The sequence below is a fragment of the Notamacropus eugenii genome, chromosome 6 (genome assembly GCF_028372415.1).
Source record: "Notamacropus eugenii isolate mMacEug1 chromosome 6, mMacEug1.pri_v2, whole genome shotgun sequence".
NCBI classification, from domain to species: domain Eukaryota; kingdom Metazoa; phylum Chordata; class Mammalia; order Diprotodontia; family Macropodidae; genus Notamacropus; species Notamacropus eugenii.
The window spans coordinates 389,508,242-389,579,781 of NC_092877.1; the positions used below are offsets into that span (position 1 = coordinate 389,508,242).

General features: G+C 43.6%; 2 protein-coding genes across 5 annotated transcripts; both read left to right on the forward strand.

Moving 5' to 3' along the window:
* The first annotated feature begins 19,838 nt into the window (after positions 1-19,838).
* LOC140510430 (class I histocompatibility antigen, Gogo-OKO alpha chain-like) lies at positions 19,839-23,491 on the forward strand. 4 transcript variants are annotated; one of them, XM_072619077.1, is made up of 8 exons: positions 19,839-19,946; positions 20,664-20,942; positions 21,049-21,327; positions 21,734-22,009; positions 22,159-22,266; positions 22,785-22,817; positions 22,997-23,041; positions 23,229-23,491. In XM_072619077.1, exons 1-8 carry the CDS (start codon positions 19,883-19,885, stop codon positions 23,231-23,233), a joined length of 1,089 nt encoding a protein of 362 aa, XP_072475178.1. In that variant the 5' UTR covers positions 19,839-19,882; the 3' UTR covers positions 23,234-23,491. The 4 variants fall into 4 exon arrangements, with proteins under 4 accessions (XP_072475178.1, XP_072475179.1, XP_072475180.1 ...); XM_072619078.1 differs by having other exon boundaries at positions 20,664-20,896; positions 21,066-21,327; XM_072619079.1 differs by having other exon boundaries at positions 20,664-20,896; positions 21,084-21,327.
* Positions 23,492-46,147: 22,656 nt separating this feature from the next.
* On the forward strand, positions 46,148-49,888 carry LOC140512455 (class I histocompatibility antigen, Gogo-OKO alpha chain-like). The gene is made up of 7 exons (XM_072621548.1): positions 46,148-46,270; positions 46,435-46,696; positions 47,102-47,377; positions 47,528-47,650; positions 48,161-48,193; positions 48,377-48,419; positions 48,590-49,888. The coding sequence occupies exons 1-7, from the start codon at positions 46,148-46,150 to the stop codon at positions 48,594-48,596; spliced, it is 867 nt and encodes a 288-aa protein (XP_072477649.1). The 3' UTR covers positions 48,597-49,888.
* The last annotated feature ends 21,652 nt before the right edge of the window (positions 49,889-71,540 follow it).

The following is a 71,540-nucleotide window of genomic DNA, read 5'->3' on the forward strand; positions in this document are numbered from 1 at the left end:
TGAGGCATGGTGATGGAGTAAAGGGAGTCCAGAGAAGAAATAGTGGTCATCTTGGGGTGCTCCTGAAAATAGAGGTTTCAGTGGGAGAAGGGGACCAAAGGGGCAGAGAGAATTTTCAGCATGAGAAGGCCACAGGAACTAAGAGGACTTAGAAGAGCAGGACTGAGAAGGCAGCAGGGATATGGTGGTCAAGTTTAGGGAGGGGTAATCAGAATGAAGAAAAGATTGGACAGAGGGCTACCCTGAGGCTTCCCCAAAATGGAGAATTAGGGAAGGAAATCACCACTTGTGGAAGGGGACCACAGGAGTGGAAACAAGAAAGTCTACAAAGGAAAGTTAACAAGCCATTTTGATATAAATAAAGATTACGTGAAGGGGGATAAAATGAAACAAGATAGGAAAGGGAATTGGAGGAATGATTGTAGACATATTCAGAGACCAAAGAGAGATGAGTGGCTTTTGTTTTACAACCATTAGAAGGTAGTGAAGGTTTTTGAACAAGGAAGTGTCATGAAGTAGAGAGGAAAAAGACTCGAGGTGGGGAGTTCCTTTGGAAAGCAATTGAAATGCTCCCTCTGTCTCAATCAAGATACAGAAAGAAATGTACATTTATGGACATGGCCAATTGTGAGTACTTGTGTTGTTCGATTATGCATATCGGGTGCAAAGGGTTTGTTTTTATTTTTTCAATGAGAGGAGGAGGATGAAGGGGGAAAACGAATTAAAAATTTTAGTTGCAAAAGTTGTTTGAATATCCGACGTGAAGGGCGATGAGGATTTAAACTAAAGACAGTAGTTTAGGGAAAAGGGAGAAGGAAACAGATGACGATTTTCATTCTCTTTCTGTTCCCTCTTTCCTTTTACATGTGCAGAAATACATTTGATATTTATTGGCATATCCATCCATGCACCAAACATTTAAGATCTTATGAGGGCCAACTATTGGTAAGAACTTCTGATAGCTAGTGCATTTCCACAGAAAATCAAATACACACAAATATGCATAAAACAAACCCTGGTATTGTAAGAGACTTGAAGCCCTTTACACCCTGATTCTGTAGGTACTCCTGGCTGAAGAGGATCTCCCTGATGTAATCCAGCTCCCTGCACAGTGATGTTAGTTCATTTTATGTGTTTCTATAGTGACCCTTTTGTTAGTTAATTAGAATCCTTGAGGGCAGGGATGGTTCCCTTGTGTTCTACCCTCAGTGCTTGGCTCAATTCCTGAAACATAAGTAGCTTTATTAATATTTATTAACTGATTTATTAATACTGATTATTTGATTGATTCTCAGTGCTGGCTTAGAAAAGTGTCTTCAAAGCCCCTCCAGGAAGTTGTGTTTGTTAATCCTGACACCACAGGCCTCCCTCCTGTCCCTGAATGGTCACTGGGAGCCCTTATCTGTGGTAAGACTGTAACTGTATAGATAATCAGTTCAATATGTCATGAACCATTTCCCAAATGAGTAGAGTTTAAAAGAACAACATCCTATCCCTAACACCAACCTTCCTGCCCTGTAGGGCAAAGGTATGTGAGAACATCTCTGTAAAGACCTGAAGGAGGCATTCCCAACAGGATCAAGTGACATCAAGGGGGTGAGGAGAATACTTGAAAATGCTCACAGTCTGTGTTTTTCTACAGTTCCCTCTGACTCTAGTGTCATTTCTTCTCCTCAAGACAACAAGAATGTGAGTAATAATGAGAAATTATGAGCATCATCTTCTCTCAGACAGGAATTGGGGTCCTAGGGAATTCCTTTCTTACTTCTCTCTTCATCTTCATGTATCTCACTGGACAGTCTGAGACCCATGGAGTAATCTCACTGAGATCACGTTGGCCAACTGCTTGCTACTTCTCCCTAAAGGAGTCCTTCAGATAATGCCAACTTTGGTTCTGAAGAATTTCCTTGATGATCTTGGTTATAAAATCATCTTATCCCTTCAGAAAGTATCCTGGGGTCTTACCCTCACCATCACTTGCCTCCTGAGTGTCTTTCAGGCCATCAACCTTACTCCTAGCAGTTTCCGTTTAGCAGAGCGTAAAGCCAGAGCTTCAAAGTAGATAATTCCCTCCAGTCTCTTCTCTTGGACTTTCCACCTACTTTTAAATGTCTTCATTGCTTTGGGAATGAAAGGACCAAGGCACACAGGGAATAGCACTGAAAGTCAACATCTTGAATATTGTTGTTATGTATCTGATCCAAGATATCAAGCTATCCTGCTTTCAATCATATTCTCTTTTCCTTATGCTGTGTGTTTGGGGCTCATGGCCTTTGAAAGTGACTACATGGTATTTCTTTGGTATAATAATCACAAGCAAGTCCAACAAATTCACATTTCTTCCATTTCTTCCAGAACCTCCCTGAAATGAGGGCCATCCAAACCATCCTGCTGCTGGTGAGTGCCTTTGTCTCCATTTACTCACTCAGCTCCATCTGCACAGCATATATGCATTTTAGGAAAACTTCATTGTGGTGGACACAGACCTCTGCCTTCCTGACTTTGAGTTTCTCAGCTTTTAACCCCTATTTGCTTATCAGCAAGGACTCAGAAGTTCCCAGGTACATCTGTACTATTTGCAGGAGGAAAAGATCACATTCAGCCCTAGCACTAGATTAACATCCTGTACTTAGGGTGACCCTATAAAAACTCCAAGCAGAGGAGAGGAATGAAACTTGAATCTGTCCCTTGATATTAAACTTGGCTCCCATATACTAGAAGCAAGTAAAGCTTGAGGTGATTGATCATGGGTGTAGGGAGTGAAAAAACTCAGGCTGATGATTCTTGGGTAGTAGAAAACTACTTTTGGGATTCCCAACTCCTTCCTACCCCAGGTGCCCCCTGACTCTGTAACTGTGCACTCCAGCCCACTGGAGCAGGAAGTGCCAAGGTTTCCAAAAGAAAGGGGGTAACTCCAGGGTCTTGGCTGCCTGTAGTCAAGTGCGGTCATCCCCCTCTACCACCAGTTTCCTCTGCATAGAGAGACCCCATTGCGTCGGTTGCCCACAGTGGAGAACAGTTAGAACGCTAACCCTAACCCTCCAATTCTAACCCTAAATGCACCCCACTAGTCAAGAACCATCAAGCACCTCAAACCTTGGTTTCCACTGGCCGGAGATGCCAATATATGGGTTGCCTACAACCTTGTACAGTCCCTCCCTTCGAACCTTGATTTCTTCTCACTGGGACTGAGATCTGAATTTGGTTGGCATTCCAATTGTTGAAGCCAGGTGTATGATTCACTTGGGAGTAACAACCTTTTTCATTGTGGGAGACAATGCTTACTACTGGTCACATGTCTGATCTACCCATTTCAAGAGTGCGGTACGGTTGCAGACATCATATTCTGACTAAGGAAGTTGTAAGGGATCCCTGTAATCTCAATGGAGTAGATGCTTTCTTTGGGGGCAAGGTATCTTTAGCCACAGAAAGGGCCTGATTTATATGTAGAGCCCACTGCTCAAGAGTAGGGTAGTTTTACAGCACACATGCATGGTAGCTGTATACTCTTCAAGTACCGGTCTTTAAATAAAACAACAAGATCCAGTGAGATGGCCAGATCACACAGATTATGGTGGTGATGATGAGTGCACAGGCTCTGTAGCTACATTCAATCCAGTCATGTAAGATACACTCACAAGGGCCTGAGCATCATAGGGGTGTAAATAACCAATGGTCTGGGGCTGTTCAATGTATGGCAGTTCAGACCTCATGTTAAGAGCACCACAACCTCAGTCATCTCCCACTATTCCTATATATTTTAGAAATCAGACCTTTATCACATATACTGGTTGCAAAAATTCTTTCCCAGTTTTCTGCTTCCCTCCTAATCTTGGTTGCATTGGGTTTGGTTATGCAAAAACTTTTCAATTTAATGTAATCAAAATTATCCATTTTGTATTTCATAATATTTTCTCTCTCTTGTTTAGTGAAAAATTTTTCCATTCCCCATAAATCTGATAAATACATGATTCCTTGCTCGACTAATTGGTTTATAGTAACAATCTTTATACCAACATCATGCACCCATTTAGACTTTATTCTTGTATATGGTGTCAGGCATTGGTCTATGCATAGTTTTTGCCACACTGTTATCCAGTTTTCACAGCAAATTTTGTCGAAAAGTAAGTTCTTATCCCAGAAGCTAAGGTCCTTGGGTTTATCAAACAGTAGATTGTTATATTCATTACCTCCTGTATCTTGAGTACCTAGCATATTTCAGATGTCTACTGTTCTGTTTCTTAGCCAATACCAAGTGTTTTTGATGATTGCTGCTTTATAATATAATTTGAGATCTGGTAGTGCTAGGCCACCTTCCCTAGCATTTCTTTTCATTAATCTCCTTGATATTCTGGACCTTTTGTTCTTCCAGATGAATTTTGATAATTTCTTTCCAGCTCTAGAAAATAATTATCTGATAGTTTAATTGGTATGGCACTGAATAAGTAAATTAATTTAGGTAGAATTTTCACTTTTATTATATTGGCTCGGCCTACCCAACATCAGCTGATGTTTTTCTACTTATTTAGATCTGAATTTATTTGTGTGAAAAGTGTTTTTTAATTGTGTTCATATAGTCCCTGGATTTGTTTTGGCTGGTAGACTCTCAAATATTTTATAGTGTCTGCCCTAGCTTCAATGGGATTTCTCTTTCCATCTTTTGCTGCTGGACTTTGTTAGCAACATATAGAAATGCAGAAGATTTGTGTGGGTTGATTTTGTAACCTGCAACTTTGTCAAGGTTGTTTATTATTTCAAGTAGCTTTTTGCTTGAATCTCTGGGATTCTCTAAGTATATCATCATATCATTTTCAAAGAGTGATAACTTAGTTTCTTCTTTGCCCATTCTAATTCCTTCAATTTCTTTTTCCTCTCTTATTGCTACAGCCAATATTTCTAATATCATATTGAATAATAGTGGTGATTGTTGGGACTGGAAGCTCAATTCCGTGTGGACAGTCTCGGGCAGGTAAAAGTGGGACTTCTAAATCTTAGAGTCTTACGAGGCCCTCCATGAACAGCGGGGGTTCGAGAAGGTCAGACCGAGCTAGCTCGGCTAGCTCGGGTATTTCCGCCTCTCCCCTGGAGATACCTGATGGGTGGAGTCTCCCTGCCCTCGAGGTCGTCCCGGATTGGAGCACACCTAGTTACCTAACAGCATGGTATTGAGATGCAAACTGTGTGGCTGAAGATTAAGTAGGATTCAGGAAGCCTAAAAGCGCTTTTAGCACGTGTGGAGCCAAAGAGAAAAGTAGGGCTCCGCTTCTTTTCTTTCCTCTCTCCCCTCCCCCTCTCTCCCCGCTTGTACTTCTACTTCCATTCCCTTAAGCTTAGCCTTCTTAGGAAATCTCCCCCTCTTCGTCCTAAGAAAGAAGAGCCCCTGCACTTGTAACCGAAACCCTGTAATAAAGCTCAACCCCTGTTTGACTCTGGAACGTCCTTTCTCTCATATGTGCATCCGGCGTGGCCAGCCGAAGACCTGGACAGGTAAGAAAGACTCGGGTAGCCCAATACAGGCCTCTAGGCTTGCCAGGTGATAATGGACATCCTTGTTTCACCCCTGATCTTATTGGAAATGCATCTACCTTGTTAAAGTTTTAGGTAGATCCTGCTTATTGTCTTATGGAAAATTCCACTTATTCCTAGGCTCTCCAGTGTTTTCAATAGGAATTTGTGTTGTATTTTGTTAGAAGCTTTTTCTGAATCTGTTGAGATAATCATGTGGTTTCTGTTAGTTTTGTTGTTGATATGATCAATAATGCTAATAGTTTTACTAATATTGAACAAGCCCTGCACTCCTGGTATAAATCCTACCTAAACATAATGTATTATTCTGGTGATAAGTTGCTGTATTCTTTTTGCGAAAATCATATGTAAAATTTTTGCATCTATATTCATTACAGAAATTGATCTATAATTTTCTTTCTCTGTTTTGATTCTTCTTGGTTTAGGTATCAAACCATATTTGTATCATAAAAAGAATTTGTGAGGACCGCTTTTTCTCCAGTTTTACCAAATACACTATATAGTATTGAAATTAATTATTCTTTAAATGTTTTATAGAAATCACTTGTTAATCCATCTGGCCCTGGAGTTTTTTTTCCTAGGGAGTTCATTGATGGCTTGTTCCATTTCTTTTTCTGAGATAAGGCTATTTAAGTATTCAACTTCCTCTTCTGTTAATCTGGGCAATTGATATTTTTTAAAATAATCACCCATCTCATTTAGATTGTCAAATTTATGGGCATAGAGTTTGACGAAGTAATTTCTAATTATTGTTTTAATTTCCTCCTCATTGGAGGTGAGTTCACCTCTTTTAGTTTTGATATTGGTTATTTGGTTTTCTTCTTTCTTTTTTTAGTCAAATTGACCCAAGAATTTTCAGTTTTATTGGTTTTTTCCATAAAGCCAACTCTTAGTTTTATTTATTAGTTCAATAGTTGTCTTAATTTCTATTTTATTAATCTCTCTTTTATTTTTCAGTATTTCTAATTTGATATTTTCTTGAGGATTTTCAGTTTGATCTTTTTCTAATTTTTTCAGTTACATGCCCAATTCATTGATCTCCTCTTTAGCTATTCTATTCATATAAGCATTCAAAGACATAAAACTTCTGTTTAGAGCTTCTTTTGCCATATCCCTTAAGAGTTGGTAGGTTGTCTCATTATTGTCATTGTCTTGAATGAAATTGTTGATTGTTTCTATGATTTGTTGTTAAACTCACTCATTTTTTAGGATGAGATTATTTAGTTTCCAATTAATTTTTGGTCTATCTTTCCATGATCTTTTATTGCATATAATTTTTATTGCATTATGATCTGAGAAAGATGCATTCACTATTTCTGCCTTTATGCACTGAATTGTGAAGTTTTTATGCCTCAGTACATAGTCAGTTTTTGTATATGTGCCATGTACCACTGAGAAAATGTGGTACACGGCACATATTTTCTCCAGAAATCTATCATATCTACCTTATTCAGAGTTTTATTCACCTCCTTATCTTCTTTCTTGTTTATTTTGAGGTTAGATTTCTCAAACTCAGGAAGGGGAAGGTTGAGGTCCCCCATTAGTACAGTTTTGCTGTCTATTTCTTCCTGTACCTCCCTTAACTTCTCCTCTAAGAATCTGGATGCTATAACACTTGGAGCATATATGTTTATTAATGTAATTGCTTCGTTGTCTATGGTGCATTTTAGTAGCATATAGTTTCTTTCCTTATCTCTTTTGATTAGATCTATTTCTGCTTTTGCTTTGTCTGAGATTAGGCTTGCCACCTCCTGCTTTTTTTTACATCAGCTGAAGCACAATATATTCTGCTTCCACCTTTTACCTTTACTCTGTGTATGCCCCAGTTTCAAATGTGTTTCTTGTAAACAACATATTGTTGGATTTAGGTTTTAATACATTCTGCTATCCATCTCTGTTTGGAAGAGTTTATCCCATTCACATTCACAGTTATGATTACTATCTGTGTCTTTCCCTCCATCCTCTTTCCCCACATGTGTGCTTTTAGTTCTCTCTTCTCCCTTCCCTTCCACAATAGAATTTTAAATTTTGAGCACCACCTCCTGCAGTCTTCCCTTACTTCTTTCAGTCCTTCTCCCTTTCACTCCCTTTTACCCTAACTACTTCTTTCCTCCCTTTTAGACTCCCGTCCCTTTTCTCTCCCCCTTCCCCTGCTACTCCCTATAGAGCTAGTTAGCTTTATGTATTTAATTAAGTTTGTTGTTCCCTTCTTGAACCAAATCCTTCCTTGAGTACCTCTCAAGCAATGCTCATCTCCCTCCCCTCTTTCCCTCTACTGTAATATAATTTTGTGTCTCTTCCTGTGATGTAATTTAACATTTTCTGCCTTCTCCTTTTCACATCTCCTGTTACCATCCCTTTGCACCCTTAAATCACATTTTTATCATGACATCATTTACTTTATACCTGCTTCCTCTATGTATATTCCCTTTATATTTCATAATATATATACAATTTTCAGGATTAACAAGTATCCTGTTCCCTTATAAGTATGTAAACAGTTTGCCCCTATGGAGTAACAAGTTTGTTTTTTCCCCCTTTTACCTTTTTATGTCTCTCTTGAGGCCTGTGTTTGAAGATCGAGTTTTCTATTGAGTTCTGGCCTTTTCATCAGGCAGGTCTGGAAATTCCTTATTTCATTGAATGTCCTTCTCCTTGCCTGTAATATTATGTTCAGCTTTGCTGGGTAATTGATCCTTGGTTGAAGTCCCAGCTCCTTTGCCTTATGGAATACCATCATTCCATTCCTTTGACCTTTTAATGCAGAAGCTGCAGAGTCCTGTGTGATCCTGACTGTAGCTCCTCGATATTTGAATGCTTTCTTTCTGTCTGCCTGTAGTATTTTCTCCTTCCCTTGATAGTTCTGGAATTTGACAACAATATTCCTTGGTGTTTCTAGTTTGGGATCCCTTTTGGGAGGTGAATGGTGAATTCTTTCCATGATTATTCTGCCCTCTGGATCTAGGACTTCTGGGCAGTTTTCCTTGACGATTTCTTGGAAGATATTGTCTAAACTTGTTTTTTCATCATGGGTTTCTGGTAGGCCTATAATTGTTAGATTTTTCTCTCCTGGATCTATTTTATGGGTCAGTTGTTTATCCAATGAGATATTTTACATTTTCTTCTGTCTTTTCATTTTCTAGATTTGTTTGACTGACTCTTTATGTCTCATAAAGTCATTACCTTCTAATTGACCAATTCTAATTTTTATTGAACTGTTTTCTTCAGGTAACTTTTTCATCTCCATTTCCATCTTTCCAATTATTCCTTTTAAATAGTTATTTTGTCCAGTTAGTTTTTGTACTTCCCTTTCCATTTGTCCAGTTTCCCTAGTTAGGGTTTATGCTTCCTTTTCCATTTTTCCAATTTTCCTTTTTAAGGAGCTGTTCTCTTCTCTGAATTCTTTTTTCATACTTTTCCAATCATTGGCCAGTTTTTCTTCTATTTCTCTAATTTGTTTTTTAAAATCCTTCTTCAGCTCTTCCAAGAGTGCTCTTTGTGCTTCCGACCAGTTTATAGTCCCTTCTGAAGTTTCAGATGGGAGTACAGTCTGAATGCTGACCTCTTTGATATTCATGTTTTGGTCCTTGTCCCCATAGAAAGATTCTATGACCTTTTCTTTTCTGCTTTGCTTCTTACTTATGCTGATGATAATCACCCTTTTCCTGGCTTTTTAAGTAGATCTCTGCTTCTAGGGCACAAGGGTCTCTGTTTGACATTCCTTGTGTTGAGAGGACAGAGAGGAAGCTTCAAGCCTTCTGACTATGGAGACTGAAGGTGATTTCACAGCTGAGGTGGCACTCTGGGGAGACTGAAGCCTCTCCCACTCTGCTGGGCTTACAGAATCAACTTCATTCAGTGGGGGCTGAGATGCAGGTTTCCTTTGACTAAGGAGGTCTAGAGCTTGGGATTGAAAGACGCTGCTTAGAGCTAGTTTACAGAGTAGGCTTGAAGGGAAGGAATTTCTCCTTGATGGAGGACCTAGTGAATAACGTGGGTGGCTGAGATCTAGGGAGAGAGCTGCCACGTCAGTTACACTCTTAGTGGATGAATTGTCCAGGACATCAGATAACACTGCAAAAACCTGGGTTGAGGAACAACTACATTGGAGAACAACACCTGATGAAGGCAGTGAAGGTCAGAATGGACAACTGGATGAAGAGAATCATGCTTGACTGGCAGCAGTTTCTGCAGAGAAGGGGGACATCACTCAGAGATGGGCCACAACTTTACAGGATCCAAACCCAAGTCAACCTCCATGTTCAGTCTATTCTTCTGGAATGGGACACATGTGTTCCTAAAAATCACTGGGTACAAAAAAACCACACAATAAAAGTCACAAACGTGATGGGAAAATGAGGGCAGGATCACAACACTCAATCTGCATCAGTGACACACTGAAAAAAAAGATTGAAGCCAAAGGAAGGTGGTAGTGCAGTCTTAGGCATTTAAGACTTAGGGTAAGGCTAAGAAATGCTCAAACACTGTAGTAAATAGTGACTGAGGGCTGCTACTCAGCCTGTTCCCCAGGACACACCAACCACAGCTGGCAGGGAGTTTTTCTGGGTGGGAGGCTGGTCTCAGTAGATCACAGCTCCAGGCCACAGTGAAAGGTAGGTAAGGGGGAGAGGCAGATCAGTCTTCCTCAGTCCTCAGGTCCAAATGATCCAAAGATTCTATGATAAATGTGGTGCTTTGTCCTTACAAAGTCCCAAAGTTGGCTTGTGGATGAAGACCGCAGCTTGGGAGTTGTTGGGAAATGGTTCTGTCTTCTCAGTTTCTCAAAAATGAAAGTGTTCACATAAGCAAACACAAAATTCAAGTGTGTTCAGTCATTCTCTATCAGTCACACTGGAACAAATTCACATCCTCAGAATGAGTGTTAGAGTGTTAGAGCAGAACTGACTATGTCCCTTTCTCCCCTCTGGTGTCTCAGTCACTTGACTCCACATGAGCAGTTTTCCTGCCCAGAATCTTCATGAATGTTCACTCTTCCACTCCCTACAGTGTGTGTAAGAAAGTATGTTGAGACTCATGGGTGGGGGGTGATGGGATGATTTCATTTTTCTCAGTATTTCATTAAAATGCCTTCACTTTGATCTAAACATGATCAGATGTGAACTGACCAAAGCAAAACCCATGAGTAAAGGTTGAGGACATAGGGTTTGAAGAGGATTCTGACCTACCTTGTGTTTGTAGTCTGAGGTGGTCTGCTGAAGGCCAGGGAGGTGTGTGTGTGTGTGCACATACACACACACATGCACATACCATGACCTACAGATACGTTTGGTTTAACTTCTCCATATATGTAAACACACATATACACACACACACACACACATATACATATATCACTGTCCTTTACAAAGCAGGTGGCATTCCATTATTTCTTGGTGTTTACTGTTCCTGATCTTCCTAATATGGGACTGGAGGTGAGGGATGGACCTACAAAAAGAAACAGTCTCCAAGCATCTAAGAAGCCCCCTTCACCCCATGCGGCTTTGACTGTCCACTGACAGACAGTCCTATCATGCCACATGTCTGTTGTGAGACACGACTCCTGACTGGTGGAAAGAATGGTGTAAGAAGATTCCAGGTGGGTTTGTTGCCTAAACTAATCTGTGGAGTCCCCAGGGACTGTATTGTTCCTAGTTATTCCTGATATCCTTTCATGTAGTATTGATGGGTTTGGGATTCAACTGTCAGACTAAGTTAATTGAGGCTGAGGCAGAACTGCTCCTCTTCTCCTCACTGTGGAAGAGGGCTTTCATCCTGAATCATAAAACTATTCTGAACCCTAGGTGTCAAATACTTGATGGGTAATACATGGTTATAATTCCAGCCTGATACCCTTGGCAAGGGAGTAAGCCGCTACTGTCTCTTCTTAGTACCCAACAAAGGTGGACTTCAACTCTCTTCTGAGATGAGGTGCTCAGATCTACCCACAGATCCATTTATCAAGCCATCTACCCAGTTTTTGATGTACTGTTTTTCCTGCAAGTAGGAATTTGTCCAACAGAATAATTTTTTAAAATTTCCTGGTTTATCAAGAATTTCATATATATGCATGTGCCTACACACACACACACACACACACACACACACACACACATTTGTTATTTTAGTGATGATCCACTGGATTCTGCCTCAGGATTTTCCATTTTTCCCCCCTAAAATCTGGTGTTCAGGAGAGATTTTAATTTTAACGAACCAGAGCTACTCTGTCTGACTCTCTCTGTATCTCTCCTCTCCTCTTGTCCTCCATTAACTCATCTGCAAAGTGAGGTAGAGAATGAAATGACAAACCACCCCAGAGTCTTTGCCAAGAAACTCCAAGTGGGGTCATAAAGAATCAGACCTGACTGCAATGACTGAACAACAGCAGGGGCAACAATATGCTGGCACATTGGCACACTTTGGCTCACAACCATTTTGCAACAGGAAGACAAGGTTTTAGTCCCCAGTTTGAGGCAACCATAAAAAGAACTATGACAAGTTTAATGGAACATATGGGTCCTTTTCCTCTTGCATTTATTAAATGCCTACTCAGTGTCAGGCACGTGCTAAGGACTTTACAAGTGTTGTCTCATTTGATTCTCACGACAACCCTGTGAGGTAGATGCTGTTATGACCTCCATTTTACAGATGAGGAAACTGAGACAGAAAGTGAGGAAGTAGCATGCCCAGGGCAAACAGCTAGGAAGTGTCTGAGGACAGATTTGAACTCAGAATAAAAACCCAGTTGAATAGCTGGGTCACAGTGATTTGGAGCATTTCATGAGGTTTTCAGTGAATTCTTTGCTTGAGAATTGGTTGTTTATATCCTCTGAGTTTGTATATCTTGGATACTAAACCCTTATGAGAGAAATTTGATACAAAGATCTCCCCCCATTTGACTACTTCCCTTCTTATTCTAGATGCATTGATGTTGTTTGTAAATAAGCTTTTTAGTTTCATGTACTCAAAAATTTGTATTTTGTCTTTTAAAAGTGCCTCTATCTCCAGTTAAAAAACACATTCTCTACCCAAAGGTGTGATAGGTATATTATATACTCACCTAATGGGGGTGTAGGGTGTGTTCAGGGAGGACCAATACCTTTGGTGTAATGGCTGCCAAGCCCTTTTCGGGGTTCTTTCCACCTTTGGTGTCTACCTGTTCTACCTAACTCTCACCTGTGGCTCCAAGAAGCTGCAGCATGTGCAGCAACCACAACCCAGGAAACCTTTTCAGTAGATGGGCCAAACCATTTTGAGAGTAACCAAGGGGTGTCAAACCCATTGGTGAGTTAGGGGGGGTGTCTACATCAAGCATGTGAAGACTTCCTCTGGTGGAATGGGTGGATGAGAACAACTTCGACCATGAAGGCAGTTGAAGCAGGTAATATGGAGTGCTTAGAGCTTGGTTAGACACCAAAGACATCAAGGTCATTCACTGCATTCTGAGCCATCCCCAACTGTCTTGACTCTGGCCTGCCACTGGACTATGATGACTGTGGAGGAGACAGAGAGGCTGGTAACTTCGTGCCACTCTGCCTCACTTAAATTCAGTTACACCTGAATCAAAAGGCATTTTATCACGGAGATGTTATGTTGGACCTCTTCTAAGATGAAGGACAACAACCAACCAGCTCACCTCATCTGTTTGCCTCTGATTCCTCATCTGTGATGATAATGACACCACCTATCTCTCAGGGTTGTTGTAGGGATCAGTTGACAACATAATTGTAAAGTCCTCAACCCAGTGCCTGGAACATAATAAACACTATGTAAGTGTTAGTTATTATTATTTATTTATTTAGTATTAATTTTTTTCATAGGAGGCCCTTAGTATTAAGATTGCTTATCTATTGTGAATGTGTCATGGAATGCAACACAAGGTGTTTTCCCAGAAAGTGTTTTAATCAAACAAAGAGCATTTTCCTAGATAATTTATGTTTTCCCTTTATCACACTCTGGGCCATTGAGTTCCATTGTTTCTGATTCCTGTCTAGTCTCCCACCAATTTTTCTATTTTTTAACCAGTACTAGATGGTTTGGATGATTGCTGCTTTATAATAGAGTTTGAGGTCTGGAACTTCTCTTCCCCCTGAAGAAGAAGAGGTTTTGATTACCATTACTTTCAGCTCCTTTTGTGTGGCAAAGCACTTGGTGCTGATTCTATTCCAGCTGAGATTTACAAAAGTTGACTGAAATTTTCTGGCTTATATGGCAAGAAGTGGTTATCCCCCAGGAGTTAAATGACACTTCCATTGTCCATCTCTATAAAGGTAAAGGAAAGAGACTGTTCTGTGACAATCACAGGGAGGTCTCTCTCTTATTCATTGGTGGTGAGATTCTTTCCAGAGTCCTCCTTAATAGGCTGATCCTTCAACTGGAAGATGAGCATCTACCAGAGATCCAGTGTGGCTTCAGGAAGGGCCTCTATGTGGTGTTTGCTGCCCGACAACTGCAGGAGAAATGCCAGGAGCAGAATAGATATCGGCACACAACATTTGTCCATCTATCACTCACAAGTGCTTATGGAAAATTATGTCAAATTTGTTTGCCTGGGAAAGTTCAATAATACTGTATGTCAGTTGTGTGACATCATGCTTGCCCGGGTTCTAGAAAATTGACAATCTTCTCATGCTTTACCAGTCACCAATCGAGTGAAACAAGGCTATGTGCTTGCTCCCATGCTTTTTAGCATGATGTTTTCAGCCATGTTGTCAAAGGCCATCAATGAGGGCAAGCATGGCATCAAGGTCAGCTACTGAACTGATGGTAAACTATCTAATGTGAAAAGGCAACAAGCCAAAATTAAAGTGGAGGGAGAGTTGGTCCAAGACGTTTTTGTTCACGGATGACTGTGCATTAAATTCACCCTCTGAAACTGAGATGTAACAAAGTAGGAATCAATTTTCTGTTGCTTGTGTTAATTTTGGCCTAACAATTAACACCTAGAAAACACAGGTGCTCCATCAGTCAGCACCAAGTTATGACAAGTGGAGGAGTTTGGAATACTGTGGATAAGTTCACTTATCTTGGTAGTGTACTTTCTGGGGATGTACACAGTGACAATGAGGTCTATGCACGCATTGTCAGAGATAGCTTGATGTTTGAGAGGCTCCAAAGGAAAATATGGGAGAGAAGAGAGAGAAGAGAGTACCAAACTGAAGGTCTATACAGCCACTGTGCTGACCTCATTGTTGTGTGCTGGCCTACCAGTGCCATGCCAGGAAACTGAATCACTTACATCTGAATTGTCTTAGGAAGATTCTGAAGATCACCTGGCAGGATTAGTACCAGGCACTGAGGTCATTTCTCAAACTAAATGCCAAGCATTCAAACTGTACTGCAGAGAGTGCAACTATGAAAGGCTGGCCACCTTATTTAGATGCCAAATGTATGCTTATCCAAAAGACTCTTATGGAGAACTCACACAGGGCAAGAGATCACATGGGAGTCAGAAGAAGTGATACAAGAACACTCTCAAGGTCTTTCTGAAGAACTCTAGAATTGATTGCATGACATAGAAGACACTGGCACAGGACCACATGGCACGCCCACATCAGAGAAGGGGCTGTGCTTTACCAGCAAAGCAGAATTGAAATAATTCAAAAGAAAAGCGAGATGCACAAATTTGGGGAATCCACCTCAAATGCTCACATGGACTATTTGTGCCCAGCTTGTGGTCAAGCCTTACAGGCTTGTACTGATCTGATCAGTCACAGGCAGACACACTGTGACTCAACCCTAATATAGTGATGTCATTTTGGTCCCTTTCTAGAATGAAGGACAACAGTTACAATATACACTGTATATGTTCTTGAGGTTCATTTCTCTATGTATCATTTCATACAAGAAGAATGAGCACAAACTAGATAAGAAAAGCCAAAGTGACTGAAGGCAGTGGATCAGCATTGGCTAAACTCACTGCCACAAATGGGCAGGTGAAGGATTCCCCTTTTAGACAAGCACTGCAGAGAAAACTGCAAAGCCATTTGGGGTCAGTTGGGGTAAGACTCCCAGCTTCCACCTCCTACTATACTGCACTGAAAATGGAGACAGTACCTGGCCATAAAAATCACTGATTAATCGACCTAAGAGGAAAGATGGAGGAGAAGGAAAGAGAACATCCAGCTTGGCACCTCCACACCTTCTAAAAGCAGATGTAGAACATGGCCCAGCCTGAATCCTGGGTGGGAAATCCAAGAAACCACAAAGAGAGGCATTGTTCCAGACAGAGAGGGTTCTATGGACCCTCAGTCTTAACCCTAACCATATCCTAAATGTGTGCTGATGAAGGGGCCCAGCCAGCAAAGGCATGGCTGAGCGTATCAGCTCAGGGAAAGACCATTCATCAGACCAAAAAGGGGTTCCAGATCCAGCATAAAGGGGCAGGAACAGGTGTGTCTGGAAAACCCTATCTCTTATAGCCCAACTTGGGGTTACACACCTAGGGCAGATTGAGGGGATCTACCCCTAGAAGAAGCAGATCCTGGGTGAGGGGCAGGTGCCAGGACCTAGACTGGGTCTTAAGCAGGACACACCTTCAAGGCAAGCAGCTGCTTGTGGTTCCAATCCCAGGAGCACAGTGGGGTCTCAGATCTCTTCCAGCCCAGTCTGAAACCTATAGAAAAACAGCCATGGAAGGACTCGTAGATGAAAGTTCTGTCACTTTCTTAGCAGCATAGCTTTCCAGCTGGCTTATAGTGACTGAATCCATCAGTAATTTCCACATGGATCCAGTCCACAGATGTATTGCTCAGGAATTTGCGGATCTGTGATCATGGAGCGGTGAATAGGGAATCAGACCATCCTGGGAGCACTGAAAACTTACAGGTCCCTGGACTGAGCTTTCCCTGAGATCCTGGAATAACATACTACTCAAAACCTCAAGAAAGCAACAATAAAGTTATTTTGGACATGCCCTTCAGAATGTGGAGAGAGCCTGGTCCTGACATCAGGTCCATTGTCAGGAAGGAGACTGAAAGAATAAGCAAATACTAAAGGATCCCACCACCAATTTTACCTTGGGGACAGGGATGCTGAAGACACAAACCCAGAGGAAGAAAATGACTTCAAAACATCAATACAGAAAGCCTCAAAGAAAAGCACAGAGTGGGCATAATTCAATTAGGATTTCTGGAGAGCAAATAGGTAAAAGAGTAAAAAGAAGCTAGTGATAATATTTTTCACTGAGAAAAGAATTGGAATTTAAATGACTGCAGTGGAAGAAAGAATCAGAAGTGGAATAAAGGGCTTGTCACAACTGAATTTTAACAGAAGGGTAAGCTGAGGCAGATCTCTGCACAAGATAACATTTATTAGTAGGGAATGCTACCTATCAATGAATAGGTCAATGACTTGCCTCCATTTATGCCAGAGGCCTGGAACAAAAGGAGCCTTCCCCTTCTGTGGGTTTTGGGGAGCACAGAAGAAAGAGCACAACAGGGTAGGTGACATTGGTTGAAAGTTTGGGAATGGAGGGGAGCAACACCCCTCCTTCTCCTCCTGTGAGACTAAAACATGTTCATGGCCCGAGTCCAGGTGCAGGATAGTGGCCTGGACATTGGGACAGCAAACCAGACATCTTGGAAGGACAACTTGGTGATGTAAAGATGTCGGACCCAAACCCCCTTGCTTTCTCACTCGTTTTCCAAGGTTAGCAAAATTCCTTGAGCAGGAGAGCAGGACTTTTCAGCTTAACATATTACAGACCAGCTGAATTTTGAACCACGTTTAGAGACAAAGAAATGTAACTGAGGCAATTACAGGACGAAAGTAGTTTCAGAACCAAATCAATAAATTGTAAGTATGATCAATAAGAAATGAAACACGATTCATCTCAATCTTTGAAGGCTTGCCCGAAGATCTGCAGAACCTTGTCCAAGCAACAAATGTGTGGAAAACTAGAACGACTCCATGACACAATGAACAAGATGCAAATGAAATCAAAAGACTGAAAAACAGAAGAAACTGTAAAGAAACTTATAGTCCTGAAAATCATATTAAGGAGAGAGAATTTAAGAGTCATTGAAACCATGGCTCTAAATCTTAATTCAAGGAAACATTAAAAAAATACTAGTGGATGTCTTTAGAACTAGAGGTCAAAATGGAAATAAAAAGAACCCAAAAGAACCCATCTCTGGAAAGAACCCCAAGTGAAAACTCCCAGGATCTTCCTAGCCCAAATCCAGAGCATAAGGTCAAAGAAAAAAAAAATACAACAAATGTCCAGAAAGAAAGACTTAACAAGAAGCAGACAGCTGAGAACATTCCAGAAGACAAAGGCTTCTGAGGAGGGGGAAGGTGAGAGACAAGCATCTCCCACAATCCAGATAAAGCAGAAGTCTGTGCACCAGAGGAGGGTCTAGAGCGGTAAGAATCTGACAACAGAACAGCAATCTCACTTGAACGGATCAAAGGAGGGACTGCAGAGGGCAAGGGATGAGAGAGGCTCCCCACTTCCTGATGGAGATGAAAGATTCAGAGTGCAGAACACATGTACATGTTTTTGTTTTTTGGGGCCGCAAGAACAATGCTGGAATGCTGCCCTTGAGTATACAAGTTTATAACAGAGGTTTTGTTTTCCTTTATTTCTGAGTTTAAGAAGGCTGAGCAGGGTAAGTGGAGCTTTTCCTGAGTGAAAAAAATATTTATTTGAAAAAATCAGAAGGAAATCCATTCATTTAACGTTTACAACTGTGTCAAGGAGCATTCTTAATCCAAGATATTATTTTTCAAAACCTGATAATCCTAAACACATAAAATCTAAAAAGTTTCACTAAAATAAATGAAGATCAAACATGAAAAATTGTTAATAGTGCATATGTCAAATGGATACATCAAATCTGACCACAGAGACCTGATACAAATATGAACCAAGAGCCATTGCCAATAGATGAGTGCTGAAAGGATATAAACATTTCTAAAGTCCTGGAAACCACAAACGACCGGAAAACAGGTCTCCAAGCCACACTAAGAGAAAGTCATGGGAAAATAATCCTGTCATCTCTTGTGAAGGGGTAAAATTTGTGCATGACAATAACAGAGTGCTGAAATAAGAGGAAACAATTCTTTGGGCCCCAAACCGAAAAAGGAGGCTGTGGAGTTGCTGATAGATGGTAGGAAAGGAGATGTCTGGACTTTCTCAGAATTAGGATGAGACTCCGGACTAGGGTCAATATTATGGCTACTCCTTTTGTTAAAGAGAAGAAACCAGAGCTGGGTGTTCAAGGCTATGTAAGTGTGCACTGTTGTTCTTCAGTTTCCTAATCTGTATAATAAATGAGATTATCTCTAAGATCATCTCCAGGGGAAACTTGATCCTCTCCATGAAATCTTCAGTTTCATGGTTTCCCAGTTGGCATTATGAGAAAAGGAAGAAAGAAAATCCTACCAAATGCGCTCAGGTTCATTGTTTCTGATAAAAAAAGAAAAAAGTTACTGGGCATTCACACCTTCATATTTCAGGCAGTTCTGACCAGCCTTAGGCTGAAATGGCACTCCTCTCCATTTTAATAATTAAGATCTTTCCTTTTCGTTACTGAGTTGTGTCTGACTCATTGTGACCCCTTTTGGGGTTTTCTAAGCAAAGAAATTTAAGTGACTTGCCCTTTCCTTTTCCAGATCATTTTTCAGATAGGGAAATGGAGCAAACAGGGTTAAGGGACTTGCCCAGGGTCACACAGCTAGTAAATATCTGAGGCTTGGATTGGAAGTCAGTTCTTCCTGACTGCAGGCCGTTGGCTCCATCCACTGGGCCACATCCCTGCCCCTCTGCTACTCGGATTCCCAGTTCCATTTCCTGGACTCTGGTTTCCTCTGCATTCTTGGGTCCTGGCTTGGGAGGTTACAAGACTTGCCCGAGTCACAGCTGGGATGGCCGTCGTTAAATCTGAGGGGCAGCCCCTGGTCTCAGGTCAGCCTGCAGATTTCCTCAGTCCCCAAACCCCCTCAATCTGGGGGGGACATTTTCTCCCCAACTTCTAAGGAGGGTGGCACTGAGGAGGGCTGGAGGGAAGGGTGGACTCTAGCCCTAACCCTTCTTTCCCTCTGGTTCAAGCTGGGAGCACAAGAGCAGCGCGCTCCTGCAGTGATGATGGGAGGGAGGGAGCCTGGGCTGCTCCACAGAATCCGAGGCTGCTCTGGGAATGACAGAGACGGAGCCAAGGTCTATCGAGCGGGGGATTTCCTCCGGGTCAGTTTCAGTTTTGGTCTCCCAACTTCTGCAGGCTCCTTCTGCCCAGTCACCAGTGACGTTTATTGTTTCCCACCCGCTATTGGGTGGCAGAGCCTCCGGGAAGCCAATCAGAAGTGAGGGATTCGTCCCGTTATAAACCCAGGGTAAACAGGTCTAGGCCTGCGGACCATGGAGCGCTCCTTGGGCGCTCTCCTTCTGTTGGGGACCCTGGCCCTGCCGGACACCTGGGCGGGTAAGGAGAGACCGGACACAGCACTCGGGGTAGCCGTGGGGCCGGGATGGGGTTCCCTACACGAAGCTCCTCGGACCCCAGCCCAGGGGGCGTTTCCTCGGACCCGGCTCCTTCTGGTCAGTGCGGTCCGGGCGGGGTGAGAGGGGGGACCCGGAATCAGCCTGGACCGGGAGCCGCCGCCCCTGAGCGGGGCTTTGGAGGGGTGTGGGTCCCTTAGGTCGGGGGGGGGTGAGTGGATCGGTAGGGGGTGAGAGGTCATGGGGAGGGAGAATGGGGAACACAGTCCTCGGGGCGTTAAGAAGGAGCAGAGCTGTCCGGGGTCCCCCCGATACCCCCCCGGAGCCCCCCAAGGGCGAACCAGGGGTAGCTTTGTTAAAGAGCTTCCCGGAGGATGGGGGGAGCAGGGGGCAGGTGAGGACACGAAGTGGGGGGCCTGGGGTGAGCAGTGTGGGAGACCCTGGACCCGGACCGGAGGCGGGGGAGGGGAGAGGGAAGCAGCGTCCGGGTTCTGGGGGCTCGGACCTGCCTGGGTTGTTGTCGGGGAAGGCGCGGTGTGGATGGGGGGGAGGGGAGGGTAAGGGGCGGGGTTACGGGGGGGGCGCATCTCGGGATAGCGGGCTTGGGGCACGGGGTCGAGGGTCACTCCCCGGGCGTGGCGGGGTGCAGGGTGTCCCCAGGAGCCCCCCGCCCTGACCCTATCCCGTCCCCACGTGCCAGGCCCTCACTCCATGAGGTATTTCTACACCGCCCTGACCCGGCCCGGGCTCGGGGAGCCGCGGTACCTCTCCGTGGGCTACGTGGACGATCAGCAGTTCGTGCGCTTCGACTCCGACAGCCCGAGTCAGAGGGAGGAGCCGCGGGCGGCGTGGATGGAGGGGATGGAGCAGGAGGACCCCGAGTACTGGGAGCGGAACACGCAGATCGCCAGGAGGAACACACAGCTTTACCGAGTGAGCCTGGAGAGCCTGCGCGGCTACTTCAACCAGAGCGCGGGGGGTGCGTGACGGGGGCGGGGGAGCGGGGTCCGCCCGAGGCCCCCCCGGGGGTGTGGGGAGCGGGGCCGGGGCAGCCAGAGTCCGCCACACTGACCCGGGCCGGACAGGCGTCCACACCTACCAGAGCATGTACGGTTGCGAGGTCTCCCCCGAGCTCCGCTTCCAGCGCGGGTTTCTCCAATACGCCTACGACGGGCGGGACTACATCGCCCTGGACACCCAGACCCTCACCTGGACGGCGGCCGTGCCCCAGGCTGTGAACACCAAGCGCAAGACAGAGGCGGACAGGAGCATCGCGGAGAGAACGAAAGCCTACCTGGAGGAGGAGTGCGTGACGTGGGTGAAGAAGCACCTGGAGATGGGGAAGGAGGCGCTGATGAGGACGGGTACGGCGCGCCCTCCCCAGTGTGCGCGGCACTCAAGGGTCCCCTGAGACCCTTCTCCACCTTCACTCAGTCCCCACCCCCCTGAACCCCTTGTATCCCAGGACGTGTTTAGGGTGTTCCCCTCCCCCCACCTGTCCTTGTGCTCCTGGAGGGGAGGGGGGAAGGGGAGCCTGGAGATGCCCCTGCCCTTTGCTGCAGACCCACCCAAGTGTGCTTGGCACTCAAGGACCCCAACCCATCCTTCTCAGCCATTCCTCAGCCCCAGCCCCCGGGCCCCCGACCCCCGGGAACCCCTTGTACCCCAGGGCTCCGATTGTGGGGTGTTCCTCCTGCCCCCACCTGTTCGTGTGTCCTTGGAGGGGAAGGGGGAAAGGAGCCTGGTAATGCCTCTGACCTTTGCCTCCAGACCCACCCTCTGCCAGAGTGACCCGCCACACGGCCCCCCATGGGGAGGTGACCCTGCGGTGCCGGGCCCAGGACTTTTACCCTAAGGAGATCTCCCTGACTTGGCTGAGGGATGGGGAGGAACAGCCCCAGGACACAGAGTTCATTGAGACCAGGCCTGCAGGAGATGGCACCTTCCAGAAATGGGCAGCTGTGGACATGACCTCGGGCCAGGAAGGGAGATACACCTGCCGAGTTCAGCACGAGGGGCTGTCTGAGCCCCTCACCCTGCAGTGGGGTAAGGACAGTGAGGAGGGGCTGGGAAAAGGCCACCCCAACCCCATAGGACCAGAGGGAGGGGGAGTTACTGGGGGAAAGTGGGGGAGGGGATAGTGACTCTCAGGCTAGACAGGGATCAGGGCCTCTCACTTCCCTTTTCCATTTCAGAGCCAGAGTCCTCATCCACCTGGCTCATTGTGGGGGGCATTGTTGCTGCCCTCCTCATCCTCATTGCAGTCATTGCTGGTGTTGGGATCTGGAGAAGGAAGCATTCAGGTAGGAAGGACTGGGAGGGGTCATTAGGGATCAGGCCCCATGGAGATCTGGGCTTCTCCTGACCCGGCAGCTTGTCTTTCTGTCCCCAAGTCCTCTCTGTCCCACCTAAGGGACAGTCACACAGGCCTTTAAGACTCTTGAAGAGCAAATTTGTAATTGGAACCCATTTCCCTGGAGGATGCCTGGCAGGGTGTAACAGGCTGGCTGAGTGGGAAATCTGCTTCAGCCTCAGCTCACACATGAACACGGGGATCTCTGCCCAAGGACCTGGGTGTCTCCCTAGCTGGGGACTGTAGACCAGCTGTGGGAACCCCTGGAGGAGGGGCCTGAAGCTGGGGAAGTGCCCAAATGGGGGCCTTTTCTCTCTTCCTCTTGGATCTAGAGGCTGCAGTGGTGTGGGGTATGGGAGTGCAGTCCTGGTTATTTGTTGAGTCTCCAATACAAATTTTTGAACTTCTGAGACCCTAGTATGGTCTCCTCTCCTGGATTCCTTGCTGGAAATTTGTTTTCTTTTCCAGGTGGAAAAGGAGGTGATTATGTTCCAGCTGCAGGTAAGTGAAGGGTAGACATGGAGGGTAGAAAGAAGGGGCCAGCCCATGGTGCTCTGGGACCTGAGCACTGAGAAGCAGAGGGGAGGCCTAGCCCGGTAGCCTTCCTTTGGTGTCTGCTTTCCTTCTCATACTCTGGGATGCATGTCCCTGATTGGGTTGTTTCCCTCCTTTGTCTCCAGGCAATGACAGTGCACAGGGGTCAGATGTCTCTCTCACAGCCAAATGTGAGACTCTGGGGACCTGGAAGGAGGGAGGGGCTGGGGTAAAGGGGGCCAAGCAAAGAGGAGGAGGGTCTGTGGGAGGTTGGGCTGAGGATGGACTGGGTGGTGAGACTGGCCCTTCAAAATGATGACAGGCTGGAGGCCAGAGGGCACTTGGAGGATCCCCATGAATCTGTCTTTCCTTCTTCAGCTTGAGAGAATCGCCTGGCATGGACCTGAGATGGAAAACCAGTCTGCAGTCCCCCTACTGTTCCTGTTGACCTCTGGCCTCTCTCCCCTGCACTGACCCCTTTGATCCTCCCTGGACTTTCCTAGCCCAAGCCCAGGGCAGCCTCATCAGGGCCTTCATCCTGTTTTCTAAGGCCTCCCTCCCTTCCTCCCTCCTGTCTTTGCGTCTGCTTTGGGAATGAGCGTCTGATGTCTGACCGATAAAACAACCTGATCAATCACTGATCTGCAGTCTTCAGCTTTTCTCCACAGTCTCAGCTGAGCATCCCATTGGGTGGGGGATTACAGGGAACAGGATGACCATGTGGAGGGTTCTGGCCACGTGAAGGGGAAAATAAATGAAAGTTTGGAGGTACCTGAGAAACCTTTTGTTTGTTCTCCTTCGTCTGGAAGTGCAGGTGGGGGCTGGGCCCAGAGGGGAAGGAGCCTGGGGGGTGGGCAGCATGTTGTACATGGAGAGGAGGCAGACGTTTGTCTTTGATTTGTACTCCTCTGGGTCGTGTGTGGACAAGGTCTATTGGGACTTGTTTCGGGCTTCACACAGAGCCCAGGCTGCACACTCCTTCTGGGCCTGGAGCCATGCCCAGACAGGATGCTGGGTCACTAACCCATAGGCTGCCCACCCACAGGCTGCCCCTCAGCACTGACCTTCCCAGAGATCCAGTTCTCTCTATTTTTGTCATTTTCATCAGAAATATAAAAGCAGTATTTTCCTCTTGCTCCTTGTAAACCACTGGGGTCAGGAAGTCTTGTGAGAGGAGAGGACATGTCTTCCATGGGGGCTCACTTTCCTCATTTGCATTAGAAAATGGGTCTAAATTTCAAGGTGGCTCAGTCAGTGCAGCCCCTGACTTAGACACAGGAAGGCCTGGGTTCAAATCCTATCTCAGATAATAGTTTTGTGACCTTGAGCAGGTCACTTAACCTCTCACCTCAGGAATCAAGGTGGGGGGGTCATATTAACTCCTCCTCCAGATCAAGTAAGATCATCTGTACAAAGTGCTTAGCAAGGCTTATTATAGAAATGAACACTGGTATTATTATTGCTTTCAAGCGCTAATTCCTGTGATTCTGCAGATACCAAACAGTCATCATGACACTCATTGAAAGATAACTTTCATCCTTTAGAGCCCTAAGAATTCCTCGCAGTGTGAAGCCAGACTTTTATCTCCTAAGCAGGGACCCTCCTTTCACCCTGTGCCTATTCATGGTATTAGAGGATTTAGAATGAGAGTATCCTCCCTTCGGAAATGATGAGCATGAAGGGGGGAGTGGGAGGAGGGTGCTTCCTCTGACAAACCAGCCCCTGAAGCCTCCACACTTCCCGGTGAGCTTGGAAACTTCCCAGGCTCATCAGTCTAGAGCCTAAAGGGGCCTCCCAGGGCCTCGGATCCAGCTGCTTAGGACAGCACCTAGTTCATAGGAGACTCAGTCAAGGCTGTTGGCCTGCCTGGCTCCAATCCCCAAATCCATTCCTCTGATCTCTAGGATTTTACTATGAAAGGAAAATCTGCTTGGTAATGTTTAGATGTAGCTTCTGAAGTCCAGGCTAGCTCAGCCATGGGTGTTCAGAGAAGCCAGTCTGGGACCCCCAGGGAAGGTTCCCAGTGAGAAAGGGACCTTCCACATCAGATAATCTGTGTACACTGACCCCTGTGCAATCTGATGAGAGTTTTCAGGGGGCCTGTGAACTTGAATGGGAAGAAATACATCTTTATTTTGACTCACTTCTGATTGAAATGTCATCATTCCTTTGACTATTAAATTTTCAAAAACCACACTAAGTTCTGAGGAGACATTTATTAAAAGCTTCACCAGATGACACAAAAAATTTAAGATGCCTGGATCTAGGTTATGTCAGAATGATGAGGGAAATACAATTATATTTAGGTATATTTTGGCACTTTTTGTACCTGTGAATGCATGTATTCATGCACCCACACCTATGAATACATATATGTACATGAGAGATAGTAACTACTAACCAATTAATTTACAGGTAAGAGTTATGGAATTGCCATGCCTTTTGACCCAGCAATACCGCTGCTAGGCCTATTTGTAAGGATGATTGGGGAAAAAGGAAAAGAACCTATATGTTCTATAATATTTATAGCCACTGTATGTGTGGCAGCAACAAACTGGAAATAGTGAGGATGACTATTAATTGGGGAATGACTGAGCAAGTTGTGTTACATGACAACTATAAAATCCTACTGTGCTATAAGACATGATGAAAACATGGAAGGACTGTCAGGAAATGATAAGTGAAATGGGCAGAACCAAGAGAACATCACATACATTCTCAGCAATTCTGTCTTAAGAACAACTTTGAGTAACTAAGTCACGTTGACTACTGTAAGTACCCAGATGAACTACAAGGGATCTGTGAAGCTGTATGCATCCAGAGAAAAAACGGATAAATGGAAGCATTCAAAGAATGATTTTACACACACACACACACACACACACACACACACACACGTACCCACACACCTATCTCTAATGGTATCCATCTCTAGGGCAGGGGGAAGGGAAGAAAAAGAAAAGGGGAAAATTACATGGTAACTTTATCATATATTTACCAGGAATACCACGTTGTACATAACAGATTTGCAGTTTCATGGGCAATCTTTTTTTCTTCTGTGTTATAAATATTATTTTATTTCACAAATTCAAACTAAAATACAGAAAATTACAGAAACATCAGAGCTACAACTGGTTCCTGTCGTCTTCAGGCTAGGTATCAGTGACTATGCCAGATGTGAGGCCACATCTTTGGTGATGTTGGGTTGTTCAGCTTGTCAGGAGCCCAGGTCACCAGGACCACTCTGAGGAAGGAGAAAGGGAGGAGATGAGAGGACAAAGAGATCATGGGAAAAGACCTGGGTCAAGAGGCCTGGGCTTTTCAGTGATTCGCTGCACTATCCTGGGGTCCTTGTTTTCAAAGATATTCAGGATCTGGTCCCCTCCTTTTATTAGGGACATGCTTAGCCACAGCTAGCTCAGGTTTAAGTTCAATGTTGGGATGAAATGAGGCTCTCAGAAATCATTGAACTTTAAAGAAAGGAGGTTGACTTGGCACTAAGACAGCAATGATGTGCACCAAGGACATGGTGACACTTTTCTGAATAGAACTCCTCTCATGTCCAGGTGGAAACTTCTCTAGTCAACCAGATAGGCCATGGTGACTCCAAAGAAGCCATCATGTGGAAGGAGCCACAGCTCCCTATGGATGGTACTTTAGGTGCCCTTAGGTCACCAGGTCCTACTTCATGGGAGACAAAGGCCAATCAGATCCTAGTGACAGCTTTGTTGCCTTTTAGGGAAAACTAATCTTTTGTTTGGGGAAAGCAGAAACCCCTGGTCCCATCCCACACCACTCCCCCCCAAACCCAGAGATCTTCTAAAAGGCCTTCCACCATTTCCTAATTTTCAGGATTTGATTGGACAATTATCCTGGCCCAGGAAATACAAGACGTGAAGAAAAAATACCTTGCCTCAATAAAGAGTAACCAAAAGAAAAAAAAAATGAGAGGATGGAAAAAAGCAGAAATTCTAGACTTTCCCTTTCTCCTTTGGATGAGTTAACTGAGCCTCAGACCTTAATCATCTAGTCCTGGTGTCAAATACAACTGGAACCACTTAAAAATGTAATTTGGAAATAGTTTACAAAATAAAGATGCAATAAAACATAAATAATGTTGATATGAGGTTTCCTAATGCGCTCCAGGAGAGGTGATCTTCAGGATGTGGAGATTGTGACGGGGCAGGGTGACAGTGGTTGTGGTTTTCTAGTATTTGAAGGGGCTCTTATGGAAAAGAGGGGATTTCATATTCACAGTGGCTTGTCACTACTTAAAATGTGAGAACTTCAGAGCTGTAAGGATCCTTAGAGATGGAACCAACTGTCATTCCTTAATGGATAAACTGAGGCTCAGAGAAACAGGAAGACAATGAAGGAGTCAGAGACCAAGGCAGAGACATGTAACGGGACGAGTTAGAGCCGACCCCTATCCATTTCAGGACGCCACACACTGAGAGCCTGCCTAGATAACCTAGGGGCTTGTCAGTAGGGGTGGAACTAGATGGATTCAGGAGGAAGGGTCTCGTCCTTGTTTGCAACGTGGCAGTTCTTTGTCCTGGCTCTGGATGTCCAGTGGAGAAGACACCCATATAAGGAAAAGTGATAGGTGATAGGTCCTACGTAGGGCTTAGGAATGTACTTAGGAATGTACGTAGGTAAAACTATAAATGTATGTGCTTTAGAGGAATAAAACGGAGTCTTCACCACCTTTGTCTCTCGCCCCATTCATTACTCACGAGATCAAGGCCTCTTGCCGGACAAGAGCCTTGGGTCGGGGTTAGGGGTTCCCGTAAATGGTCTAGGGGACCCCAACAGAGACACACATGGAATGATGGCGTCCCAGATGTTCCAGCTGGAAGGGGCTGCGCAGATCCAGTCTAACTCACTTGTTTCTTGATGAAGAACTTGTGGCCCAAGAGAGGGAAAGTCATTGGTCTGAGGTCACCCAGCAGGTCAGGAACAGAGCTGGGACTGGAGCCTCGGTCTTTTGATTCCTAAGTCAGACCTTTTCTATCACCCTGCACTGGGACATGAAGACATTGAGGAGGAAAAAAAATCAAACAATTTGGGGTTTGGGGGACAGAGCTGGAGGGTTAAAGAGACAGAGAGGCAGGAGTGGAGGGGACCTAAATCTCCCTTTCCTTCTCCAGCTAGTGGCAGGCACCAGTGTAAGCCTGCATTACTATCAGCTGGGAGGAAGCAGCTTTACTCTTTATCCTCTGAGCTTCCTAGGACTCCTTTCAGTCCCTCAGCTCTGCCCAGTCCGGGACTGATTTTGCCCTTCAGGACCCCTCAATCTGGCACCTCCAGGTGCTGCCACCATATCACCTCCTGTGTCAGAAAAGTGACCCTTTGCTCATCAGCTAGTCAGGTGAGGGGTCCCAGGAACTTGAATGCTATCCCTCTTAACCCTTCATGAAGCCACATTTCCTGTTCCACAGAGCTCTCAGGGTCCTCAGCACCCTATCCCCTGGTCTTTGACCTCTTTTGATATCTAGGCATCTTAGCCTCTACCTCTTCTTGTCCCTTACAATCCCTCCTGTATCCAGGTGTCCTAGCCCACACTGTTTTGGGAACTTGGAATGCTTTCTCACTCCCAATATTTAAAAACTATCGTATTTGATTTTCTCCTTTAATAAAATTGAAACACAGTCAGGAATCTACCCTCTCCTTCTCCCAGCTGCCTATATCTTTAGATTCATGGAGCCAGCCTCCCAATTTCCCATGTACTCAGTTAGCTATACTCATGGATCTGAGCAGTCTTTTCTGTCCCTCTAGAGTTCACTCCCCAGGATTCCACCAAACTACTTCATTTAAATGGGCTTGGCTGGGTTGGTGCTCCTCACACTAGGGATGTTGGTATTTCTAGACTGGCATAGATTCAAATGTTGCCAAGACAGAACCTGGAGGCCCCTGCATGAGCAGGAGATGGACTTAAAATAAACACATTGAGTCATGAAGTGTGTGGTCTTTGTCATCAATGACATTGGCATTGGAGGACATGGCTGGGAGTCATGGAGGGTTCCTTGCAGAGAGGTGAAGGAGTGGAGGAATTACTCTGCCTCAGTTCTCAGCCTCTGCCACAGGCTGTCTCTTCTAAAGTACCTGGATGCCATTTTTCTTAAGAAAAGAAGCCTGTCTGGGAATCTTTAGTCTTGGATTGAAAGTGGGAGAGGACATTCTAGGTGGGGAGGACTGTGCATGATCATGGACTTGGGGAAGCCATCTTGGAATGGAGAGGGCATTAACCCAGCTGGAGGTAGGGGTCTCAATGCTTAATCTTAAGAGAAATCAGCTGTGTGAAGTAAGAGACTCCAAAAGGTAATGGGATTTCAGGTTTAAAAGTCAGGTTAGAGACAGCTTGGTAGTTGTGGTGGCACAGTAGTAGAAACTGAGGACATGCCCTGGAGAAATGAAAGCATCCCAAAGCAAACATCCTTTCATGCTTGGGCTTCTGACTCCCTCCTTATCACAGAAGAGTTGGAGAACAGCAGGAGAATATTATGTCCAATACTATTCTTTGTGAGTCCTATTACTTGAACTTCCAGATCAAATCCCAGCTCCATGTCTTTCTCCCCTAAGGTCCTTCCTAGGAAACGGTGTCAAAGATCAGATGGCTAAGTCAGTTGATCTCTCCCTGTTTCACTGGAAAACTCTGATTCTGAAACCTGTCTCTATCCTCTACCCTGGTCCACACTTAGAGAATTTGAATATGTAACACTGTCTATAGTGTTAATAATGGGAAGAAACATTGAAATGGCTTCCATCTAGTAGAAATGCCTCCCATGTCCCTTGTAAGCCCCTATGCGTAATATAGTACCATTCTGTTTGAACTTGGCTGGGCAAACTTTAGCAGAAGCTCAAAGTTTCTCCCTTTCTTTATCTCTCAATTTGTATATTTTGGATCCTCTGTCTAGTTAAGACAACAAAGCAACCATTCCTTTAGATAAAGTAGACCCTTTAGAACAGGAAATTTTATATCTCTTGTTATAGAGAAGTTGAGAACATCTGAAATTATCTGGAGAGAACTTTGGTGGTTTCTATGAGGATCTCCTACTTCCCCGATTTTCTGGGTTGCAAGAAGTTGATAAGGGCTCCCCCAAACACAAAATCTAATTCTTACTGGAAAGCCCCTGTCCAAGAATGTCGACCTAATCTCCTTAATCTCCTTTAATTCCTGACCCAGACTTATCTCTTTGGGGAGTTTGGTCCCACTTCTGGAATTGAGAGACTTTCAACTGTTCTGATGCACTGGGGGATAGTAGTTGTGTTGAGGGAGACCAAGCAAGACCATTATATATAATACTCTCTCCAGGGGCTGGGACAAAATTGTTAAGGATTGGTTCAACATAGTATCACACTTAATTTTCTAGATCTTACAACAAGTAAACGTGTGAATGCAAGGTCTTTTTCCCACATTGACAAAAAATAGGTATTTGTATGGGGAAACAACACAAAAACAAGAGAGGCAGCCAATTCATGTGGTCAGGCCCAGGAGAATACATAGTTAATATATAGTGTCATGAAGTACGAGGTCACACTTGGCTGAGGAATTTATTTTTGTCTTACAAATTTACCTGTTTAGGTAAAAAAATTTGTCAGGTATAAGAGATATATGGAATGATTGTATGAGTGGATGCCATGAAGCAAGGAGAATCAGCTTAACGATCTGTCTGTCTACCTGTCTATCTATCTACCTATCTGTCTGTCTATGCATATATATCTATGTATATACATATATACATATAATGTGATACAAATAGTCATAAGCATGTTTACTGTCCTAAATATAGGGGTGGGGGGTTTGATCCATGAATGCCTGGACATTCTGTTGCACTTCACTTTGTCCTTTTGTGCAAAACTATTTTTTCCCCTTAAAAATATCTTGCTTTCTTCCTTCAAAGGCATGTTTTTGCTACAATATGATTTGATCCACTGAATCTCTTTGTAGTAATTCCTGTTGCTCAACAATCACAGACTTGGTTGTCCTGTGAAAGGACTGGAGCATGGAATCAAACTTCGTCATTTTGAACAATTAGAAAAGTAACTAGGTACACACCAGAAATAGTTAAAATGACCCTTGGTTAGATTTAGCTGTCCTGGAATAAAGTCGATCCAAGCAATCAGAGTCTTGGGAGAAGAACAGGACAATGTAGATCACAAGCAATATCATTCTCTTTTCTTACGGTAGAAATTTGATACATATTTACTGAATTTATAAGAGGAGGCAGGCATCAAGTAGTGGAAAACGAAGGCTATGTCATTTGGTACTTGTGAGACTTTGGCTAAGTCATTTAATCTCTCTGGACCTCCATTTACTTATGTTCAGGATGATGAGTTGGACTGGGTAACCTTCCAGATCCCTTCCAATCTAGGATCCTGTTTATTGCCTTTGATCTTTTAGTCCTGCCCTGAGTAGCTGAGCTCCACCTCACAATGCAAGGGACAGTTTTTTCCAACTTCCATTCAAAAGATGGTGTCTACATCAAGGTATTGTAGATGTTGACCTAAAAAGAACAAGGGCCATTTCCTCTATTCAGATTAGGATTGAAGGTTAGAATAGGGTTAAGACTACAGGTTCTGCCGGGCAGAGGGAGCGTTTTCATCCTCCTCCTCCTCCTCCTCCTCCTCCTCCTCCTCCTCCTCCTTCTGCTCCTCCTCATCAAAAATAATAAAAACAATAGCTAGCTTTTATATAAGGTTTTAAAGTTTGCAAAGCCCTTTAGGCAAAGTATAATGTATAGTGTAAGAAGACTAGAAAGGTTGAAAGGACTCAAGTTCTAAAGAGTTTTCAATGACAAATGATTTCATATTTGATCCTGGAGGGAATAGTTCCACAGCATTGGAGTTTATGAAATTTGTTGTTGCTATTCAGTCCAACTCCTTGTGACCCCATGCGGAGTTCTCTTGGCAATGATACTTGACTGGTTTGCCATGTCCTTCTCCACTCTCATTCCTCCTGGATTTCTCTACCCCATTTGCTGTTCTTGACCCCAATACTCTTCTTTCTGGGGTTTTGTGGCACTCCCTTAACTTGGTTTTTCTCCTTTGTGACTGACTGAATCTCAGTGACCTTTGCCAGAACATATCCCATCTCATGACTTTTAATTTATTCATATCTTGTGATACAGACTAACTCTTCTTTCTTTTTTTATTCTTTTTGTTTACTGCTTTCTATGCCTGCAGGAAGTTGCTCACCAAGGGACCCAACTTGCCCCACCTTGATTTTCTCTGAGGTAATTGGTGCTATTATTTTCCCAACAACTACCAAACATCTCTGTATTCAGTGTTCCCCAGTTTTCCTTTCATGTAGATGAATGAGAGATAATCAAGAATGAGACCCTGAGATCCAGGGGTAGAAGAGGTAGGAGAAAATTGAAGAGGGAGAGAAGGGTCACATGAACCCAGAAAGAAGGAGCATTGGCAGAGGTCATTCCTGGTCTCTTTATATGCCAGAGTGGATTTGCAGCACTCACAAATATTTGAGGAAATCCACCCACTGTGCCCTTTCCTCATATATGTATTGAGATGGTAGAGGCCAAATGTGGTGGTTCTGTTGCAAGGATGAGAATAGAGTGGAATTGAAAAGCTGAAAATGTGTTTCATTTCAAATGGATTTGTTGTTTTCCACTTCTAAATAAGCATGGGAGGGTCTGCTCTCCCCTCCACTCCTCTTCTTTGTACATTGTAGTAGATTCTGCTTGCCTTTTAAAAACTTGAACATTTCCTTAATCTCAATTTTGGTCTCAAGCAAAAAGAGGTTAGGTAAAGATGAACATAAAATTCAATTACATCAGAGTGCCAAACCTCAGGCCTTAAGGGCGAGAATTTTCCTACCTAGGAACTAATAGCTTTTGTATTAACATTCCTAAGTTTACATCTGATCTTGCCATTTTTCTGTTGTTTCTGACTCCCCATGACACCGTTTGGGGCTTTCTTGACAGAAATACTGGAGTGATTTGCCATTTTCTTTTCCATCTCACTTTACAGATGAGGAAACTGAAGCAAACAGGGTTAAGTGTTTTGCCTAGTAAGTATCTGAGATCAATTATAACTCATGAAGATGAGTCTATCTGGTTTCAAGCCCTGTGCTCTATCCACTGCAGCACCCAGCTGCCTCACTTTCATCTGATGTAAACTCCACAAGTCAGTAGAGGAGGTACTGCCTAGACCTGGGGATCCATGATAGTGAGCTAGATATCCCCAAGAGAGCTAGTTGTGACAGGATATGGCTGAAGACACACAGAAGGGTGGACAGGGAGGAAAGATCTGTTCCCTCTACAGTGAAAACCACCCCCCACAGATGTCATGTTTTAATATCATGTTTCTTCCTGGTACTCTATAAGCAACTCTTGTATTAGCTACTGAACAACACCAACAAGCTAAGCAAAGCTGACATTTGTCATTTGAGGAAGGAGGGTGCAGCAAAGATGGCAGAGACTTTTTCACATGCTTCTGTTATGGGGGCCTGCATGTCGTCAGTGTTTCCAAAGTGGTGCAGTTCACTGGGAAGTCTGTTCCTTGCCCTCCTGTTCAGAGTTCTGCAAGTGTGTGATGCAAATTTTTGTTTCTTGGATAATGTATGGGAAAGTTTCAGAAGATTTAGTGGAAGAATCTTTAGGTTTAAAGGGACTGAACCATTGTCTTGCTCTCCTTTGGTCCTGGTGCACTGGCCTGGTAGTGACCACTGCACATTTATGTGCAGAGTTGAAGGTTCAAATTACCCCTTGATATCGGCCTTTGAGCCAAAGAGTTGGAGTTTGGGAAACCTGTATTGTGCTCATGAACAACTGAAGCACCCTCTTGCTCATGGCTGCTCCTCCTCCCCCTGGAAAGGTGACCAGAAACTAGGAAATAGGTGACAGAGCTGTGAGCTGGCTCCCATTGCTGATATCCTGATAATTTGCCCAATTCTGTGAGAAAAAAACTAAACAATTTAAATGAAATGAAAGAACACTTAGAAAATCAGAAATAGCCCAGATTAACAGAAAAGGAAACTGCATATCTAAATAAACCTGTTTTAGAAAAAGAAATTGAATAGGCCATAAACAAACTTCGCAAGAAGAAAAAAAACACCAGGACCAGATGGATTCAGCAGTGAATTTTGCCAAACATTTAAAGATCAATGAATAACAATATTAAATAAATTTTTCAGAATAATATGCAAAGAAGTCCTACCATATACTCCTTTTGTTAAAGAAATATGTTGCTGATACCCAAACCAGGAAGAGCAAGAACAGTGAATGAAAAGTGCAGAACAATTTCAGTGATGGATATCAAAGCAAAAATGCTAAATAAAATAGCATCCAGGAGATTACAGCAATTTATCACAAAGATTATACATTGTGTGCAAGTAGGATTTATATCAGGAACTCTGGGGTGTTCAATATAAGGAAAACCCCACACAACTGATTATATCGATATCAAAAGCAACACAAATCGTATGATTACAGCAATAGATGCAGAACAAGCTGTTAACAAAATGCAACATTAATTTCTGTTAATGAATCACTTGAACATATAAGTATAAATGGATTACATTCCTAAAATGATGGGAAGTATCCCCTGAGCATCCCCTTGATTTCCAGTTTTTGGCCACCACAAAGAATGCTGATATAAATATTTTTGTACATGTGGGACCCTTACCCATTTTTATGATCTCTTGGGGATACAGTCCTAGAAGTGATATTGCTGGGTCAAAGGGTATGCACATTTTTGTAGCCCTTTGGGCATAGTTCCATATTGCTCTCCAGAATGTTTGAATCACCTCACAGCTCCACCAACAATGAATTAGTGTTCCAGTTCTCCCACATCTTCTCCAACATTTATCATCTTCCTGTTCTGTCATGTTAGCCAGTCTGATAGGTGTGATGTGGTATCTCCAAGTTGTTTTGATTTGCATCTCTCTAATCAAAAGTGATTTAGAGCATTTTTTCATGACTATAGATATCTGTAATTTCTTCCTCTGAAAACTGCCTGTTCATATCCTTTGACCATTTATCAATTGGGGAAAGACTTGTATTTTTGTACATTTGACTTAGTTCTCTATATATTTTAGAAATGAGGCCTTTAGCACAGACACTAGTTGCAAAAATTCTTTCCCCGTTTTCTGCTTCCTTCCTAATCTTAGTTGTATTGGACTTGGTTGTGCAAAAACTTTTCAGTTTAATGTAATCAAAATTATCTAATTTGCACTTCATAATGCTTTCTATCTCTTCTTTAGTCAAAAATTTTTCCCTTCTCCAAAAATCTGAAAAATACACTACTCCTTGCTTCACTTATTTCTTTATAGTATCACTCTTCATACCTAGATCATGTACCCATTTGGATTTTTTTCTTGTGTATGGTGTCAGGCCTTGGTTAATGCCTAGTTTCTGCCACACTTTCATCCAGTTTTCCCAGCAATTTTTGTTGAATAGTGAGTTCTTATCCCAGAAGCTGGGGTCCTTGGGTTGATCAAACAGTAAATTGCTATATTTACTGCCTACTGTGTCTTGAGTACCTAGCATATTCTTTAATGTTCACTACAAAAGCCTTGCCATCATGCTTACACTCATGAAGTTTTCTCTTCAGTAGGAACAATCTGATGTTAGCTAAACCCTTAACAGAAGGCTTCCCATAATCACTCTATTTATGAAATTTCTCAAATCTGAATTTTAAATGTTCAATAAGCTGCCCTCTCTTGCTGAAGGCCTTCAGTTCATAACTTTTCAGCCAGTCTGCATTTCTGATGTTGTTTGTCCTTTGTTCTTGAAGAGGACCATGACATCAAGGAATGTGATGCCAGGACTTGCAAGTGAATTTGGGTTTAAGTGAGGGAGGGCTGTGCAATGCCACCAGCTTCACCTTCCCCTCTGGAGTCATCTGGCTCCTGGCAAGGGATCAGGACTACTTCAGATGGCCCCTGAGTAATATGTACACTCAGGCTAAAGAACAGCCCAAATCCATTACTTATAAAGCCTTTCTCCATTAGGAATTCTCTAGTGAAGAAAAAGTTGTGTACTCGGGAGGAAAACATTCCCATCTTCATTACACTGATAAAGTTTCCTCTCAGGAAAAATTTATCCTCTCAGGATAAATCCTATTATAAGAAAGAGGTTCTGGTTGAAAGGCTCCAATATGAACTTGTTGATTTTCATTTAATTCTGTGGTTTGGAGGAAGCTTTCCCAGATTGATGACATTTATGAGTTTCCTTTCTGTTCAGTTTAGGAAGATGGGTTTCCCACATTCATTAGGCTCATTAGGTTTCTCTGCAGAATAAAGTTTATGATATTCGGTAAAGTCTGGTTTAGATGTAGAAACTATCTCTCTACAGCAAATTTTATGACCTTTCCTTGGTTCTGAAGATAAAATGAAGCTCCCTGGTCCTGCACTGTATTTGGGAAGATCCTTTTCTAGATATACTCTGCATTATAGAAAAAGCTTTGGTTCCAAACTGACACTTTGAACAGATTTATCACCTGCACTTTCCATCACTTTACTAGGAGTTTTCCTTTGGGTGGCATTTCCTTGCTGAGAATTTTTGTTCTCCAAGCTCTGCTGCCTTTCTCACCTGGCATCACAGTCCCAGCCTTCTCTCCAGCTGGAGACACAGAGACCATCTGAAGGAATATTTCATATCCCTTGAATAAAGTAAGTTCACTCTTTCCTTTTGGTGACCTCTCAAGGAACATAACATGTGCGAGTTGGCCATGTATTAATATTTTGGGAACTAGCCACTCCCGGAACACATAGATAATACTTGGAGGATCTGGCTAGTCCTCCCAGTACATGATTAATTAACTTATATCTTGTGGCCCCCGTATGATACGTCCTTGACGAACAAACACCTGCACTCCCATGGCCATGTGCCTGACCAGCTTGGAACAGTGTGCGGAGCCGTTGGCAAAAAGCCTTCTTTGTCTAAGATCCCTATAAAGTCTCCCCGCCTAGTGTAAGTCCTCGGAATCTCACCCATGGAGAGGACGCTCTGCCTGGGACCCTTGTGCTCCCAATTTGGACCCTGAACGCTGTATCCCGGGATTCCCCAGCTGATGTAATTCAGGTGTTGGTGCTCCCCGAATTGGTTATGTTTTCTTTTTCTTTTTCTTTTTCTGCTATACTGATTATTATTATACTTATTACTCTGTGCTTATTGTGTATTATCTGTTGTATTGGATGTAATTATAGACAGTCTATAATTAAACTACTTTCATTTTTAAAGCAGTGTGAGAGTGTTATTTACAGGAACGAATCCGAACCCCTAAAAATCACAAAACACCTGCCCAGAATCTTCATGAATGTTCACTCTTCCACAGTCTGACAGTGTGTGTAAGAAGGTGTGCTGAGGCTCATGGTGGGGTGGGTGACAGGATGACTTTATTTGTCTCACTATTTCAATAAAATGCCTTCACTTTGATCTAAGTTTGATCAGCTGTGGACTGTCCAAAGCAAAACCCATGAGTAAAAGCTGAGGACATAGGGTTTGGAGAGGATTCTTACCTGCCTTGTGCTTGTGGTCTGGGGTGGTCTGCCAAAGGCCAGGGAGATATGTGTGTGTGTGTGTGTGTGTGTGTGTGCGTGTGTGCGCGTGTGTGCGCTCGAGTGTGTGCGCGTACACACATGCCATGACTTATGGATGCTTTTGGTTTAACCTCTCTATATATGTAAACACACACACACACACACTCTCACACACACAAGTGAGATTTTAGTAATGATTCTGAAGACCCACTGGATCCTGCCTCAGGATTCTCCATTTTCTTTTTCTAAAACCTGGTGTTCAGGAATGATTTTAATTTTAACCCAACAGAGCTACTCTGTCTGACTCTCTCTGTATCTCTCTTCTTTTCCTTGGTTTCCTCATCTGCAAAATGAGGTAGAAAAGGAAATGACAAACCACTCCAGAGTCTTTCCCATGCAAACCCCAAATGGGGTCACAAAGAGTCAGACCTACTGCAATGACTGAACAACAGTGGCAACAATATGGCGGCACATTGGCATGTCATCTTTGGTTTATGATCATTTTGCAATAGGAAGGCATAGTCTTAGTTCCCAGTTTGAGGGTTCTATGAAAAGAACTATTGACAAGTTTAATTGAACATATGGGTCCTTTTCCTCTTGCATTTATTAAATGCCTGCTAAGTGCCAGGCACAGGCTAAGGACTTTACAAGAGTTATCTCATTTGATTCTCACAAGAACCTTATGAGGTAGATGCTGTTATGGTCCCCATTTTACAGATGAGGAAACTGAGGTAGAAAGTGATGAAGTAACGTGTCCAGGGTCACACATCTAGGAAGTGTCTGAGACCAGATTTGGACTCGGAGTATAAACCCAGTCATTGAATGGCTGGATCAAAGTGATTTGGAGCATTTTATGAGGTTTCGAGTCAGTTCTTTGCTTGAGCAGACCCTTATCAGAGATATTTGATGCTAAGATTTTCTCCCATTTGACCAGTTCCTATATTAGATGCATTAACGTTGTGTGTACAGAAGCTTTTCAGTTTCATGTAATCCAAATTTTGTATTTTATCTTTTAAAATTACCTCTATCTCTGGTTAAAAACACATTCCCCTACCCAAATTTGTGATAGGTATATGAACTACTCACCTAATCTGGCAGCCTCAGTTTTCTCAGCTGTAAAATGTAATACCACCTATCTCTCCGGTTGTTGCAAAGATCAACTGAGATAATAATTTTAAAGTCCTTAGCCCAGTTCCTGGCACATAGTAAAACCATATAAGTGTTAGCTATTCTTATTTATTTATTGTTATTAATTTTTATAGTATTAAAGCATAGTATTTAATACTGTAGTATTAAGATTATCTACTAAGAATGCATCACAGAATACGGTGTAAGGTGTTTTCCCAGCAGGTTTTTTAATCAAATAAAGAGCATTTTCCTAGATAATCTATGTTTTCCACTTCATCACACACTGGGTTTTGAGTTCCATTGTTTCTGATTCCTGTCTACTCTTTTACCAATCTTTCTACTTTTTAACCAATACTAGATAGTTTGGATGATTGCTGCTTTATAATAGAGTTTGAGGTCCGGAACTTCTCTTCTCCCTGAAGAAGAGGTTTAGAATGCCATTAAGCTCCTTCTGTGTGGCAAAGCACTTGGTGTTGATTCTATTCTAGCTGAGATTGATAAGGTAGGAGAGGGGTGTCCATTGCTCATACAAAAGCTGACTGAAATTTTCTGGGTTATATGGCAAGAGGAGGTTTCCCCCAGGAGTTAAAGAAAACATCCATTGCCCATCTCTATAAAGGTAAAGAAAGTAGACTGTCCTGTGTCAATCACAGAAGGGTTTCTCTTATTCATTGGTGATAAGATTCTTGCCAGAGTCCTCTTTAATAGGCTGATCCTTCACCTGGAAGGTGCTCATGTACCCGAGACCCAGTATGCTTTCAGAAATAGCTGGGGAACAGTTAATATGGCGTTTGCTGCCCACAACCCCAGGAGAAATGCTAGAAGCAGGAGAGAGGTCTGTACACATTTGTCCATCTGTCAATCACAAGTGCTTATGGAAAGTTATGTCAAATTTAGTCGCATGAGAAAGTTTAACAGCATTGCATGTAAATTTCATGATGACATGCTTGCCAGGGTTCTAGATAACTGAAAATGTTTTTGCCCTTTACCAGTCACCACTGGAGTGTGAAACAAGGCTGTGTGATGGAGCAATCCCATGCTTTTAAGCATGATGTTTTCAGCCATGTTGTCAAAGGTCATCAATGAGGACAAACATGGCATCAAGGTCAGCTACTGAACTGATGGTAACCTATCCAATGTGAAAAGGCTACAAGCCACGATTAAAGTGGAGGGAGACTTGGTGCATGACGCTTTTGTTCACAGAGGACTGTGCACTAAATTCAGCCTCTGAAACTGAGATGTAACAAAGTATGAATCAATTTTCTGTTGCTTGTGTTAATTTTGGCCTAACAACACCAAGAAAATACAGGTCCTGCATCAGTCAGCACCACACCATCCATACAGGGAACCATCAGTTATGGCAAGTGGAGAAGTTTGGAATACTGTGGATAAGTTCACTTACCTTGGCAGCATACTTTCTAGAGATGTAGATAGTGAAAATGAGGTCAATGCATGCATTGTCAGAGCTAGCTTGGTGTTTGAGAAGCTCCAAAGGAATGTTTGGAAGAGAAGAGGTATTAGACTGACTACCAAATTGAGCCCTTGTGCTGACCTCATTGTTGTACACCAGATATAATTGCTTATATCTGATTTGTCTTAGGAAGATTCTGAAGATCACCTGGCAGGATCAGTACCAAGCACTGAGGTCATTTCTCAAATTAAACTGCCAAGCATTCAAACTCTAGTGTAGAGAGCATAATTATGAAGAACTGGCAACACTGTTCAAATGCCAAATATATGTTTGCCCAAAAGACTCTTTTATGGAAAACTCACACAGGGCAAGCAATCACATGAGGGTCAGAAGAAGTGATACAAGAACACTCTTAAGGTCTCTCTGAAGAACTCTGGAATTGATTGCATGACATAAGAAGCACTGGCACAGGACCACTCAGCATGGCATGCCCACATCAGAGAAGGTGCTATGTTTTACCAGCAAAGCAGAACTGAAATAGCTCAAAAGAAAAGGGAGATGTGTAAATTTAGAGAATCCTCCCCAAATGTTCACGTGGACTATTTGTGCCCAGACTGTGGTCTAGCCTTCCAAGCTTGTACTGGACTGATCAGCCACACTTGGACACACTGTGACTTGACTCTAATATAGTGATGTCATTTTGGTCCTCTTCTAGAGCAAAGGACAATAACCATAATATACACTGTATGTGTTCTCGAGGTTCTATTAATTTCTCTCTGCATCATTTCATACAAGAAAAAGGGGCACAAACTAGATAAGGAAAAGCCAAAGTGATTGAAGGCGGTAGACCAGCACTGGACAAACTCACTGCCACAAATGGGCAGGTGAAGGATTCCCCTTTTAAACAAGCACTACAGAGAAAACTGGAAAGCCATTTGGGATCAGATGGGTTAAGACTCCCAGCTTCCATCTCCTACTACATTGCACTCAAAATGGAGACTGCACCTGACCATAAAAATCACTGATTAAAAGACTTAGGAAGGAAGATGGAGGAGAAGGAAAGAGAACATCCAACTTGGCACCTCCATGCCTTCAAAAAGCATTTGTAGAACATGGCCCAGCCTGAATCCTGGGTAGGAAATCCAAGAAACCACACAGAGAGGCATTGTTCCAGACAGAGAGGGTTCTGTGCACCCTGGATCTTAACCCTAAACATATCCTAAATGTGTGCTGAGGAAGGGGTCCAGCCAGCCAAGGTGTGGCTGAGCATATCAGCTCAGGGAAAGACCATTCATGAGGCCAAGAAGGGGTTCCAGATCCAGCATAAAGGGGTAGGAACAGGTGTGCCTGGAAAACCCTCTCTCTTATTGCCCAACTTGGTGTTAGACATCTAGGGTAGACTGAGGGGATCTACCCCTAGAAGAGGCAGATCCTGGGTGAGGGTCAGGTGCCAGGACCTAGGCTGGGTCTTAAGCAGGAAACATTCAAGGCAAGCAGCAGCTTGTGGTTCCAATCCCAGGAGCAGAGTGGGGTCTCAGATCTCTTCCAGCCCAGTCTGAAGCCTACAGAAAAATAGCCATGGAAGGAGTCTTAGATGAAAGGGGACTCTAAAGTTCTGTCACTTTCTAGCAGTATAGCTTTCCAGCTGGCTTATAGTGACTGAATCCATCAGTAATCTCCACATGGGTCCAGCCCACAGATGTATTGCTCAGAATCAAACATAGTTCAGGAATTTGCAGATCTATGATGGTGGAGCAGTGGATAGGGAATCAGACCATCCTGGGAGCACTGAAAACTTACAGGTCCCTGGAGTGAGCTTTCCCTGAGATCCTGGAATAACATATAACTCAAAACCTCAAGAAAGCTGCAACAAGGTTATTCTGGACATGCCCTTAGTTATGTGGAGAGAGCCTGGTCCTGACATCAGGTCCATGGTCAGGAAGGAGACTGAAAGAATAAGCAGACAATAAAGGATCCAACCACCAATTTTACCCTGGGGACAGGGATGCTCAAGACACAAACCCAGAGGAAGAAAATGACTTCAAAACATCAACACACAAAGCCTCAAAGAAAAGCACAGAGTGGGCATAATTCAGCTATGATTTCTGGAAGAGAACAAATAAGAGTAAAAAAGTTAAAGGTGATATTTTCACTGTAGAAAAAATTGGAATTTAAAGGACAGCTGTGGAAGAAGGAATCAGAAGTGGAATAAAGGGACTGTCACAACTAAATTTTAACAGAAGGGTAAGCTGAGGCAGATTTCTGAGCAAGATAGCATTTATTAGTAGGGAATGCTACCTATCAATAAATAGGTCAATGACTTGCCTCCATTTCTGCCAGAGGCCCAGAGCAAAAGGACACTTCCCCTTCTGTGGGTTTTGGGGAGCACAGAAGAAAGAGCAGAGCAGGGTGACATCACGGGGTTAAGGCCTAGTTACAGTGCTGAGGTCAGGGAACAACCTGACTGGTTGAAAGTTTGGTAATGGAGGTGAGCAACAACCCTCCTTCTCCTCCTATGAGACTAAAAGTTGCCCATGGCCTGAGTCCAGGTGCAGGACAGTGGCCTAGAAGCTTGGACAACAAACCAGACATCTTGGAAGGACAACTTGGTGGCGTAAAGATATCAGGCCCAAACCCTCTTGTTGTCTTATCCGTTTCTCAAGGTTAGAAAATTCCCTCGATCAGGAGAGTTGGACTTTTCAGCTTAACCTATTACAGACCAGCTGAACTGTAAACCAAGATTAGACAAAGAACTGTAACTTAGGCAATTACAGGACAAAAGTAGTTTAAGAACAAAATCAATAAATCGTAAATAAGATCAATAATACCATTTCTCAGCAGCTGTGTGGCCTCCTTTTTTGGTCTGGGGCCAGAAGAATTGTTTCCTCATATTTCAGCACTCTGTTAGTGTCATGCACAAATTTTACCCCTTCACAAGAGATGGCCGTAGTCACATTTTCCCATGACTTTCTCTTATCGTGGCATGTGGTCATTTATAGTGGCCAGGACTTTAGAAACATTCACATCCTTTTAGCACTCATCTATTGGCAATGACTTGATTTGAGTCTCTTGGTGTCAGGTCTCTTTCTGTTTGTATGTAAAGGACTTATTTTGGTCAGATTTGATGTATCCTTTGACATATGTGCTGCTCAACAACTTTTCATATATGATCTTCATTTATTTTAGTGAAGCCTTTTAGATTTTATGTGGTTAGGATTATCTATTTTTTTAAAATAATATCTTGGATTAAGAATGCTCCTTGACACCGTGCTCAGCCTTCTTAAATTGAGAGATGAAGAAAAACAAAATCTCCATTATAAACTTGTATACTCTAGGGCAGCATTCCAGCATTGTTCATGAGGCCCCTCCCCCCAAACACAAAAATGTATGTATATATGTATCAAACTCTGCACTCTGAATCTTTCATCTCCGTCAGGAAGTGGGGAGCCTCTCTCATCCCTTGCTCTCTGCAGTCCCTCCTTTGATCCGTGCAAATGAGATTGCTGTTCTGTTGTCAGATTTTCCCCCTACCAGACCCTCCTCTGGTGCACAGACTTCTGCTTCATCTGGTTTATGGGAGATCCTCGTCCCTCACTTTCCCCCTCCTCAGAAGCCTTTGTCTTCTGGAATGCTCTCAGCTGTCTCCTCCTTGGTAAGTCTTTCTGGATGCTTGCAGTATTTTTTTCTTTGACCTTAAGATCTGGATTTGGGCTAAGAGGATTGTGGGAGTTTTTATTTGGAGCTCTTTCCAGAGATGGGCTTTTTTTATTTCCATTTTGACCTCTAGTTCTAAAGACATCCAGTAGTATTTTTTTAATGGTTTCTTGAATTAAGATTTAGGGCCATGGTTTTAATGACTCAAATTCTCTCTCCTCAATATGATTTTCAGGACAATAAGTTTTCTTTACAGTTTCTTCTGTTTTTCAGTCTTTTCATTTCATTTGGATCTTGGTCATTGTGTCATGGAGTCATTGGATAATGTTTGATCCATTCTAGTTTTCCTTACATTTGTGGCTTGGACCAGGTTCTGCTTGGACTTTCTCGAAACTAGGATGAGGTTCCGGATTAGACTCAATATTATGGCTACTACGTTTGGTAAAGAGAAGAAACCAGAGCTGGGTGTTCAAGGCTATGTAAGTGTGCACTGTTGGTGTCTAGTTTCCTAATCTGGAAAATAAATGAGATTTTCTCTAAGATCCTCTCCAGGGAAACTCGATCTGTGAAATCTTTAGTTTCATGGTTTCCCAGTTGGGGGGATGAGACAAGAAAGAGAGAAAATCCTACCAAATGTGCCCAGATTCATTGTTTCTGAAAAAAGAAGTTACCAGGCATTCACACCTTCATATTTCAGGCAGTTCAGACCAGCTTTAGGCTGAAATGGCACTACTCCCTATTTTCATAATTAAGATCTTTCCTTTTTGTTATTGAGTTGTGTCTGACTCATTGTAACCTCTTTGGGGGCTTTCTAATCAAAGACATTGGAGTGGCTTGCCCTTTCCTTCTCCAGATCATTTTTCAGATGGGGAAGCCAAGGCAAACAGGGTTAAGCCACTTGCCCAGGGTCACACAGCTAGTAAAGGTCTGAGGCCTGGACTGGAAGTCAGTTCTTTCTGACTACACGCCCTTGGCTCTATCCACTGGGCCACATCCCTGCCCCTCTGCTACTCGGATCCCCAATTCCATTTCCTGGACTGATTTCCTCTGCATTTTTGGGTCCTGGCTTGTTTATCTACAAGGCCTGAAGAGGTTACAAGACTTGCCCTAGTCACAGCTGGGATGGAGGTCCTTAAATCTGAGGTGGCAGCCCCTGGTCTCGTCAGCCTGCAGATTTCTTCAGTCCTCAGACCCCCTCAATCTGGGCTGGGGACGTTTTCTCCCCAACTTCTAAGTAGGGGAAAGGGTGGCACTGAGGGGGCTGGAGGGGAGGGTGGACTCTAGCCCTAACCCTTCTTTTTCTCTGGTTCAAGCTGCGAGCACAAGAGCGGCGCGCTCCTGGAGTGATGATGGGAGGGAGGGAGCCTGGGCTGCTCCACAGAATGTTCTGGGAATGACAGAGACCGAGCCAAGGTCTCCCAAGCAGGGGATTTCCTCGGGGTCAGTTTCAGTTTTGGTCTCCCCACTGTGCGGGCTCCTTCTGCCCAGTCACTAGTGACGTTTGTTTACTCCCGCCCACTATTGGCTGACAGAGCCTCCGGGAAGCCAATCAGAAGTGAGGGATTAGTCCTTTTACAAACTCAGAGCAAACTAGTCTCTCCAATACTGGGCTCCTGTGCCTGCGGGCCATGGAGCGCTCCCTGTGCGCTCTCCTTCTCTTAGGGACCCTGGCCTTGCCGGACACCTGGGTGAGTAAGGAGAGAACAGTACTAAAGGGCCGCCCGGAGACTGGGTGCAGCACCCCGGGGTAGCGTGGGGTAGGGATGGGATTCCCTACACTAAGCTCCTCAGACCCCAGCCCAGGGAGTGTTTCCTCGGACCCGGCTCCTTCTTGTCAGTGGGTCCGGGAGGGCCTGAAAGGGAGAAGCCAGGAATAAGCCTGGATCCCCGAGCCCGCCGCCCCTGACGGGGCTTTGGGGGAGGTGGGTGTCTTTGTGTCGGTCCCTTAGTTTGGGGGGGGGGGGTGAGTGGATCGGTAGGGGGTGGGAGGTCATGGGGAGGGAGAATGGGGACCACAGTCCTGGGGGCGTTAAGAAGGAGCAGAGCTGTCCGGGGTCCCCCCAAGGGCGAGGACAGAACCCGGGGCAGCTTTGTTAAAGAGCTTCACGGAGGATCGGGGAGGGGCAGGTGAGGACACAAGGTGGGGGGCCGAGAGTGAGCAGTGTGAGAGACCCCGGACCCGGACCAGAGGTGGGGGCGGGGAGAGGGAAGCAGCGTCCAGGAGCAGGGGGGTCCGACCTGCCTGGGCTGTTGTCCAGGACGGCGTGGTGCTGATCTCAAATCGCTGAGGTTTGGAGAATTTTAAGCGCGGAGGGCGATGTGCCAGCATGGGGAGGGGAGGGGGATAGCGGGCTTGAGACTCTGGGATCCCTCTGGGGCGTGACTGGGTCAAGGGTCCGAGTCGGGTCTAGGCTCTCCCCGCCCTGACCCCGCCACGTCCCCACGTTCCAGGCTCTCACTCCATGAGGTATTTCTCCTCAGCTGTGACCCGGCCAGGGCTCGGGAGCCGCGGTACCTCTCCGTAGGCTACGTGGACGATCAGCAGTTCGTGCGCTTCGACTGCGACAGCCCGGGTCAGAGGATAGAACGCGGGCGGCGTGGATGGAGGGGATGGAGCAGGAGGACCCGGGGTACTGGGAGGGGCAGACGCGGACCTCCAGGGCGAAGGCACAGACTTTCTGTGTGGGCCTGGAGAACATTCGCGGCTACTTCAGAGTGCGGGGGGTGCGTGACGGGGGAGGGGCGGGGGGCGGGGAAGCGGGGTCCCGCCTGAGGCCCCCCAGGGATGGAGGGAGGGGCCCCCGGGGGTGTCGGGGGGCGGGGCCGGGGCAGCCAAGGTCGGGCCACACTGACCTCGGGCGGACAGGGCAGGCGTCCACACCTTCCAGGCCATGAGAGGCTGCGAGGTGTCCCCGGAGCTCACCTTCAGGCGCGGGTTTGAAAAACACGCCCACGACGGGCGAGACTACATCGCCCTGGACACCGAGACCCTCACGTGGACCGCGGCCGTGCCCCCCGCCGTGAACACCAAGCGCAAGTGGGAGGAGGAGGGGAGCATCGCGGAGAAATGGAAAGCCTACCTGAAGAAAGAGTGCGTGCTGTGGGTGAAGAAGCACCTGGAGATGGGGAAGGAGACGAAGAAGAGGACAGGTAACCTCCTGCCCCGCCCCAATGTGCGAGGCATTCCAGGCCTCCTGGGCGGCCCTTCTCCACCTCCCCTCAGACCCGGGCCCCCGACCCCTGGAAGCCCTTGTACTCTAGGGGGTATTGGAGGGTGTTCCCCTCTCCCCACCAGTCCTCGTGCCCATGGAGGGGAGAGGGGAAGGGGAGCCTGGAAATGACTCTGACATTTGACTGCAGACCCATCCAAGTGTGCTCGACATTCAAGACCCCCAACTCATCCTTCTCATCCACTCCTCAGCCCCATCCCTGGACCCCCCACCTCCAGGAAACCCAAGTACCTCATGGCTCAGATTTTGGGGTGTTCCTCCTGCCCTGACCTGTCCCCATGGTGGGAAAAGGGAGCCTGGTAATGCCTCTGACCTTTGCCTCCAGAACCACCCTCTGCCAGAGAGACCCGACACACTGTCCCAAATGGGGAGGTGACCCTGAGGTACCAGGCCCAGGACTTTTACCCTAAGGAGATCTTCCTAACTTGGCTGAGGGATGGAGAGGAACAGCCCCAGGACACGGAGTTCATTGAGACCAGGCCTGCAGGAGATGGCACCTTCCAGAAGTGGGCAGCTGTGGACGTGACCTCTGGACAGGAAGGGAGATACACCTGCCGAGTTCAGCACGAGGGGCTGTCTGAGCCCCTCACCCTGCAGTGGGGTAAGGACTGTGAGGAGGAGCTGGGAAAAGGCAATCCCTCACCCCACAGGACCAGAGAGAGGGAGAGTTACTGGGGGTAGGTGGGGGAGAGGTTAGTAATTCTCAGGTCAGATAGATATCAGGGCCTCTCACTTCTGTTTTCCATTTCAGGGCCAGAGTCCTCACCCGCCTGGCCCATAGTGGGGGACACTGTTGTTGGCCTCCCCCTCCTCCTCTTCCTCCTCCTCACTGCATTCATTGCCTGTTTTGTGATCTGCAGAAGGAAGCTTTCAGGTAGACTGGACTGGGAGGGGTTGTTAGGGATCAGGCATCCAGGAGATCCGGGCTTCCCCTGACCCAGCAGCTTGCCTCTCTGTCTCCAAGTCCTCTCCCATCTAAGGGACAGTTAGATGGGCCCTAAGAGTGTAGATGAACAAATCCCTAACTAGAAGCCATTTCTCTTTAGGATGCCTGGCAGGGGTGTAATAGGCTGGCTGAGTGAGGAATCTGTTTCAGACTCAGCTCAGACATGAACATGAGGATCTGTGGCCGAGGGCCTGGGTGTCTCCCTAGCTGGGGGCTGCAGACCAGTCCTGGGAACCCCTGGAGGCAGATGTGGAGGAGGGGAAGTGCCCATTTGGGGGCCTTTTCTCTCTTCCTCTTGCATCTAGAGGCAGGAGTAGTGTGGGGCATGGGGGTGCAGTCCTGATTATTTGTTGTGTCTCCAAGACAAATCTTTGAACTTCTGAGACTCTACTGTGGTCTCCTCTCCTGGATTCCTCACTGGAAATTTTTCTTTTCCAGGTAGAAAAGGAGGTGGTTATGTTCTAGCTGCAGGTAAGTGAAGGGTAGACATGGAGGGTAGAAAGAAGGGGCCAGCCCATGGTGTCTGCAGGACATGAGCAATGAGAAGGCAGAGGGGAGGCCTAGCCCAGTAGCCTCCCCTGTCCCTCTCTGCTCCCATTCCCCGGTTCTGGGATATATGTTTCTGACTGGGTTATTTTCCTCTTTTGTCTCCAGCCAATGACAGTGCACAGAGGTCAGCTGTCTCTCTCACAGCCAAAGCTGAGACTCTGGGGGCCCAGAAGGAGGGAGGAGCCAAGCAAAGAGGAGGACAGTCTGTGGGAGGTTGGGCTGAGGCTGGACTGGGTAGTGAGGCAGGCCCTTCAGAATGATGAGAGGCTGGAGGCCAGAGGGCACTTAGAGGATCCCCATGAATCTCTTTCCTTCTTCAGCTTGAGAGAATTTCCTGGCATGGACCTGAGACAGAAAACCAGTCTGCAGTCCCTGGGTTGTTCTGTTGACCCCTGGCCTCTCTCCTCAGCATTGGCCCCTGAGATCCTTCCTGCACTCTACTAGCCCAAGCCCAGGGCAGCCTCATCAGGGTCCTCACCATGTTCTCTAAGGCCTTTCTCCTTCCTCCCTCCTGTTTTTCTGTCTGATTTGGGAATGAGCCTCCTTCACATCTGATGCTGCCCTGACCTCTGGGGTCTCTGTCTGACCATCAGAACAGCCTGATGAATCACTGCTCTGCAGTCTTCAGCTTTTCTCCACAATCTGAGCTGAGCTTCTGATTGGGTGGTAGATTGTGGGGGACAGGATGACCACGTGGAGATGTTCTGGCTATGTGAAGGGGAAAAGAAATGAATGTTTGGAGATGCCTGAAAAACCTTTTATTTGTTCTACTGAGTCTGGGAGTGCAGGTGGAGGCTGGGCCCAGAGGGGACGTGGGGGAGGGTTGGTGTGCTGTACATGGTGAGGGCCAGAGATTTGTCTTTGATTTGTTCTGCTTGGGGGCACATGTGGATATGGTCTACTGGGACTTGTTTCGGGCTTCATACAGAGCCCAGGCTGCACACTCCTCCTGGGCCTGGAACCATGCCTAGACAGGCTGTTGGGTCAATACCCATAGTCTGCCCTCCCATAGGCTGCCCCTCAGCACTGACCTTCAGAGAGGTCCAGTTCTCTCTGTTTTGTCTTTTTCTTCAGAGATATAAAAAGCAATATTTTCATCCTGCTTCTTGCAAACCACAGAGGAACAGGAAGTCTTGTGAGAGGAGAGGACAAGTCTTCCATGGGGGCTCACTTTCCTCATCTGCAGCAGAAAATGTGTCTGAATTTCAAGGTGGCTCAGTCAGTGCAGCCTCTGACTTATATGCAGGAACACGAGAGTTCAAATCCCATCTCAGACACCTAACAGCTTTGTGACCCTGAGCAGGTCACTTAACCTCTCACCTCAGGAATCAGGGTGGGGGGTGTTAGGGAATTGCCAACCCTCAGCTCTCTTGGATGGCGTACACCAATCATGGCTCAGGTAAACTGAGGGGAGATTGGTAAGGCATGAACAAGATGGCGCTGGGAGGAAGGGTTCCACCCCTGTTTACCACCAGATACTTCCGGAAACGTGGCTGGAAAGTAGTAGCAAAATTTGCTTAAACTAGTTTAATCCTGCTTGAGCTGCTTACATAACTAAGGTATACACGATACTATATAAGTGCCTGAGCTAGTCTGAATAAATGGAGTTGCCTTACATCTTTGCCTCCTGCCTCAATCCATTACTCACAGCATGCTCCTTCAGGGTCGACAGGCCCTGCTGGTCAGATAAGGCCTGTTGGCTCAGGGTGAACAGCCCCCAATAAACCCCGTTCAGGGGGGGATCACAATAGCCCCTTCTCCCAGATCTTGTGAAATCGTATTTACAAAGCGCTCAGCAAGGCTTATGGTAGAAATGAATGCTGTTTTTATTATTGCTTTCAAGCACTAATTCCTATGATTCTGCCAATTCCAAACAGACACTGAATCATCATAATACTCATTGAAAGATAACTTTCATCCTTCAGAGCCCTAAGAACTCCTCCCAGTGTGAAGTCATTTATTTCCTAAGAAGGGACCCTCCTGGATATTCATGTTATTACAGGATTTAGAATTATAGTATCCTCCCTTAAGAAATGATGGGCATGAAAGGGGGGGTGTGTCCTCTGACAAACCAGCCCCTGAAGCCACCAGACCCAAGCTTGGGGACTTCCCAGGCTCATCAGTCTAGAGTCTGAAGGGGCCTCCCAGGCCCTGGGGTCCAGCTGCTTAGGACAGCACCTAGTCCACAGGAGACTCAATCAAGGCTGTTGGGCTGCCTGATTGCAATCCCCAAATCCATTCCTCTGATCTCTAGGACTTTTTTATGAAAGGAAAATCTGTTTGATAATGTTGAGATGCAGCTTCTGAAGTCCAGGCTAGCTCACCCACAGGTGTTCAGAGAAGCTAGTCTGGGACCCCCAGGGGAGGTTCCAGTGAGAAGGAGACTTCAGTTTCAAAGGAGAATATGTATTTATCTATATCAGATAAGCTGTGTATACTGACCCCTGTGCAATCTGATGAGAGTTTTCAGGGGGGTCTGTGAACTTGGATGGGAAAAAATACATCTTTATTTTGACAAACTTCTAATTGAAATTTCTTAGACTATAAAATTTTCAAAAACCACACTATTCTGAGAAGACATTTATTAAAAGCTTCACCAAATGACACAAAAAATTTAAGATGCCCTGGTCTAGGTTGTATCAGAATGATGAGGGAAATGCAACTGTGTTTAGGTACGTTTTGGCACTTATTGTGGCTGTGAGTGTGTGTATACATACACCCTTACCTGTGAATACATATATGTGCATGAGAGACAGTAACTACTAACCAATCAATTCATCGATAAGAGTTATGAAACTACCTGTACTCTTTGACCCAGAAATACTGCTACTAGGCCTATTTGCAATGATGATTGGGGAAAAAGGAAAAGAATCTATATGTTCTATAATATTTATAGGCATATGGCGGCAACAAACTGGAAATCATGGGGATGCCTATCAGTTGGGGAATGACTGAGCAAGTTGTGTTACATGATGGTTATAAAATACTACTGTGCTATAAGACATGATGAAAACATGGAAAGACTTGCAGGAAATGATGAAGAGCAAAATGGGTAGAACCAAGAGAACGTCACATATGCTCTCAGCTATGCTGTTTTAAAAACAACTTTGAGTGACTAAGTCATTTTGACTACTGTAAGGACCCAGATGAACTACAAAGAATCTGTGAAGAAAGAAGCTGTATGCATCCAGAGAAAGAAAGGATAAATAGAAGCATCCATAGAATGATTTTACACACACACACACACACACACACACACACACACACACACACACACACACGCACGCACCCACACACTTGTGTCTTATGGTATCCATCTCTAGGGCTGAGGAAGGGGAAGAAAAAAGGGGAAAATTAAATATAACTTTATTATATATTTACTAGGAATTGCATGTTGTACATAATAGATCTGCAGATTCATGGGTAATCTCTTTTTCTTCTATGTTGTGGAAAACATTATTTTATTTCACAAATTCAAAATAAAATACCTAAAATTACAGAAAAATCAGCTACATCTGGTTCCTGTTGGCTGTGGACTGGGCATCAGTGACTATGCCAGATGTGAGGACACAGCTTTGGTGGTGTTGGGTTGTTCAGCTTGTCAGGAGCCCAGGTCACCAGGACTACTCTGAGTGAGGACAGAGGGAAGAGATGAGAGGACAAAGAAGTCATGGGAAAAGACGTGGGCCAAGAGGCCTGTCTTTGGTTTTTGCATCCTTTCCAGTGATTTCCTGCACTCTCCTGGGGTCCTTGATTTCAAAGGTATTCAGGATTTGCTCCCCTCCTCTTGTTAGTGATATGCTAGCTCAGGTTTAGGTTCAATGTTGGGATGAAATGAGGTCCTCACAAATCACTGATCATTAAAGAAAGAAGGTCAACTTGGGCCTAAGATAGCAAGGATGTGCACCAAGCACATGGTGACACTTTTCTGGATAGGGCTTCTCTCATGTCCAGGTGAAAACTTGTCTGGTCAATGGGACAGGGCAGGGTGACTCCAAAGAAGTTACCATGTTAAAGGAGCCACAACTCCCTGTGGATGAGACTTTAGGTGCCCTTAGGTCACCAGGAAGCTACTTGATGGGAGACAAGGGTCAATCAAATCCCAGAGACAACTTTGTTGCATTTTAGGGAAAACTAGTCCTTTTTTCTGGGAAAACCAGAAATTCTTTGTCCCATCGCACACTAGCCCCAAGACCTAGGGATCTTCTAAGAGACCTTCCACCTTTTGCTAATTTTCAGGATTTGATTGGACAATTATCCTGCTCCAGGAAATATAAGAAGTGAAGAAAAAAATACCTTGCCTCACAAAAGAGTAACCAAAGGAAAAAGAAAACCAAAAAACAAGGACGATGAAAAGCAGAAATTCTAAGCTTTCTCTTTCTCCTTTGGATGAACTGAGCCTCAGATCTTAATCATCTAGTCCTGGTGTCAAATACAGCTGGAACCACATTAAAATGTAATTGAGAAATATTTTACAAAATAAAGATGTAATAAAACATGGATAATGCTAATATGTGGATATCTTAGGTAGAGGAATGAGAAGACTTCTTCTAAAACTGCCAAGGCCTCCCTCGTGACTGAGGGTAAGGGGCAGAGATCCATTTAAGTGAGGAAAAACATTGCCCCCAGAGGCAGGAAAGTGTCTTACTTTTGGACAAATTTCCAAGCCTGCATGCTTTCCTCCACCCAGATTGTTGGCAAATGGGGAATATTTCCCAGTCCCTTGAGAAACAAATCTTTCTCCATCCTTTGAGTCCATATTCTACACTTTCCTACCTCTATACTTTTTCCCATACCATTCCCTCTGCCCAGAATGCCCTTCCTTCACTAACTCAGTAAAAATCCTATTCATCCTATTAGACCCTGTGCAACAAATGTCAATGCTTCCAAGATGGCTTGCCACAGCTCCTCATTTGGAAATGATTGTTCCATCCATGGCCTCCAATAGCACTTTGTGCACACTTCTGTTTCCTGTGTTACATCTACTTGTATGTTAGAATGACTGACTCTAACCCGTTTGGAGTCAGGGCACAGGTTGTGGTTACTTGTACCCCCACTCAGGATCTCCATAGGATGGGGACTCTTGGGCTACACTGACCATGAGGAGAGCTTCTGGATATTGGGAGGAGCTCCATCCTCTGGGCTCTCAGCGAGCCCCAGAGCTGCTCCTCCCCCAGCCCCTGAATGCTGGCTGTGACTGCAAACTGCTGGCAGTGACCCTGCAATCTCCTACTCATCTTCCCCAGGTACTGGATCCAAGGACAAAGTCCCCCAGTTCCCAAGCACCATTAAACCAGAGCCATCTGTCCCCTCATTGGTGTCCTGTGACACAGTCAGTGTGGTGACTGATGATTCTCAGACAGATCTTTTACCCACCCCCACTCCACTGTAAGATCTGCCTTATACAGGACCCATTTCCTGCAGATTCAGTTTCCCCTCCCCATGCCAGATTCCTCCCAAGACAAAGTTTCTCTTCATTCTTACCCTGACCTCACCTCCCAATTCCCAAGAAGACCAGAAGTGAAATAGCTCAGGAGCCTCCTGTCCTAGATAGTTCATCCACCTCTAAGAAGGCAGCATTTAATTCCATCGAAAGCAAAGTACAAGCAAAGCTTAGACAGATGCAGGATTCCTGACTCAGTAAGAAGGCAGATGAAATTCAGTTTCACACTGATAGTAACAATCCAAAGCACTTTTTTGATTCCCTGAAAGCTATTTATGGGTCAAAAACCTATGGTGCATCACAATTACTCAGTGCTGATGGAGCCACATTGATTAATGATAAGGACATGATCCTAGAGAGACGGGCTGAACACTTCCATATTCTTCTCAACAGATCATCATTAATCATTTGCTGCGGCCATTGACTGCTTACCTCATGTTAAAGTCAATCCGTTCTTAGCTGAACTTCCAACTGAAAAAGAGGTTTTTGAGGGCCATTAGGCTCCTTTCATGTGGTGAAGCACCTGGTGCTGATTCTATTTTAGCTGAGACTTACAAGGTAGGGGGACCGTTGCTCATACAAAAGGTGACTGGAATTTTCCAGGTTATATGGCAAGAGGAGGTTATCCCCCAGGAGTTCAAGGATGTCTCCATTGTCCATCTCTATAAAGGTAAAGGGAATAGATTGTTCTGTGAAAATCATAGGAGTGTGTGTCTCTTAGTCATTGCTGGCAAGATTCTTTCCAGAGTCCTCCTTAATTGGCTGATCCCTCACCTGGAAGATGGTCATCTACCTGAGAGTGAGTGTGGCTTCAGAAAGGGCAGAGGAACAGTCAACATGGTGTTTGCTGCCTGACAACTCCAGGAGAAATGCCAGAAGCAGAATAGAGGTCTGTATACAATGTTTGTAGATCTGACCAAGACCGTTGACACTGTTAGTCGTGAGGGTTTATAAAAAATTATGCCAAAATTTGGTTGCCCAGAGAAGTTCATCAGTATTGTATATGTCAATTTCATGTTGACATGTTTGCCTAGGTTCACGATAGTGGACAATGCTCTTGTGCCTCTTCCCAGTCACTAATGGAGTGAAATCGACCCCACCTGGATACCAGAATCAGAACTCTGACTTTCCCCCTGCTCTGGCCCTGTCTGGACCCCAAAGTCCTGTCTTCCTGTCCTGCCCACTGGCAGCTCAGCCCGTCCCCTCACCCCAGGACCCTACCTAGGATGCTCCTGCCTGCCTCCTTTATTTGGACCCTGGCTTTGAGCTACTTTCCCATTGGACCCCAGGCATTGGCTCCCCTGCTCTGTGTGGGGTCCCAGGAGGCCATGGGCTCCTAGTTAGACCTTATGACCCCACATTAACTCCTGCTAATTTGTTGCAATAATTTGATACTTATAGCAATTATATCCAAATCTACTGTGAATTTTCTCTTTGCACTTATATGTGTGTGTCCTTGAATAGGCCTTAAAAAGATGCTTACAGAGAATTAGAGTCATTGGTTTGTGCTTCAGGTATTCTAACAAAGGGCACTAATCTTATAAATGTTGGTTCAACATTTATTCATTCATTATAAATGAAAGATTCAACATCCCATTCTAAAGTTTTAAGGGGTGGACATAGAAGTGAAAAGTTAGAATCATAGCAGATTCTAGAGGTTTTGTCATTGATTATTAAGGAGTTTTGAAACACTTTCTTACAATCCAGGTCACTCTCTCCCCCCACACTCCCTTCCCTCGAGTCAAGAGGGTATCTCAGTAAGACTGCAAACAACCCTGGAGTTTTTCTATTAATTCCTCTCATCCCAGATCAGATTAGGACTTTTTTCTCCCACCTGGAAAAAGGAAGGAGGGAAAAGGGCAGCAACTACAGCCTGGAAGTATCCAGATTCAGGACACAGTCACAGCTCTGGGGAGAGGGTGAAGGGGCATAGGTCAAGATAAAGAAGTCAGGCAATCATCTGCACTTGGTAAGACAACCCATTCTTCTATCACTAATTTTATATGAGAGGCAGCTAGGTGGTGCAGTGGATAGAGCACCACTGCAGGAGTCAGGAGGACCTGGAGTTCAAATCTCACCTCAGATACTTGACACTCACTAGCTGTGTGACCTTGGGCAAGTCACTTAACCCCAATTGCCTCATCCTGGGTCATCTCCAGTCATCCTGATGAATATCTGGTCACTGGATTCACATGGCTCTTCAGGAGAGGTGAGGCTGGTGACCTGCACAGCCCTCCATCACTGAAAACAAAGTCAAGTGCAAGTCATGTCATTATTTCTCTGATGGCATGGTCTTCTTCTGTAATGAGGGATGAGCATACACTATTTTATATGATCTGGAAATGCAAATGATGTCATCTGAAGTTTATTGTTTGTGTTATGGTTAAAGCAATTTCACTATCACTTATGAAAATTGCAAGATTGCTAGTTATTTTTTAATGCTAAAATCTAAAGCTGGCAATTGATTACTATGTGTATTGTATGTAAAGGAGAGTTGTGCCCATTCAGAGCAGCCCTCAGGGCTTATCAAAAGGTACAGTCTCCAGCAGTTCTAAGGAGCTGATTTGAGTCATGGAGATCCTAAACAAGGAATTTGTTTTACTGAGAATTTGAAAATATGTGAAAATGATCTCTAGTGATTGACTTTTGCACAAGGACAATTTTAAATTTGAGATGTGAGTCCTGGCAAATTCTTGGTCACTGATACTTCCCATCTGAGGTTAAAGATCTTGGGACTATAGTGAATTGTGTTTGGAGTTAATTAAATCCATCAATAATCAGTGGTCAGTAACCTACCATCTGAGAGAAATGCTACAAGCCTCTCAGAGAAAATGTGTCTGTTACAGGCAGAAGTCTTACCCTGGAAAAGCTGAGAAGATAATCCTAACCTCAGTCTAGGATGGGATCCTCTTGCTTCAAATTCCCTATTATGTTCCTTTGAAAAGGAATGTTTCCCACCTGGCTATTCCTGATTCTGGCTTTGAGGTGGAATTGATACTACATGTTTGCAAGGACAGCAGGGAGATCTAATCAGACATTGCTTAAAGAAATTAATTTGGACTATTCACTGGAAGAGCAAATGTACTGAAACTGAAACTGAAATATTTTGAAACTGAAGCTGAAATATTTTGACTGCATAATGGAAAGACAGGACTTATTGGAAAAGCCCTGATGTTGGAAAAGATTGAAGGCAAAAGGAAAAAGGAAAGGCAGAGGATGAGATGGATAGAGAGTGTCATGGAATCGATGAATATGACCTTGGACAGACTTTGGCAGATAGTGGAGGATAGAAAGACCTGGTGTACTGTGGGCCTTGGGGTCACAGTCAGACACAACTGAACCACAAAATAAATGTCTGTTGATTGACTAATTAACTGATAAGTTATGTGACCAAGGGTAATTCAAATCACTTCGATTAGCTCACTCAAGTTTAGTCACTTATAGAATGGTGATAGTAATCTTTATCCTACCCACCTTTGGTGGATGGTTTGAAGATTGCTCTTTGAAAACTTAGCACACAAGAATCAGAACATGGTCACTTGGCAGAGACACCCAAGGAGTTAGGGCTCTCAACAACAGGACCAGATCTCAAACTACTCTACAAATCAATAATCATCATGGCTATCTGAGAACAGCTAAAGAAGTAGAGGTATTGATCAGAGAAACAATAGACAGGTATTCCACGAACCCAGAGACAAGCTTCTGTAATAAGGATACAGTGTTTGACAAAAAAGTAAACATAAAAAATGCTAGCCAACTTTAAAGAATTGGGAGTAAGCCACTACCATGCACCATACAAAAAAGTAAGTTAAAAAAAAGATATAGGATTTACATATATAATGTCACATCATAATTAAAGCAGAGGAGAGAAATTATCTGTTGTATCTTGGAATTTAGGAAAAATTTATAATCAAACAAGGGACAGAAAGTATAACACAAGATGAAATGGGCTATTCTGATCACAAATTTTGAAAAAAAAAGTATGCTTTAGGAAACATAATATATAGAAGGTATTTGAAAAGCTGTGTAGTGGGGCAGGAAGGTGCCCATTAGGATACTGAGATTATTCACTAGGATAATGGGAGTGAAAAAATAAGAGGCAGATTTGGGAGAGAAATGAAGAATGACTGGCCCAGAACCCTCCTCAAAGTGGAAATTCTGGGAGGAAGTAGACAGTGGAAGGGACTGGGAAACAGAAGGAACTTCAAGGATAAGATGGCTACTTGGGTGAGGAGAACTTTTCAAATCCTAAGACAGATGAGGCATGGATATGGAATACAGAAAGTCCCGAGAAGAAATAGCGGTCATCTTGGGATCCTGCTCAAAATTTAGGTATCAATGTGAGAAGAGAACCAAAGGCGCAGAGAGATTTTTCAACATGAGAAGACCACAGGAACTAAGAAGACTTAGAAGAGCAGGACTGAGAAGGCAGCAGGGATATGGTGGTCAAGTCTAGGGAGGGGTAATCAGAATGAAGAAAAGATTGGACAGAGGGCTACCCTGAGGCTTCCCCAAAATGGAGAATTAAGGAAGGAAATCACTAATTGTAGAAGGGGACCACGGGAATAGAAACAGGAAAGTCTACAAAGGAAAGTTAACAAGCCATTTTGATATAAATAAAGATTACGTGAAGGGGGATAAAATGAAACAAGATAGGAAAGGGAACTGGAGGAATGATTGTAGACATATTCAGAGACCAAAGAGAGATGAGTGGCTTTTGTTTTACAACCATTAGAAGGTAGTGAAGGTTTTTGAACAAGGAAGTGTCATGAAGTAGAGAGGGAAAAGACTCGAGGTGGGGAGTTCCTTTGGAAAGCAATTGAAATGCTCCCTCTGTCTCAATCAAGATACAGAAAGAAATGTACATTTATGGACATGGCCAATTGTGAGTACTTGTGTTGTTCGATTATGCATATCGGGTGCAAAGGGTTTGTTTTTATTTTTTCAATGAGAGGAGGAGGATGAAGGGGGAAAACGAATTAAAAATTTTAGTTGCAAAAGTTGTTTGAATATCCGACGTGAAGGGCGATGAGGATTTAAACTAAAGACAGTAGTTTAGGGAAAAGGGAGAAGGAAACAGATGACGATTTTCATTCTCTTTCTGTTCCCTCTTTCCTTTTACATGTGCAGAAATACATTTGATATTTATTGGCATATCCATCCATGCACCGAACATTTAAGATCTTATGAGGGTCAACTATTGGTAAGAACTTCTGATAGCTAGTGCATTTCCACAGAAAATCAAATACACACAAATATGCATAAAACAAACCCTGGTATTGTAAGAGACTTGAAGCCCTTTACACCCTGATTCTGTAGATGCTCCTGGCTGAAGGGGATCTCCCTGATGTAATCCAGCTCCCTGCACAGCGATGCCAGTTCATTTTATGTGTTTCTATAGTGACCCGTTTCTTAGTTAATTAGACTCCTTGAGGGCAGGGATGGTTCCCTTGTGTTCTGCCCTCAGTGCTTGGCTAAATTCCTGGCACATAAGTAGCTTTACTAATATTTATTAACTGATTTATTAATGCTGATTATTTGATTGATTCTCAGTGCTGGTTTAACAAAGTGTCTTCAAAGCCCCTCCAGGAAGTTGTGTTTGTTAATCCTGACACCACAGGCCTCCCTCCTGTCCCTGAATGATCACTGGGAGTCCTTGTTTGTGGTAAGACTGTAACTGTATAGATAATTAGTTCAATATGTCATGAACCATTTCCCAAATGAGTAGAGTTTAAAAGAACAACATCCTACCCCTAACACCAACCTTCCTGCCCTGTAGGGCAAAGGTATGTGAGAACATCTCTTTAAAGACCTGAAAGAGGCATTCCCAACAGGATCAAGTGACATCAAGGGGGTGAGGAGAATACTTGAAAATACTCACAGTATGTGTTTTTCTACAGTTCCCTCTGACTGTAGTCTCATTTCTTCTCCTGAAGACAATAAGAACGTGAATATTAATGAGAAATTATGAGTGTCATCTTCTTTCAGACAGAAATTGGGGTCCTGGGAATTCCTTTCTTACTTCTCTCTTCATATATCTCACTGGACAGTCTGAGACCCACGGACTACTCCCACTGAGATCACCTTGGCCTACTGCTTGGTACTTCTCCCTAAAGGAGTCCTTCAGATAATGCCAACTTTGGTTCTGAAGAATTTCCTTGATGATCTTGGCTATAAAATCATCTTATCCCTTCAGAGAGTATCCTGGGGTCTTTCCCTCACCATGACTTGCCTCCTGAGTGTTTTTCAGGCCATCAGCCTTACTCCTAGCAGTTTCCGTTTAGCAGAGTGTAAAGCCAGAGCTTCAAAGTAGATAATTCCCTCCAGTCTCTTCTCTTGGACTTTCCACCTACTTTTAAATGTCTTCATTGCTTTGGGAATGAAAGGACCAAGGCACACAGGAAATAGCACTGATATTCAACATTTTGAATACTGTTGTTATGTATCTGATCCAAGATATCAAGCTATCCTGCTTTCAATCATATTCTCTTATCCTGATGCTGTGTGTTTGGGGCTCATGGCCTGTGGAAGTGGCTACATGATATTTCTTTGGTATAGAAATCACAAGGAAGCCCAAAAAATTCACATTTCCTCCATTTCTTCCAGAACCTCCCTGAGATCAGGGCCATCCAAACCATCCTGCTGCTGGTGAGTGCCTTTGTCTCCATTTACTCACTGAACTCTATCTTCACAGCATGTATGCATTTTAGGAAAACTTCATTGTGGTGGACACAGACCTCTCCCTTCCTGACTTTGAGTTTCTCAGCCTTTAACCCCTATTTGCTAATCAGCAAGGACTCACAAGTTCCAAGGTACTGCTATGGTATTTGCAGGAGGAAAAGATCACATTCAGCCCTAGCATCAGATTAACATCGTGTACTTAGGGTGACCTTATAAAAACTCCAAGCAGAGGAGAGTTATGAAACCTGAATCTGTCCCTTGATATTAAACTTGGCTCCCATATACTAGAAGCAAGTAAAGCTTGAGGTGATTGACCATGGGTGCAAGGGATGAACAAATTCAGGCTGATGATTCTTGGGGCTATTATTCCTAATGGAATCCCTAAAATCCCAGAATATCATATGTGGAGGTACCTACTGCTAGGCCTATACCCCACAGAAATCAACATAAGCAAAAGGACTTATATCTACAATAATATCTGTAGTTGTTTATTTCATGTCGCCTAAATTGGAATCTCATGTAGTACCATTACTATTGGGGAATGGCCAAACAAACTGTAGGATAATATTGTTGTGGAATATTCTTATGCAAAAGGAGTTGAACAAAGGTACAATTTCAGAGAATATTGAGAAGATCTCAATGAAATGAGGAAACAGACAAAAGGAAACAGAATCAGATCCATTTCCATAATGATAAAGCCTTTATAGAGGAAATTGTTTTGAAAGATTTTACATCTCTAGTCAAATCAGTAAGCAATCACACATCCAGAAGACTGAAAATGAAACATGACACACTCCTCTTATCAAAAGGTGAGGAATTTAAAATGAAGTAAGAAAAAGATATTTTTAGACATGGCCAGTAGGGGTATTTGTTTTGCTAGACGATGTATTTAAGTATTTAAGGTATTGGTTTCAGAGTTTGAAAAAAATTTGCTTATTGGTGGTGAGGTTCATGGTAGGGATAGATAAAAGAAAAATGACCAAAATATCCTGGTTTGGAGAGGGTGAGGTCTACAGGGTGGAGGGATTTAATGATAATGAAGCAAAATATGCCAATAAAACTTTTCAAAGAACTGGATGTTCCTAAGAAAACTTATACAACTTTATACATCAAAATGCCATGTACAACAACCCTAACAATCTGTCACTCATACAGACTGAAAACCTTTTGAGACAGGAATCCTACTGGCTCTTGAAGTAAATAGTTCCTTTTTGAAATAGATTAAATTGATAGACAGTGTTTGCATATACAACCACAAGGTGGCAGCATGAGCACATTTACACATTCAACCAGAAAGTTCCTTTTGGGATTCCCAAGTCCTTCCTACCCCAGGTGCCCCCTGACTCTGTAGTTGTGCACTCCAGCCCACTGGAGCTGGAAGTGCCAAGGTTTCCAAAAGAAAGGGGGTAACTCCAGGGTCTTGGCTGCCTGTACTCAAGTGCAGTCATCCCCCGTCTACCACCAGTTTCCTCTGCACAGAGAGACCGCATTGCGTGGGTCGCCCACAGTGGAGAACAGTCAGAACGCTAACCCTAACCCTCCAGTTCTAACCCTAAATGCACCCCAGTAGTCAAGAACTGTCAACCACCTCGAACCCTGGTTTCCACTGGCTGGAGATGCCAGTATATGGGTTGCCTACAACCTTGTACAGTCCCTCCCTTCGAACCTTGATTTCTTCTCACTGGAAGTGAGATCTGGATTTGCTGGGCATTCCAATCATTGAAGCCAGGCGTCTGATTGGCTTGGGGATAACAACCTTTTGAATTGTGGGAGACAATGCTTACTACTGGTCACATGTCTGATGTACCCATTTCAAGAGTGACATAGGCTTGCAGACATCAAACTCTGACTAAGGAAGCTTGCAGGGGATCCCTGTAATCTCAAAGGAGTACATGCTTTCATTGGGGGGGGGGGGTCTCTTCAGCCACAGAAAGTGGCTGATTTAGATGTAGAGCCCACTGATCAAGAGTAGGGTAGTTTTACAGCACACGTATGTGGTAGCTGTAGACCCTTCAAATACCAGAAACTTTAAATAAAGCAACAAGATCCAGTGAAATCACCAGATTACCCAGATTATGGTGGTGATGATGAGGGCACAGGCTCTGCAGCTACATTCAATTCAGTCATGTAAGATACACTCACAAGGGCCTGACCATCATAGGGGTGTAAATAACCAATGGTCTGGGGCTGTTCATTGTATGGCAGTTCAAGTCTCATGCTAAGAGCACAGAGCACTAAGAGCACAACCTCAATCATTTCCCACTATTCCTATATATTTTAGAAATCAGACCTTTATCACATACACTGGTTGCAAAAATTCTTTCCCAGTATTCTGCTTCCTTTCTAATCTTTGTTGAATTGGGTTTGGTTATGCAAAAACTTTTCAGTTTAATGTAATCAAAATTATCCATTTTATACTTCGTAATGATTTTATCTCTTGTTTAATCAAAAATTTTTCCATTCTCCATAAATCTGATAAATATATGATTCCTTGCTCCACTAATTGGTTTATAGTATTAATCTTTATGCCTACATCATGTACCCATTTGGACTGTATTCTTGTGTATGGTGTCAGGCATTGTTCTATGCCTAGTTTTTGCCACACTGTTATCCAGTTTTCCCAGCAAATTTTGTCAAAAAGTGAGTTCATATCCCAGAAGCTAGGGTCTTTGGGTTTATCAAAGAGTAGATTGCTATATTCATTACCTCCTATGTCTTGAGTACCTAGCATATTCCACTTGTCTCCTGTTCTGTTTCTTAACCAGTACCAAGTGGTTTTGATGATTACTGCTTTATAATACAATTTGAGATCTGCTAGTGCTAGGCCACCTTCCCTAGCATTTCTTTCATTAGTCCCCTTCACATTCTGGACCTTTTGTTTTTGCAGATAAATTTTTATTTCTTTCTGGCTCTAGAAAATAATTATCTGACAGTTTAATTGGTATGGCACTGAATAAGTAAATTAATTTAGGTAGAATCGTCACTTTAATTATATTGGTTTGGCCTTCCCAACATCAGCTGATATTTTTCCACTTACTTAGATCTGACTTTATTTGTGTGAAAAAATGTTTTGTAACTGTATTCATGCAGTCCCTGGATTTGCTTCAGCAGGTGGACTCTCAAATATTTTGTAGTGTCTACCCTAGCTTAAATGGGATTTCTCTTTCTATCTTTTGCTGTTGGGCTTTATTAATAATATACAGAAATTTGGAATATTTGTGTGGGTTTATTTTGTAACCTGCAACTTTGCCAAAGTTGTTTATTATTTCAAGTAGTTTTTTACTTGAATCTCTGGAATTCTCTAAATATGTCATCATACCCTCTTCAAAGAGTAATAACTTAGTTTCTTCTTTGCCTATTCTAATTCCTTCAATTTCTTTTTCTTCTCTTATTGCTAAAGCCAACATTTCTAGTACCATATTGAATAATAGTGGTGAAAATGGATATCCTTGTTTCACCCCAATCTTATTGGAAATGCGTGTACCTTATCTCCATTGCATGTAATGCTTGCTGAAGCTTTAGGTAGATAATGCTTATTATTTTATGGAAAGTTCCATTTATTCCTATGCTCTCCAGTATTTTCAATAGGAATGAGTGTTGTATTTTGCCAGAAGGTTTTTCTGAATCTATTGAGATAATCATGTGGTTTCTGTTAGTTTTGTTGTTGATATGATCAATAATGCTAGTAGCTTTCTTAATATTGAACCAGCCCTGCATTCCTGATATAAGTCCTACTTGAGCATAATATATTATTCTGGTGAGAAGTTGCTGTATTCTTTTTGCTAAAATCTTATTTAAAATTTTTGCATCAACATTCATTAGAGAAAGTGATCTATAATTTTCTTTCTCTATTTTAACTCTTCCTGGTTTAGGTATCAAAACCATATTTGTATCATAAAAAGAATTTAGGAGGACTCCTTCTTCCCCAGTTTTTCCAGATATGCTATATAGTATTGGAATTAACTATTCTTTAAATGTTTGATAGAATTCACTTGTAAATCCATCTGGCCCTGGACAATTTTTCCTAGGGAGTTCACTGATGGCTTGTTCACTTTCTTTTTCTGAGAAAAGTATTCAACTTCCTCTTCTGTTAATCTGGGCAATTGATATTTTTTAAAATAATCATCCATCTCATTTAGATTGTCAAATTGATGGGCATACAGTTGGACGAAGTAATTTCTAATTATTGTTTTAATATCCTCCTCATTGGGGGTGAGTTCACCCCTTTTATTTTTGATATTGATTATTTGGTTTTCTTCTTTCTTTTTTAAAATCAAATTGACCCAAGATTTTTCAATTTTATTATTATTTATTTTTTTTAAAACCAACTCTTACTTTTATTTATTAGTTCAATAGTTTTCTTAATTTCAATTTTAGTAACATCTCCTTTAGTTTTCAGTATTTCTAATTTGATATTTGCTTGGGGATTTTCAATTTGTTGTTTTTCTAACTTTTTCATTTACATGCCCAATTCATTGATCTCCTCTTTCTTGATTTTATTCATGTAAGCATTCAAAGATATAAAACTTCTGCTAAGAGCTTCTTTTGCAGTATCCCTTAAGAGTTAGTAGGTTTTCTCATGATTATCATTCTCTTGAATGAAGTTGTTGATTGTTTCTAAGATTTTTTGTTTAACCCACTCATTTTTTAGGATTAGATTATTTAGTTTCCGATTAATTTTTGGTCTATCTTTCCATGACCTTTTGTTACATGTAATTTTTTTTGCATTATGATCTGAGAAGGATGCATTCACTATCTCTGCCTTTATGCACTGAATTGTGAAGTTTTTATGCCTCAGTAAATGGTCAGTTTTTGTATATGTGCCATGTCCCATCGAGAAAATGTGGTACATGGCACATATTTTCTCCAGAGATCTGTCATATCTACCTTATACAGAGTTTTAGTCACCTCCTTATCTTCTTTCTTGTTTATTTTGAGATTAGATTTCTCAAACTCAGGAAGGGGAAGGTTGAGGTCCCCCGCTAGTATAGTTTTCCTCTCTATTTCTTCCTGTACCTCCCTTAGCTTTTCCCTAAGAATTTGGATGCTATACCACTTGGAACATATATGTTGAATAATGTAATTGCTTCATTGTCTCTGATGCATTTTAGTAGGAAATAGTTTCCTTCTTTATCTCTTTTGACTAGATCTATTTCTGCTTTTGTTTTGTTTGAGATTAGGCTTGCTACCTTCTGCTTTTTTTACATCAGCTGAAGCACAATATATTCTGCTCCCACCTTTTACCTTTACTCTGTGTATGCTTCTGTTTCAAATGTGTTTCTTGTGAACAACATATAGTTAGATTATCGTTTTTAATACATTTTGCTATCCATCTCTGTTTGGAAGAGTTCATTCTGTTCACATTCACAGTTATGACTACTATCTGTGTCTTTCCCTCCATCCTCTTTCCCCACATGTGTGCTTTTAGTTCTCTCTTCCCCTTCTATTCCACAATAGAGTTTAAAATTTTGACCACCACCTCCTGCAGTCTTCCCTTCCTTCTTTTAGCCCCCCTCCCTTTTACTCCCTTTTACCCTTACTGCTTCGTCCCTCCCTTTTAGACTCCCCTCCCTTTTCTCTCCCCCTTTTCCTCCTACTGCCTATAGAGTTAGTTAGCTTTATGTATTTAATTAAGTTTGTTGTTCTCTTCTTGAATCAAATCAGATGATAGTACCTCTCAAACAATGCTCATCTCCCTCCCTTCTTTCCCTCTACTGTAATATAATTTTGTACCTCTTCCTGTGATGCAATTTATCATTTTCTGCCTTCTCCTTTTCACATCTCCTGTTACCATCCCTTTGCACCCTTAAATAACATTTTTATCATCACATCATTTACTTCATTCCTGCTTCGTCTATCTATATATATCCCTTTTATATTTCATAATAAATATACAATTCTTAAGATTAATAAGTATCCTGTTCCCTTATAGGGATGTAAGCAGTTTGCTCATATTGAGTAACAAGTTTATTTTTTCTTCCTTTTACCTTTTTATGCCTCTTTTGAGGCCTGTATTTGAAGATCAAATTTTCTATTGAGTTCTGGCCTTCTCATCAGGCAGGTCTGGAAATCCCTTATTTCATGGAATACCCATCTCCTTGACTGAAATATTATGCTCAACTTTGCTGGGTAATTGATCCTTGGTTGAAGTCACAGCTCCTTTGCCTTATGGAATATCATCTTTCCATTCCTTTGATCTTTTAATGTAGAAGCTGCAGGGTCTTGTGTGATCCTGACTGTAGCTCCTTGATATTTGAATGGTATCTTTCTGTCTGCCTGTAGTATTTTCTCCTTCTCTTGATAGTTCTGGAAATTGACAACAATATTCCTTGGTGTTTCTAGTTTGGGATCCCTTTTGGGAGGCGAATGGTAAATTCTTTCCATGATTATTCTGTCCTCTGGATCTACGACTTCTGGGCAGTTTTCCTTGATGACTTCTTGGAAGATATTGTCCAAAATCTTTTTTTCATCATGGGTTCCTGGTAGGCCTATAATTCTTAGATTTTTCTCTCCTGAATCTATTTTCCAGGTCAGTTGTTGTTCCAATGAGATATTTTACATTTTCTTCTGTCCTTTCATTCTTTAAATATTGTTTGACTGATTTTTTATATGTCATAGAGTCATTAGCTTCTACTTGCCCAATTCTAATTTTTATTGAATTATTTTCTTCAATTAACTTTTACATCTCCATTTCCATCTGTCCAATTATTCTTTTTAATTAGTTATTTTGTCCAGGTAGTTTTTATACTTCCCTTTCCATCTGTCCAATTTTCCTTTTTAAGGAGCTGTTCTCTTCTGTGAATTCTTTTTTCACACTTTTTAAATCCTTGGCCAGTTTTTCTTCTATTTCTCTAATTTGGTTTTAAAAATCCTTCTTCAGCTCTTCCAAGAGTGCTCTTTGTGCTTGCAACCAGTTCACAGGCCCTTCTGAATTTTCAGATGGGAGTACAGTCTCATTGTTGACCTCTTCGATATTCATGTTTTGTTCTTTGTCCCCACAGAAAAATTGTATGGTCTTTTCTTTTCTGCTTTGCTTCTTACTTATGATGATGATAATTACCTTTTTCCTGGCTTTTTAAGTAGATCTCTGCTTCTAGGGTAAAAGGGGCTCTCTCCCACAGTTCTTGTGCTTTGAACTTGAGGGTTTGTGTGTTGTGACCTCTGGTTGTTTCAGCTAAAAGCTAAAGTCCTGCAGCTTACCTGGTGCTGAACTGGCTGATGTGAGAAAATCGAAGACAGGTGAAATCTTTTTGTGTTTCCCTGGATTTACCCTGGAGCTAGCTTGATAAGTGTTGGAGAGGGGTGGTCTGGCCACAGAAGGTCTCCTCTACTGAACTGGAGCATAGGCAGGCTCAGTTATTGGTGATTCTGGCTGCCCTAGTGTCTTCCCAATTCCCCTGGGGTGCTGAGGCATGCCTGGGATCCTGGTGTTGGTGGTTGCAGGGCTCCACCACCCTGGGGCTCCAGATCTTCTCTCAGGTTGGTGAGGTGGGGCTGTCTGGGACAGCTCCCATACTGCACTGGTCAGCTGCAGCAAGAATGACCTTCCTTAGCAGTTTTCCCAGCCTCACATGCTAAAAGACTCTTTGCCTCCTCCTGCTGATCCCACTGTTCCAGGATTTTCTGGGGAAATATTTTATGGTTCTTTCAAGGTCAACAAGTTGAGGGAGAGAGAGCATTTACCAATCACTCCACCATTTTAGCTTCTGGAAGTTCAAGGAAGTGACTTACAGACATTTAATCTGTGGGCTGATAGTCTCAGGAGCAGCTGCTATATATCCCTGGGGCTCCTCGGTTTTCACTTGCTCTGTTTGGTTGGACTCATGTCCTGGGCTGATATGCCCGAGATTCCTCAGTGCACATGCTGCCTCAGACCTCCCACCACTTCCTGCTCAGCCCTACTGTTGCAAGGATGTACTGGTACAGCCTGTGCACTGTGTGTTCTGTGGTCCTCCAGCCCCATGGGATGAATCCTTCCCATCAACCTTCCAGTCTGTCCTGAGCTGTGAATCTACCATGTTCTGCCCCTTCAGAATCTGCTCAGATTCTCTTTTTAGAGGTATCTGAAAGAGATTTTGTAAGAATTTAGGTGAGGTAGTTGCTCTCACTCCTCCATCTTGGCTCTGCCCTAAGGCATTGCTTCTAACATTTCCCCACAGGTCTTAGTCACATCCTCTGGAGTCAGACAGAAACATTTCTTTTCCCTCTTCCCCTGTGACATTTCCCAGGTGGTTGAAAAGAGTCATGATGTTCCATCTCAGTCTTCTCAATCTTCTTCATCCTAGCCAGCCTCCTTTAAACCAATCCCCATTCCAGCTTTCTTTGTGATGTCTTTTTGACTCAGGATTCTTTGATTCAGCATGTCAATGCGCTCTCTATTTTAGATCACCAACAACTGAGAAGAGTGTTCTTTCTCTCTTCACTCAAATAGTTCATTAAAAGAAGGGAGAAGTCTGCTCCAAGGACCAGGTCAGAGAGTTTTTGAACCAAATGATGTAAAGGAGTGAGGTGTTGAGGGTCATACATGTGGAATGGCTTACATATTCCTAAAGGTGTTTAACTAAAGGATATTTCAACAGATAGGATTCAATTTTCAATGCCAGAGAGACCTGCTCTTCAGATCACCCTCAGAAAATAGAGTACTAGGAGCAGATGATAATACCTGAGCTGCGAACTGACTCTGGCCCAGAGACAGAAAGAGCCTCACAGAGCTGCCTGAGAGGGATGGAGGCTCTCTAAAAGAAAGGAGAGGCTCACCAACCTCAGCAATCCAAGTGGATCTTGAGGATGGCTGCAAGAGCTGGGAAAAGAACTGAAACTATAAGATCCTTGGTCAGTGATGTAGAGGCAATCAGGTGGCCCTCAAAATAGCCAGAGCTGAGGAATGTCTAGGGTGGAGAATAACTCTTGCCTTCAGTGGAGAGCAATCATAGGCAGAGAGCATTGCAAAGACCTAGAGAGCAGTGGCTACAAAGCCTCCAGTGGAGCCAATGCCACAGAGAACAGGGGAAGTTATCTACAGAAAACAGCAGCAGTTTTCCAGCACCTGAAGCATGAGTTACCCCAGCATGCTTGTGTTTTTCATGACCACCTCTTCACATAGATGCTTTGCCACAAAATGCCCCCTATGCTCAGATGCCCCTTACATCCTTCCTCTCTATGTCCCCTCCTCCCAATGAGTGGATGTATGGATACTCACCAACTCAGTTCACGGTGAGTGTTAGAAGTAGAATGAAAAGTATAAAGCAGAGACTTGCAAAGTATTTCATTTTCAGAACTTCTTTGTCATGTCTACTCCATGCGACACAAACTCAGAAAACTGAGACTTTTAAATAAATCCTTTCCTGAGACTACCATATTAATTATGAAAAGTACAAGTTACTCAGAAAATTCCAAGCCAAATATCTGAATTTCAGCATTATCAAGTAGAATATGCTATCTCTTGCAGATTTAGAAATATCCTGTCACTTACCTACCTTGGCTCGAAATGAAACCTTTTTCAACAGGTGGATGGAAAGTGTTAGAGAGAATAACTGAAACCTGCAAAGACCACATGGGATCCACTCTTCTAATGTGGCCATTTGGTTAAGAAATGCTGGGCATCACTATGAAATTGAAAGGCGTGTTTCTATCCACAAAAGGAAAACTGCTCCTACTTCCCTCCTCCCTCTTACACAAACTGGGCTGGTATTTGACTTATGTTTCTTTTTTTTTCTTTTACAATGGTCAACTTGCTAGGTAGTTAAAGAACAAAAAACCCTCATTTTCCTGAAGTTAATCTTCAAACATGAGTTTTCCAAGTGTGGACATTGCTGGGTAGTTACGTTATTCCTCTGGAAGGATCTCTGCTGTTCATACTCAGTAAAAGAAATGACATCTTCATTTGCTCCTATTTCACATTGTTAAAGAAATATAGATTTACAATCAATTGGTTTATTTAAAGACTTGCATGGAAAATGAATAGCACAATGTGTGGCATAACAGTCTAGGTCCTTCTCCAAACTTTCTCACTTTTGGAAGTTTTATGAATATCCTTCACTGAACATATTTTTAAAAGATTTTCCCTAAGAATCACCAAGATTTTTATCTTGTGTCTTTTAATGATCCTTCAAAGGAGATATTAGGGCCTCATCATTAATTTATTTGCCTCATCAGCTGGAGGAGCTTGCTTAGCCTACTGTCACGCTTAACTCACTAAGAAAAGAAGACAAATTGTTCTGGAAATCCTAAGTCTTCACTTCAATCCAATCTTTCCTGAATTTTGTGTGCATATGGAGGTGATCACAGAAACTTTCTCCATTTTTCTTTTTCAGGCTAGGTAAGCTCTCCAATACTTGCCATTACTAAATCTCTGGCACTATAGGAAGCCACAGCTTATTACCAGAAAATTTGTACTTATATGTTTGCAGTGTGATTGTCTTTATATGAAGGTGCTTTTTTTGTATAGGCTTAAATGCAGAACATGAGAATACCATTGGTGTATGTGCACATTAAGTGCTATACAATGTGTGTTGTGTTATCATCTAGGCTTTGGATTGTGTAAGAATTGTGTGTTGAAAGTGATGGAATTCAGGGCTGCTAGGAGGCATCACAGTGTATACAGCACTAGGCCTGGAGTCTGGAAGACCTGAGCTCAAATCCAGCCTCAGACACTACTTACTAGCAAGTGTGTTCACCTCTATTTGCCTTGTTTTCCTCCTCTGTAAAATGGAGATCATAATAGTGTATCCCTCCCAGGGTGGCTGTCAGGATCAAATGAGATAAGAATTGTAAATCACTTAACCCAGTTCATGGCACACAATAGGTGCTTAATACGTTAGCCATTATTTGGTTGTATACTGCAGACTGGGATGAGGTTCTCTTTGACAATTGGAGGGCCTACACTTGCACATCAGTGAATGTCATCACAGTCACTTGTGGGTCCCTAACCCCTGAGGTCGAGCAGGAGAATACATTAGAAAACGTGGCTGGGGGAGATGGGATCCTCCTGGGATAAACCCAAAGCCTGTGGATGGGCAGAGCAGTGAGGGTCTACCTTCCTATGCCTCACAACTGCCAGAAGTTTAAAGGGAAGGCTAAAAAATCTCTTTTGAGATGAAACATTAAAAATAGGTGTGGTGGGTTGGGTTGGGGGGAGGGGATGGT

Bases quoted from the DNA above. Each gene is read 5' to 3' on its own strand.
- LOC140510430 (XM_072619077.1), top strand. From the start codon at position 19,883: ATGGAGCGCTCCTTGGGCGCTCTCCTTCTGTTGGGGACCCTGGCCCTG. The intron at 20,943-21,048 runs GTGCGTGACGGG...CGGGCCGGACAG, and splicing joins CTTCAACCAGAGCGCGGGGG to GCGTCCACACCTACCAGAGC. The intron at 21,328-21,733 runs GTACGGCGCGCC...CTTTGCCTCCAG, and splicing joins GGAGGCGCTGATGAGGACGG to ACCCACCCTCTGCCAGAGTG.
- LOC140512455 (XM_072621548.1), top strand. From the start codon at position 46,148: ATGGAGGGGATGGAGCAGGAGGACCCGGGGTACTGGGAGGGGCAGACG. The intron at 47,651-48,160 runs GTAGACTGGACT...TTTCTTTTCCAG, and splicing joins CTGCAGAAGGAAGCTTTCAG to GTAGAAAAGGAGGTGGTTAT. The intron at 48,194-48,376 runs GTAAGTGAAGGG...TTTTGTCTCCAG, and splicing joins TGGTTATGTTCTAGCTGCAG to CCAATGACAGTGCACAGAGG.